The sequence below is a fragment of the Lagenorhynchus albirostris genome, unplaced genomic scaffold (assembly GCF_949774975.1).
Source record: "Lagenorhynchus albirostris unplaced genomic scaffold, mLagAlb1.1 scaffold_74, whole genome shotgun sequence".
Taxonomy (NCBI): Eukaryota; Metazoa; Chordata; class Mammalia; order Artiodactyla; family Delphinidae; genus Lagenorhynchus; species Lagenorhynchus albirostris.
In genome coordinates, this window is record NW_026783531.1 from 788,936 (window position 1) to 861,024 (window position 72,089).

The following is a 72,089-nucleotide window of genomic DNA, read 5'->3' on the forward strand; positions in this document are numbered from 1 at the left end:
CAGACAAAATATATTGACTATTATTATTACCGTTGTTTTCTTGTTGAAGTGTTTATTTCTGATATATTGGGTGAATATGATTCTTATATAATAATTGGCTATGTTTTTGTGAGCCTTGAAACTGGTCATGCTATTGAATAGCGTTGATTGTGTTCCCTATCGAGTTATACAGTGGTGAGATTGTCACAGGCTGTGCCCAAAGGAAACTTTACGATTAGCAGATTCCCGGAACAGAATTGCTCCCCTGCTTCACAGCCCTGCAGGCTTAGAGACTGAGAAATCCTAGCTAAGTTGTCAGAGACCTTATTTGCTTTTAAGAGTTGACCCTGGATTGGTCTTGGCCTTCCAGCCTGGGCAGTCGTTCCAGTGAAGTTTGACTTCCCTGGTCATCAGGCAGAATCTCCATCAGCTGTCAACTCTGGGTAACAACCTTTAAGAACCAAACTAAATGCCTGAGTTGTTTGTGCCTAATATGCCAAGGTACTCCTTATATGTACACGAAACCCCTTAGACCAAAAAGCCTGGTGGCTCTAGCTTGCCTTGAGGAAAGCTGTATTGTCCAAAGGGTACATGGGCCAGTTTCTGCCAGTAGAGTGTTCAAATGCTCCCTCTCTCTGTCTCTGTCTCCAAAGCTTTGTTCATTTTATCTGGTAGAATTTTTGTTCCAAGGAGTAGGCACTTGCCTTGCTTCTAATAGGAAGTATCTATTATAGTCCAGTGGTATCTCTCCCAGGTTTGAACTCACTTTGACCCCCACCTAATGCCTTCCTATTTAATTGTATTGTGATTGAACATTTTTGTTTCCACAGCTTTTAATTTCAATGTCCTTATTCCTTAGTTCTCATTTCTAAGATCATAAATTTTTGAACCGAAGTTGGTACTTCTTATATATGTTTTCACAAATAATTATGATAACAACTGAAGTGTCAGATGAAGGAACTTCTAGGAAAATGCTATTATTTTCTGCTTTTAGAAGTCAAAAGTATGTCTAATTATTCGGTGCTACCATTGTATATAGGAAGTTTTAGAACAAGAAAACTTCTGAATTGATCCTTCTTAACTTTATTACAGAAAGTGGTAAAACAGCTGTGGCATATAGACCCTGTGAAGAGGTCACAGATGCTAGAACCGAAGAGGAACTACAGGATTTAATTCAAGTATGTGGAGATAAAAGCTCAAGGGGGACACAGCCAATGTCGCCATAATTCAAAACAACCAGCAGGATTTGGAAGACTTCAGCATATCTACTAAGTTCTGTCTTCCTTAGGAAATGGTGAAAATCTGAAAGTGCTATTGAGGCAGGGAATTTCTAGGACTTTTCCAAGTCCCGGGCCTTGTCTCTGGCCCCTTATTTGAAGAGTGGAGAGCAGCATTGAGGACTACCAGTGTACGTCTATGGTTGTGGACACAGGAGAAGACACAGGCCTTTTAGAACTCCCCTCAAATAGAATTGCAGGGATTTGGGAACAAAGTAACTATGGTCTTAAGTGTGATTATGCTACACTGTTTAAAAACTATTCATGCCTTTTAAGTAAGGTATATTACCCAGATCTCAGCATCTCATATGTATCTTGTGTTAAATATTTTGCCAAAGAACCTTCCTGTAAACCAGTTATATGGATGCCTCGAATTAGGGATTAAGTTGTCAACCTGATTTCTGAAAGAAAACATTAATGTACTGCATATAGGATTTTTATTTAAAAGGAGCAAAAAATGTGTTTCATGTCACTGAGAGCTTAATTTTTGGCTAGATTTCTGATTATTTTACTCATCCCAATGTTGCAAAGCTTGTTTTGAAGGGAAGAAAGTAGAGAAAGAAAAGGTGGTTTTGTTCGGAAAAATGAAAAATTTTTGAAAATTTTTCCCGTACAAAATAATTATTTCAATTCAATTTAAATCAGTCAAGGAAACTTGAAACGTATCCATGTTTGTGCTTTAAGAAGTCTAGCTTCCTATGAAATGTGACAGGAAAGGGTTCCGTATTGATACTAAAGATTCTGGAAACCTGATTATAACAACAGATCCACTCCTAAATGAGGCCAATCTTGGAATCAGTTCCATTTAGAAACCATTATGTGCTTGGCAGTGGAGATAAGATGAAGGTCCTTCTCTCTTGAAGTTTAGGTGTAAAAGGTGTAATAGACAATTAAAAAGGACTAAAATTAAATAGATTATGAAAAGGACTCTGAAGAAAGTAAACTGGGTGCTAGTTACAGTATTTCAAGAACATTACTTAACATGCTGACTTTAACATTCTAGTATCTTCTCCATATGTGCACACAAGGTAGTCCTCTGAAAAGTGACACTGTAGTTTTTTCTAGATTAATGGCTCTGTTGGGACAAGTTGGGATGGGTGAAGTTTTCCCATGCTAATGTAAGGGGCCATTCACTTGGTTTTAGACTCTCTTTCCCAGAATGAATTGCTCACCCGCCCCAAATCCCTCCTACAGAAGTTCTGGAGTCATCCCTGATTCAGTGGTGACCCCCTAATAATAGAGTGGTGAATGAATCATGAGACGTGAATACTGAGAGTTTGGAGGAAATGGCAACATTTTAGCATAATTGTAAGGAGTGTTCCCCTCCCGCCACCCTAACTGGTGCTCATTTTGCAGGTCAGCTAATTTTCTTGTCAGCCGTGTGGCCAAAGGGAGCAGGAATGTCTCTCAGACTTCAACTTTGAGGAGGAAGAGTTCAGTTTGCCTGAACTAGTCTAGCACTTTTGAATTTCCCAGAATGCCAGGTCCTTTGGTTTCCTCGGGAAGCTCTGCATCCTTCCCTCCCCGCTCCACCCCTGGGCTGCTGGAGTTTGGGGTCACTCGGGTCTGCAGGCCAAATCCCGCCTCATTGTTTGGGGCAAGGGAGGGCAGGGCGGGGTTGGGAAGAGGGCCGGGCAGAAGGTAATTGTTGCCTTTCCAACGGGAAGGATGGCTTGCGCCCTGGGGACTCTAGGAAAAAGGCCCACTCTGGTGGCGCGGATTTGATCTCCACACGAGCCTAATAACGGTGGCGTAACTAAAGATGTCGTAAATAACGGGAGGGACGTTAGGCGGGGGCGGGGCGCGCGGTTGCTAACGTGAGCCGTCGCTTTGGCGCTGGCATAGCGGTTCAGCTCAGACGCAGGTTGTGGCTCCGGCTCCTCACTGGCCTGGGTCACTGCCCCTGGAGCCGCCGCATGTTATGTCCTGTCTGTGCCATTGGTTGTCACGGCTCTTCCTCACATGGCAAGGACAGTGGCTTCTAGTCCAGGCAGTTCAGCCTCCGGAGTGAGCCCTGGGCCCCGTCCAGGTGACCCCCCAACCCCCCGCGGCTGACAGAGGCTTGGTCTTCACAGGCCTCAGACCCTCCTCCCAAATTGCCCCATGCCCTTACCCCCCTGGCAGAAGCCGGGGGCTTTAATTACTTAATGTCCTTGTCTCCAGTCCAGATGTTGGCCCTGCCTCATCAGAAGTTGACTGAGACTGGGGTTCCAGACCCGGACACGGATTCGGTTGGAGAGCTGTCTACAGGGCCAGATCAGTTTGCTGTTCCACATCAGGATCTGAATAACAAGGAAACCCAACATCAAAAGCTCCCAGAGGCAGTTCCAGTGCTAGACTGGGATCAAAGTCAGCCCTTGGTTCTCCTTTCTCTACACAAAAGTAAGACTAAACAGATAGGTCTAGACGAGGCTGAAGGTCACCAGTCATTTGAAATACTTGTTCCACCTCTAGGTAGTAACAGCGCAAAACCAATGAAGTTTACTGTTTCACCCCCCAAACCTGAAGAAAGATCTAGTTCAGCATCAACGGCTTGACAAAATTATTGTTGGAACTATAGGCCAATTTCAAAACAACACTCAGGGTCTAGAACGACAGTTGCAGGGTGATTATTTAGATCCCAGTATGGATGCCATTTATCCTGAGGACAGCCTACCTAGGGATTTTTTGGGGTGCCCAGATGAACCTACAGAACCCCCTGAGGAAGCTGAAATTTGTCCATCCCAGCAGGATGCCCAGTGCTAAGTTTGATCACTTGATTAAGGTGGTTTCTTCCATATCTCTCCATGGTAAAGTTATTGTTCCCCTTGGTAATTGATAAATAATCTGTGGGGTGATAATTTGGGATCAGTGAAGATCCTACTTTCAAGCAACTCTTCACCCAACTGTGCATCAATGATAATCTTTGTCTGAATCGATTATTACATTGATAGTTGCAAGATGACACTTTCCTATTCTATCATCCATTTTGCATTTATTAGCTGACATTATTCTTTACAGAAGAGCTCCCCCACTTCATTTTGAGTATCACCAGTAACTCATGTGCTTTTTTAAAAATTAACTATGTTATACCTTATTATAATAATAATGTTATTCTTTGGAATGTTCCTTTTGTCTAGATTTGGCCAATGCGATCTCTGTTATTGTTTAACCACATGATGCTTTTTTATTACTAGAATAACTTCTAATATATTACTACTCACAAATGGGAACTGTGAAAGGAATTCCAGAAGGTGTGGTCTTATTCAGACTCTTCTTAGAAGTTTGCCTACTTCCTGTGTACTCTCAACCCAAAGTGAGGCTTTTGGGTTGGAAGGAGATACTTCTGAATTAAAGTACAGATCAGTGTCACCCAATTGTAATCCCTATTCCCTTTTTTCTATGCATACCATATCTACTGCCATTCTAATCCTTCTGTTGGGCACCTCTCTCCTCCTCTATATTTATTTACAACAGTCAAGAGCAGCAATTGGCCAACCGGCCCCTATTCAGTTCTCCAGTCCATATGCCCCAAGAACTCCTTTTTTAACTGGTCTGTGGAGGTCTTGGCCTACCTCTTCTACCTACTCAAGTAACTCTTTTTTTTTTTTTTTTTTTTTGGTACGTGGGCCTCTCACTGTTGTGGCCTCTCCCGTCGCGGAGCACAGGCTCCAGACTTGCAGGCTCAGCGGCCATGGCTCACGGGCCCAGCGGCTCCGCGGCATGTGGGATCTTCCTGGACCTGGGCACGAACCCGCATCCCCTGCATCGGCAGGCGGACTCTCAACCACTGCGCCACCAGGGAAGCCCTCAAGTAACTCTTTTACCACGAATTTAATTATCTGTGTTTCCGTTTATAGGATCTTACCTAGCCGTATGGCCTGCTGCCTCTGCCAAGTTAAAAATACCATTGAGGTTGTCCGTAAGACAGTCAAGATGCATTGTGACAGTGAATGCCTGACAGAAGTCACACGTTGTGGTGAGTCTCAATTGTGGGATAATAAATTTTTAATTTAATTTTTAATCAATGGTGATAATTTTTAAAATTAATTTAAAATTAAATTTAATGATGTAATTTCATTATTTTAATTCATTCATTCAGAGTTCCAGCTCCCTATGTTTCTAAGAACTACCCCCTTGGTAAGAATCAGAGTGTTGGTTACATTATTAAGCTAATAGTTGCTCAGTTACATTGTTAGCTTAATAATGTTACTGATCCACATACATAAAGGGACAAGAGAAAGGAATGGAAGCGGGAAGGGAATTAACATTAATGGCCACATATCCTATGCTGTGCTCTCTGCAAATGAGAACTTATTGATAGAGTGCATCACAGTTTGTAAACTGATTTTATATACATTAGGTCTCAATTACCATTTGTGTTATAGGACAGGTGTAAATATATTGTTGTTTATTTTGTTTGTTTCTGCAATTGTATAAAGAGTACAAGTGATGCTGTTTTATGTCCTATTTGGAGGCTGAGATTTCTGGTTCCATAACCAGAAGCTGCTACCTAGCCCTTCTAATGGAATGGAGAGCTAGTTCATTCTTAGACTGTCCAGCTCTGAACTTGCTCTGAATCTCAAGCTTTTCTATCCACAAAACACTTAGGGGCTTTCAACTATTTTTCTATATATTAGATTTATTGGCACTAACTCGGTGACTTCCAAAATGTGCTTTCATGCCCACGTAGCTTGAATACAGGTCTCTATCGCTGATCTGGAGCACATCATAAATAATAACACTTTGCTACTTATATAAAGACAATATCGCTGATTTTTCAACACAATTTGTTTTTTTTGTCTGTGACACACAGCTTGTGGGATCTTAGCTCCACAATCAGGGATTGAACCCAGGCCACAGCAGGGAAAGTGCCGGGTCCTAACCACTTGACCACCAGTGAACTCCCCCAAACAGTTTTTTTACTAGTTGTATTACTCCCTTGTCCCACAGAAGTGGGCAGAAAAGCCATTTTTAATCTCCTTTTACAGGTGAGGAGAAACAAGATGAGAGGTGTTAAGTGTTATGATCCTAGTGCCCCGATCTCGTCTCCCCAGTTTGGGGCTCTCTGCAAGCCCATGCTCCTCCTTTCTCATGACACTTCCCTCCTCCTTTGACCCTTAGGAAAAATACTTTTAATCCTTTTGGAAGAGAATCCCAGCTACACAATGGTACACATTACCTTCCCACAGTCAGAAGCTTTGGATGGTTCCCCAAGTAAAGCTGGAAATATTAGAAGTAAAATGAAATGAAAGCAAAGTAGCCATCTGACAGAAGTTGCTTTTTCCCTTCTGCATTTTGGACCTCAAGTATTATTCCATTGATTTGTTGAACATTCCACATGGGCATACAAGTGGGCAAATCTCTTAACTTATACCCCAGATCCCTGCCCAAATTTTAGCAATGAGCCCAGGCGGGCATAGTGTTTTTTTCCTGTATAGAGTTATCTGTTATGAGGGCCTGGACATATGGAAGCAGGGAGTGAGCAAAGGATTCGGTGGGTGGGTGGAGAAGAAAATGTCCAGATGACGACCTGTTAACGGCAGTTGTTGTCGTGGTCATCTGTGATAGTAGCAAGGACACAAGCACACTAAAGAGGTGGATAGAGGAAGCCTCACACTCCTCTGCCTCTGAGGAAGGACAGGATCGGGTATATAAATTTGAGGAGTCACAGTAGATCTGCAGAGAGTCCAGCTGAGTAGGGGAATATTTGTCTTCCAGCCTTGGAGTTTCTTCAGTTCTGGCCCCTGGGAACCAGTGGAGTAATCCTGAATATAGTTAGTGTATTTCACGCTACAGAATTTTCTGAGTAGATAGCCACTTTTTCAAGAGATATCATTTTGCTGTTGCCAGTCATAGACTTAAGTGTGTGTTTCTTTTTCTCCTAAGTGGCACTCAAACGTTGACTGATTCCTAATTTATTTGGCTGTGTACTGACTAAAAGCTGTCCCATCAGTCTTCAATGATCAAAAACAGTTATTTTTGACAGATGAAGAAACATCTATAGGGAATGCAAAAGGATCGTTGATGAAGATGTTGCAAGCCTGGAAGAAGAACAGCAGCGAGCTGACTATTGAGTCAGAGAGGGCATCCTCAGATAAAGTGCTGTCAGCTTGTCAGGCTTCATGAATGAGCAGCTGGACTTTAATAATAAAAGTGATATTATCAGTGCACTGAATTACATACTGCCTTTTATCTCAGAGGGAAATCTAGGAGATGTGGAATCAACATTATTACCATTCATTCAACTTCTTTTTTCAAATACACGAGATGGAGATATGCCACTGGGCATTTTGAAAATCAATACAAGGAGCCCTTCTGTTAAACCTGTACCCAACAATTCAACTAATAAAAATAAATTGAAGAAACTTCACTTTCTGCAAAATTTGTTAGATGCAGAAACCAAAGAAAAATTTGATGAGGTTAAAAAGGAAGATAAAGCTGCCATGCATACGCGTTCCAACCATTTAGGTGCCATGTTTAAACTCTACATCTTTCAAAAGAAATTGGAAGCTGCCCAACCAGAGAAAGACAGCCTAGCAAAGATTGAGAGTACAGAGAAAAAGCTGCTGAGAGTGAACAGGGTCCTCAGGGCCCAAGGGGCATACAGAAAATGCACCTCAAAGCAGTGGGAGATGAGAGCGTCAGGAGGAAGCGGAATGCCCGCAGTCTGTGGCGAACACTGCCGAAGAAAGAAGGCTCAGGAGGCCATCCCCAAGAAAGCTGAAACAGCTTCTCATGGTGCAGAGGCCCAGGAAGCTGGTGGGAAAGTCGTCCAATGCAGAGTCTTCATTCATAAAGGAACCCAAGGCAGCAGGCTCCTCTTCCCTGAAACAGTACTTCAAGGGCAGGCCTTCTGCCTCCATCCCTCCAAAATCCCCATCTGAGGTTAAAAGCAAATCAAAAGACTTATCCCACACTATTTTTGTTTTAGAAGCTGTAAAGGCTAGAGTTAGAAATATTGAGGCTCCTGAAACAATCTCACCTTCTGGTGAAAAATACATCTTCCATAAAACTCAGTCTCATCGGGTCCACGGAAAACCCAAAGTCAAAAGGAGTCGAAAGTTCAGAAAGAAAAGTTCACTCAATAGAATGATGCTTGCAAGCTCTCCGTTCTCTGTAGCGAGGAGTCTCATAAATTCCCCTCCACGAGAGGCTGTTTCACCTTGAAGAGAAGTGACTTCTCAGGAAAATCCTTTTCCAGCATTATTTTCTTTTACAGACACTTCTGCAGAAAACACTAGTTCAGAAAACAATACTGCACAAAATGTTTCTGTTGAAATTATTTCTAGAGGAAACTCTAGTCTGCCAGGAGGAAACGGCCCTGGAAACACTACCCATAGGAACGTCTCCACTGCACATTCTACTGTTGCTGCAGACAACAGTATGCCAGCTGTTCAACACACCAACAAAACACACTGGGAGTACCACAACACGGGCACTGAATTATCCCCTAGCCCACAGGCTTCACTTTCCCAGGGCTCACATCCCCAGGTGATGAAGTTGAAACTCAGCTAAACCAGCAGTTCTGGTCCCTCATCCCCAATAATGACATGCGAAGGCTCATTTCTCATGTTATCCAGACTTTGAAAATGGACTGCTCAGAGACACACGTGCAGCTGGGCTGTGCCAACCTCATGTCTCAAACAGGCCTCCTGATGAAACTTCTCAGCAAGCAGCAAGAAGTAAATGTTTCCAAAGCGGAATGGCGTACGGACCAGTGGAAAACTGACAACTATATCAGTGAGAGCACGGAAACCCAGAGTGAGCAGAAAGAGCAGGAGTCAAGTGAGGTGAGGATAACCCCTGACACACGGGAGCTGGACTTTCACTCAGTTTAGGACATGCCATTAACGTGCCCAGGCAGGAATACCACGGGCTCCTAGTCTGTACCTTATCTGCAGCCATGAAACTGGCTAAGACAGTGATCTCCCACTTTGCTCGTTTAGAGAGTGTGCCACTATTCCTAGGGTAGACTAGAAAAGGCATAACACAAGATAAATAATGTGTAGATAAATAAATTGTAGAAGAAAATGCTAATGATAAGATTAATAACATTAAATTTGGCTTGTTCTTATAGAAGCTACTCGCCTGAAAGGATTGGGTTTTATAGTATTTTAAGAATAGTTAACTATCATTTAGAATAGGATTAAAAATAGCTTTCATCCCTTCCATCTTCTTGTGTTTAAAAAATTGTTACTTATTTTTTTTAGCACACAGAAGAAGTTTCAGGATATGGCTATAACAACAAACTCATCTTGGTAATATCTGTAACTGTAGTAGTGACGATTTTGGTTACAATTCTGTGTCTCATTGAGGTAAGGACAATAATTAATTCAGATTCAGAACCCACAAACTGAGAATCAAAGCCACCTTTCCTCCTACTAGTATTTGATTTTTCTCTTTAATCAGGAGGACTGAATACACTTTGTTCTTTTACTGAAAAGTATATTCCGAGGATTTTTGTTTGTTTGTGTTTTTGTTTGTTTTTTCTCTGTGTTGGGTCTTCATGGCGGTGTGCGGGCTTCTCATTGTGGTGGCTAGTCTTGTTGTGGATTACGGGCTCTAAGCACGCGGGCTCAGGCATTGTGGCTCATGGACTTAGTTGCTATGCAGCATGTGGGACCTTCCCAGACCAGGGATCAAACCCGCGTCCCCTTCACTGGCAGGCAAATTCTTAACCACTGTGCCACCAGGGAAGTCTCCACAGTATTTTTAAAGGAACTCCACTCCCAGGAGATCTCTATGGAATTGGATCCATGGTAACAAGCCATTGGACTATTTTGACAAGTGAAGTTTATGAGAAGGCCAGAGTTGACATGATAGTAAAATATCTTCAACACAAAAAAATATGCTGATTTCATGTACTCACCAGTCACTCTCATTCTACTGTTGATTTCTTTACTTGTTGGCTGAAATGATGAGAGATATAGGATCTCCATACTCATGGAGCGATCAGTCACCCTGGGAGGTTTAAAAGGATGTGCCTAAAAGATAAAAGTGTGATCTCTTGTATTCCTTAGGTTTACTTAGCAGCTGTCTTCTCCAGTGTATTAGGAATTGTGTAGATAGCTTCCATTAAAACACTGCAAGTAAAATCCTGCAGCAGGCTACCCTAAAGTATGTCATATTTATAGTAGCCTATTCCTGGAGCTAGCCTGTTTACCTTTTGTTCAGTTACATAATGGTTTATTACTTTTCCCAACAGGCAGTTGCTAACATTAAAAGAGTGACTTTAATAAGCTGACAATCTTGATTCTACCCTACCAATCCAACCTACTTTATTTACCTTTTCTCTTGTAATGGCAGCCCCGCATTCCAGCCAAAGCAGCTCCTCACTATACGCTAGTTACACCAAACCCATTCCTACTTTTGTCTGTGCCTTTGACCATCTAAAATTCCTTTATTTTGCTTTGCCTGTGGAAGTCCTATTAATCTCTCAAAAGCCAATTTATGTTCAGATATCTTTCTTCATAAAGCGTTCCCTGAATACTCCAGCCCTCCTGATCCTTGTCCTGTGAGGTTTGTCACCATTTCTTAGGGGCCATAGCAAAGCAGTCCCCTCCCCTCAGAACTGACAACAGTGGTAAGCAGTTTTTAAAAGGCAGCCCCCAAGAGAGAAACACCAATGTTAGCACATCACGGAGCTGAGCAGAGATGTGTAAGGACCAATGGCTTCCTGGCCTATCAGACTTGAATAAAACCTGACATGATGTACTAACTTCTCAAGAGAACTGTGTCTATCTGCAGGAGGTTTGGTCAGTAGTGAAAGCATAGAAAAGGTGAGGAGAGACCAACATGGGCAGTGCCCATCCTCACATTGCCCGAGAGTAGAGATGGCACCTTAGGCAGCATAACTGAAGAGTCAGGCCCACTAGCCAGGCTGTGCCTGTTGAGGAGATGGGCCGATCCAGCTACCTCAGGCCTTCCCATTAAATTCTCGATTCAGCTGATTCCTTTTCTAATTCTGTTCTCACCAAGTAGCCTTCGATTTTGTGACTGTGCTTGAGTGTGCCACTGAGGCTTGTATCTACAAAAGGTAATTCACTGATTGTGCAGACACGGATGCCCTGTGTGTAGAACAGCTGTATTTCTCATTGTCCAGTAATAATTTGGCATTCTGATTTTTGATCAATGGATCAAAAATCCATTGATCAATGGATCAATGGATCAATTTTTGATCCACAACAGGAAGACATGAGTTCTCTCTTGGTGAGGAAGAGTATGATTTCTGAGCCTAGGAGGCTGGAGACTAACATGGGGTCAGCTTGCTAGTCATTGGCCATTGCCCAGACTGTACCCTCTACATCTCCAGGTGGCATATGGCCTTTTGCTTTTTTACAGTTTCTATAAAGTCCCCTTTTTATTGTTTTTAACTTCTGTGTAGTTTAACCTTACATTTGTTTTCTTTTGTTTTGATTTCGCCTGCGAGATCTTAGTTCCCCAAGTAGAGATTAAACCTGTAGCCTCCGCAGTGAAACCGAGGAGTCCTAACCATTACTTCTTCTCCCCACTTACATGATAAGCTTTTTGAGGACAGGGGCCATGCAGTGCTCTTCCTATGGTAGCCAATAATGGTGTTCAACAGAAGAGAGATGAGGCGTTATGTCAATTCCACAGTGAGGAATAATGCAGCCGAATATTTATCTGAAGTAGCATAGAGTCCAGCAATAGACCCATGTTTTCTTAAGACTTTTGAAATGTCATGTTTTAGTATTCGAATCAGTGGGAAAAAATGAATTAATGGTGATAGAATAGCTGCCTAACTATTTGGGGGGTAAATAATAGCAGATCCCCATTTTTCATCTTAAATAAACATATTTCCATAAATGTGAAGAAAGACCACATAAAGGTATTAGAAGAAAATAAAAGCAATATTTTTATAATCTTATGGTGGGAAAGAGCCTTCAGAGCCTGATGCCACAAGCAGAGCCTTTGATATATTCCACCATCTTGTCTGTGACACCAGCTTAACACTGATTCATGCCAAGCGTAAGAGGAAGAGTTTTCCATATATTGTCTGATTTAATGCCCACAGTCCTGTAAGGATGATATTACTATCCCTCCTTCATAGATGAAGGAGATCAATGTAAGGCCCCAGTGGCCAAACCAAAAGCAGAAGCTAGTTTCACCCGACTGCAAAGCTTGTGCTCCCTACTCCACTCTTTTGTCTTGTCTCCTCAGAGACAAAAAAACTGGAAAGATTCGAATCACTGAAATTCAATGAAAGCCAGTATTTCTTTACTATAAGGAGTTTTTTGTTTGTTTGGGCGTGGGGGGTTTGGCCATGCTGTGCAGCTTGCGGGATCTTAGTTCCCTGACCAGGGATTGAACCTCGGGCCACAGCAGTGAAAGAGCCAAGGCCTAACCACTGGACCACCAGGGAACTCCCAAGAGTTTCATAAGTCAACAAGAAGAAGACAAACAGTCCAGGGAAAAAGGGGGCAAGGGCTGTGAAGAGTAGGATGTGTGTTGACAGTCAGCCACCATATCTGCCCGACCTCTCCTCATGGCTGATGTGCGGTGGGTTTTGTTAGCCAGGCCTTTGTCACCTCATGACGTAAAAATAATCCATAATATTTTCTTCAAGTACTTTAATAATCTGTCTAGAATTTGTTGTATTTGTTTTTTTCGTGTGGTTGAGGTAGGGGATCTAACATTTTCCCCCTGTATGAAGATCTAATTGTTTTCAAACATTTCACTGAATGGTTTAGTCTTTCTTCCCTGTTCTAATATTCTTTCTTTATCTGGACTCTATTCTCTAATCCAGTTATCTTGTCCTGTACCAGTACCAATATCACACTGCTTAATTCCAGTTGCTCTATAACACATGTTATATCTGGTAGGACAAGGTCCTACTCTTTGACCTTCTTTTTCATACATTTCATAACTATTCTTACATATATTCTCTACCAAATGTCTGCTGGCCAGGTTTTATTTAAAAATTATTTTGGCTATAAATGGATTGCATTGAATTTGGAGGTTAATGTGAGGAGAATTGACCTCTTTACAACCTTCTAGGAGGATGGTATCTCATGCCATGTAAGTACATCTTCTTAATGTCCTTCAGAAAAGTTTTAATATTTTCATCACATAGGTCTTACAAATTTTTGGTTAAGTTTATCCCGAGGTACTTTATGCATTTCTATTGATATAGTAAATGGGATGTTTCTTCGTTAGTTATTTGTGTTATATGGGAAAGCTATCAAGGCTTATATGTGGATCTCTTGATTTTGTATGGAGCCATCTTACTCACGTTGCTTCCAATAAAATTTCAGTTGATTCTTTTGATCTTTTTAGGTCCCTCATTTCATGTGCAAATATGTTTGTCTTTTCCTTTCCAATACTTCCTTTTTCTTATCATACTGATTAAGACCTCCACCACAATGATCAACAGTAGCAGTAATCATGGGCATCCTACTGTTGTTCTTGACTTTAAAACAATGCTTAGGTTTCTGCTAGATACTTTTATTTTCTTTTCCTAATTCTAAGAGATTTACTAGGAGTTATCTGTTGAACATTATCTAAAACAGTCAATAAAATATATCGCCTGCTGCATGCAAGTCCCTATGTTAGGTACTGTGGAAGAGTCAAAGGATTATTAAACAGGGTAGATTTCCTTTCCTTAAAAACGTTATCATCTCACTGGGTAGATAAGATTTAAAGTAAAAAGGAATGAATGAGGATTTGGAAATACTTGTAATGGCTAATCATGATCATGTTTTCTTTAAAAACAGATTTATTCTCATAGAATTGCAAAAGAGGAAGTGAAAAAGAGAAGCAGAAGGTAAATATTGGTTTTGAAAGCAGAATTTTACAACTAGAGGAGAACTTAGAACTCATCTATTTCAATTTCCTGACCAAAGGCAGGAAGAATGTTTAATTACCCTAATGGTTTACCCTAATTTATTTATTAGCAGAATTAGCTCCCCAGCCCAAGCTGACTTAGAACAGGACTGGCACCGATTCATCTGCTTTCACTTGTCCTTTAAGGAAAGAGGGTGGACGGGGAGAGATTTTGGTTGTACCTGTTCCTGCTGGCCTGATACCTGGTTCCTAGGCATCAGGCCAGGCCAGAGGCCTTCTAGGAGGCTCTGGGGTAGGGAAGGCCACATGGTTGGGGATGTAGGGGCTGGCCTCACTCAAAGCTGACAAAAGGTAGAACATATGAGTCACTTTTGTAATTTGGCAAGGAAACTTCGCTTCTCATCCTACTGTTTTTTATGCCCCTACTCTATTCCCTTTATCCAAACTTCATAGAATTTTAACGGGGAGAAACGTTAGACAGTATTTTGTCTCTTCCTTTTATAATAAGGAAATGGAGAAGGAGAAAGGGAAAATATATTGCCCCATGGTCATACTGCTAGTGATTATCAAAAAGAAGAGGGTCCCTTTCCACTGAGGACTTCTCTACTGATCGCACTGTGCTTGGGCTGTGAGCTACGTTTTATGTCACGAATCAGCATACACATACTATATGGACATAAGTAGCTTCTGAAACAACCTTATTTTGCACTCTGATTTCTTTCTCTTCTATTTGTATTCAGAAAGAGTATTTCCCTGCTGGTCATGGCCTTTAAACTGATTCCACAATTCACTGACACCACAGTGACAGCCTGCAATATGAAAGTCAGAGAGGTATACATAACTTTGCTCGTTGGTTTCAGGTGTTTACTTGGTGTGATTCAACTTATAGGATAGAGCAGCCAGGAAAATAAAAGCACCTTCTGCCCACACCCAAACCCCAGCAAATGATGCATGTGTGACCAAGTCCGAAACGGACTGGTGTGAAGCGCATCTAGAGAGTAACGTGTTTCTGCCCTGCGCCGTTGTGCAGTGTTTTCTCTGCACGATGTCACTTGGCCAAGGACCAAGAAAGGTGAGTGGGGCTGAAAATCCTGCCTATACTCCATGCTAAGCTACATGTAAAGGTCTCCCCAGAGACACTAGGGGGCCATTTTGGACAGACACAGAGAACTTCTGGAAGGCCAGCATGCATGCAATGATTTTCAAGATCCCGGATCTGTGGTGACTTTGCTCATTGTGATTATGGACTGAGGTACCCATTTAGTCCTAATAAGACCAGAGATGACACATTGTGAGACAGATGAAAAATGACATGTAACACTAACTGTGTGTTTTCCTCCAAGGGGCTTTTTTCGATTTCTGCTGCGTAAGAGAAGCTCAGGGGAAAGTGAGAGTCAGGTAAGTTTGAGGAGGAGAAAGTACTGTGGCCAGAGAAAGCAGGCGAGATGCAGAATTAATATTTCCCTTTCTGTTCCTAGGAGGACCCTTTCGGGAGAAGGCGGCCACTTTGACATAGGGATACGTATAGGCCTCTCAACGCCACACGCAAGGAAAATATGGCACAAAAGCTACACGACAGGGAGTCTTCTGATGAGGATATTTCTCCATCCCAGCAGAAGGCCCAAACTCGTAATCCTGAGCTCACTGAGGAGGCTGAATCTTTTCCCCAGGAGGGCCCTGCTCAGCATCCGCAGACCCCTGAGGAGGTTGAATCTTTTTCACCCCAGGCAGAGGCCCAGACTCAGCATCCAGAGCCCACTGAAGAGGTAGAACCACCTCCACTTCAGCAGGAGGCTCCATCTCAGCCTTCAGAGGCCCCTGAGGAACTAGAAACTCCAAGTCCTCAAGAGTCCCTCGCCCAGCCTTTGGAGACACTTAAGGAGCTTGTAGTTCGACCAGTAGCACATCATGGGGTAAATGAAGCTCAGCAGTCAAACTTGTACAATGTCACTGATAAAACTCTGGATCTGGCACTTACCATAACTCCACAGGTCACTAAATAGGTCGATCCTTCTCCAGTCCAGCAGGAGACCCCATCTCAGCCTCCAGAGACCCACGAGGAGGTTGAACCTCCGCCAGTCCAGCAGGAGGCACCATCTCAGCTTCCAGAGAGCCCTGAGGAGGTGAACCTTCTCTACTCCATCAAGATGCCCCAACTCAGGCTCCAGGTCTCCCTACTGAGTATGTACCTGAAATTCCAGTGAGTGAAGAGGTAGCATCTCTACCTGGCGTTCAGCGTCACGCTCATTCCAACTTGCCCAGTGTTACACTTCAACATCTGGATTTGGAACTTAACCATCACTCCAGAGCCCACTATGGAAGCTGAATTTCCTACAGCTCAGCAGGAGGACCTGACTCCACCGCTTGAGCATCCTGAGGGGACAGAATCTTCTCCAACCCAACAAGAGACCTCAGCTAAGCCTCCAGAGCCTCCTGGAGAGGTTGAGCCTTCAAGGGAGCAGGAGCAACCAGCTCAGCCTTCTAAGCCTCCTGGGGAAGTTGAACCTTCTCCAACCCAGCAGGAGCCCACAGGTCAGCCCCCAGGGCCTCTTGTGAAAGCTGAGCCTTCTCCAAGTGAACAGGATCAACCGGCTCAGCCTTCTTAGCCTACAGAGCCTCCTGGGGAGGTGAAACCAGCAACCCAGCAGGACATTCCAGCTCAGCTTTCAGAGTCTTTTGGAGAACCTGAAACCTCTGCAACCAAGGAGGAAGCCTCAGCTCAGTATCCAGAGACCCCTAATGAGGCAGAATCTTCTGCAACCCAGCAGGAGATCCCAGCTCTGTCTCCAGCAGAGATAGAAACTTCTGCAACCCTGCAGGAGCAAGCAGCTTAGCTTCCAGAGCCTCCTTCAGGGGAGGTGGAACCTTCTCCGACTCAACAGGAACAGCCAGCTCAACCTCCAGAGCATCATGAAATGACAGTTTCACCTCCAAGTCACCCTCATGCTCAGCATTCAGACTTATCCAGTGTCATTGTCAAACATGCAGATGTGGAGCTTACCATAACGAAAGAACCCACTCCAGAGGTGGGACCTTCTCCAAATCAGCACAAGCCTTCAGCTCAGCCTCAGTGCCCCTTACTAATGCAGAATTTTCTACAGTGCAACATGAGGCCCCCACACTGCCTTCACAGCCACCTGAGGAGGTTGAACTTTTGCCAGTTCAACAGGAGGCTCCAGCCGCACTCCAGAAGACAGTACACATAATAAACCTTCAGTACAAGAGGAGACCCCAGCTCAGTATCCGGAGCATCGTGGAGAAGAGGTTATACCTGCCACAAGCCAGCAGTAGACTCCAGATCAGCTTTCACAGGCTCCTGACGTACCTCCTCCACCTCAGCAGGAAGCCACAGCTCAGCATCCAGAGTCCCATGGTGAGGTGGAATCCTCTCCAACTCAGTCTCCAGAGCTCTCTAATGTGACTGAAGTTTTCTCTCCAGAGCATCCTGTGACAACAGTTTCTCCTCTAGGTCAGGATCAAGCTCAGCTTCTGCAGCGGCCCGATGTCACTGTTAAACCTGTGGATCTTGCCCTTACCGTAACTCCAGCGTTCACTAATGAGGTTGAAACTTCTCCACCCCAACAAGAAACCTCGGCTCAGTCTACAGTCTCCTCTCAGCAGTTGGAACCTTTGTCAGTCCAGCAAGAGTTTTCAGATCAGCATCCAACCCCCTCTGAGAATGTTGAACCTTCTCCAGTTCAGCAGGGAGCCCCAACTCAACCTGAAGAGCTTCCTCAGGAAACTGACCCATCTTCAAGCCAGCAGGAGAGCTCAGCTCAGCATCCAAAGCCCACTGAGTGGGTTGGACCTTCTCCAGTCCAGCATCAGCACCCAACTCAGCCTCCAGGGGCCTCTACAGATGGTGCAGCTCAACCTTCAGTACATAATGAAGTGACATTCTCACCTCTAGGTCCAGGTGAAGTTGAAAATCCAGTGTTGCCTAATATCACAGTTAAACTCGTGAATCCTGCTGTTGTCTTAACTCTAGAGCCCAGTAAGAGGTTGAACATCCTCCAGTGCAGCAGGAGGACCCTACTCAGACTCCAGAACCCCCTGGAGGGATAGAGCTTTCTTTAATCCAGGAGGAGGCCCCAGCTCAGTCTCCGGTTCCACAGGGGAGCTCAGCTCTATGTCCGTAGCCCCCTAAGGAGGTGGTACCTTCTCCCACAGAGCAGGAGCTTCAGGCTCAGTCACCAGAACTCCCTGCAAAGGTGGAACCATTTCCAGTCCCTCAAGGGACCCTCCTCACCTTCTACAGCCCCCTGAGAACATGGAATCTTCTCCAGTCCAACAGGAGTTCCCAGGCCTACCTCTGGAACCCCGTAAAGCGACAGAACCTGCTCCAGCCGAGCAGGAGGCCCCATCTCAGCCTCCCGCGACACCTAAGGAGGTTGTAGCACAAACTCCAGTGCATTATGAGATGACAATTCCAACACTAGGACAGGATCAAGCTCAGCATTCAAACTTGCCCAGAGTCACATTTAAACCTTTGGACCAGGGGCTTCCCACAGCTCCATAACCTACACGGAGGCTGAATATTCTGCAGCCCTTCAGCAGACTACAGTTCCTGCAACATAGCCCGAGGTGACATTTCCAAATGCAGAGCAAGTTCAGGCTCAGCATCCAACCTTGACTGAGGTCACAATTCAACCTTTGGACCTTGAACTGACCATAAGGCAACAACCCAGTAAGGAGTATGAACCTTCTCCAACCATGCAGGATAACTTAACACAGCCTCCAGAACCACCTAAGGAGGTTTCTGTAGCTCAGCTTCCAGTATATCAGAACCCAGTCGTTCCAACACCAGATCAGGATCACACTGAGCGTCCAGCATCACCCAGTGTCAGTTCAACCTTTAGACCAGGGGCTTACCACAACTCCAGAACCTACTATGGAGGTGAACATTCCACACCCCTGCAGGAGACTGTAGATCCTCCAACATACCCCGAGGTGACACTTCCAAATCCAGAGCAAGTTCAGGCTCAGCATCCAACCTTAACTGAGGTCACAGTTCAACCTTTGGACCTGGAACTTACGTTAACTCTGGAATCCAGTTTAGAGGTTGAACCTTCTCCAACCATGCAGCAGACCCAAGCTCAGCCTCCAGAGCTCGTTAAGGAAGTTGTAGCTCAGTCTCCATTGTATCCCGAGGTGCCAGTTCCAGCCCCAGATCAGGATCATGCTGAGCCTCCAGTGTCACCCAGTATCACAGTTAAACCTTTGGACCTGGAGCTTAGCAGAACTCCACAATCTACTACAGAGTCCGAATATTCTACAGCCCGGCAGCAGACTACAGCTCCCCCTCCAAAACACCCTGAGATGACACTTGCACAGCCAAACCACACTCAACTCACAAGTCAACCTATGGATGTGGAAACTACCATTACTGCAGGATGCAATATGGAGACTGTACCTTATCCAATCATGCAGGACACCCCAACACAGCCTCCAGAGGCACCTCAGGACGTTGTATTTCAATCTCCATTCCAGCAGGAGGTGACAGTTCCAAATCCAAGTAAGGATCAAGGTCAGCATTCAACATCATCCAGCGTCAGAGTTCATTATGTGGACCTAGAGCAAACCACCACTCCAGAATCCACTATGGAGGCTGGACATTCTACATCCCTACAGCAGACTACAGCTTCCCCTCCAAAACACCCTGAGGTGACACTTGCACAACCCAACCTGACTCAAGTCACAGTTCTACCTGTGGACCTGGGAGTTAACATATCTCAGCAACCAATGCCATCTGAGACAGTTCTTTTTCCTTCGACTCAGTATTCAGTATCCACAGGTCTTCCTGGTGTAAAATAAACCCCAGAAAAGAAGCAGCCGGAACAGAATGCCACCACAAACTTCAGCATATGTGAGCTCTGTACCTGCAAAAATGAGACGCTGTCATGTAATGGTCTCAGCCCAAAGCAGAAGCTCCACAGAGTGCCTGAGCCAGAGCCTAACGCCTACAACGGCACCTTCACCATCAGGTAAGGATTGCCTCTCCTCAATTTTTCTCTGCATTGTGCCTGACATGGCAGCCTTTCTTCAGGCCTTCCTGGGTCCTCCGTTTCTCCCCAATCCACATTGACTGAGTTTGTGTTTCCACCTTTTGTTTGTCAATGATTCCTTAAGTAGAGATTCTGGAGCCAGGCTACCTGGGTTTGAGCCCAGATCGGTCATTTATTAGCTTTATGGCTCAATTTCCTCATCTGTAAAATGGGGATTATGGTAGTCATCATCTCATAGGATGACTCCTATGACTCCTCAATCTCCCAATGACTCCAATCTCATTGGGAGATTTAGATGAGTTAATATAGGTAAAGCTCTTCTGTCAGTGCCTAGCATATATTTTAGTGTAGCTATTATTATTATTCCATCCCTCAGTTATATCTAGAACTCAACTTTGTCCCCTGGCTTTCTATATGTAGCACCCATTTTGTGCCCAACCCAGGGCTAAGTACTTTGGGAGCCACAGAAGTATATGGCATTGTCTCCAGAAATGACAATGACAAGTTGGAAGAAAGGGGATATGCCTTAAAAGGGAGGTAATATATAATTAAGTATGAAGAGAAATACAGATAGGTGGTGTAATTCACCAGAACCTGCAATCACAGGGGTGTGGAGGTCACGGAAGGCTGCATGGATAAGCTCAGTGTTTAGCTGGGACTTAAAGATTGGCTGTGATTTTTCAGAAAAATAATAGGCAGTACAGTCTAGGCAAAGGTGTGACTGCAGGGATGATCAGAATTTAATAGATTAGTCTGGCTGTAAATAATTGGGTTAGATAACAATGAAAGATAGGATTATGAAAAACCTTGGCTATCGGCAATGCAGGTTTGAAAGTTCCGCTGTAAGATATGGGGAGCCCCTGCAAGGTTTCAAGCAAGAGAGACAAATGATGAAAACAAGAGGCTTATTTTAAACACGAAGATGGGTAAGACAGGATTCCTTTTAGCAACTCATGATCTCATAGGCAAAATAAGTATATAAGCTCAAACCATAATGACAAAGTGCTGTGGAGGCACCATGAAGTAATAAAACTACATTTCCTTTAAAACAGTCATTTCCTCCTTCTATCCATTCCCCAGCTATTTGTTGATTTTATAAATATTTGAGTTTGCTTTATGTCCACGCGTTGGCTTTAAATATGATAGACGATGCACATAAGCAGGATCTAGTCCATACTTTGAAGGAGTTTATGCTCAGAGGAAATGGGTTGCAAAAATAGCTATATTTAAAGAAAGAAATGAATATGGGCAATGAGAGCTACAAGTTGGTACTGGGGCACAAAAGAAGGAAAAGAGACTTCAAATTGGATCAGGGAAGATGTTACTAGAGCAATGCTGTTTAAACGGGACCTCGAAGGGCCATTGGGTATCAGTGACAGACATCTTGGGAAGAATAAGTTTGCAAAAGTAAAGTGGGAGAAAGGCAAAACACAGGAAAAATTCTCTGAGTACCTGTAGAGTACAAGTGGGAAGAGTAGGAGATTAGAGCCAGATCATCTAGGGCTTTGGAGGCCAAGCCAAGGATAACATGCCAAGCTAGCATGTTACCACAGCAGTGCTTTAGGAAAAGCATTAGCCAGCAACAGAACCAACCACCTGGAGGGCTTGTGAAAACACAAGCTCCACCCCCACAGTTACTGATTCAAGAGGTCCAGAGTAGGGCTGAGTATTTGTATCTTCATTAATTCACAAGTAATGCTTGGTATTTGAGAACCACTTCCGGAGAGTTAATCTGGGGATCGCGTGGAGGATGGCTTAGAAAGGGAGAGGGTAGAGATAGAAACACCAGTCAGAAGACAGGTATACCCATCCAGGTGAAATGAGAGACTAAGCTGGAATCAATGGAAATAAGATAGTCAGCTATAGTCAAGAGTAGGTATTTTCGAATAAAAGTCAAAATGATAGAAAGTGTAATCCTGAATTAACATTACATATTAATGATAGGAATAACTTCCTTTCAAGTTGTGTGAAAGGTTATCTTTTATTTCTTCTGGTAATGAATTGGCGTAGAAAAGCAGAACTATACTGGGAAGTGCGTAAATATAAGAATATTCCTTTTAATAGAAGAAATTATAAGATATATAGAGATAAAAACTTTGGGCTCATAATCTAGAATTTGATGAGACCACAAAAGGTGGAATCTAATCAATGCTTCTTCTCTCAGGAAAGTTTACCTCCAAAATCTGTCAGGATCTATAGTTGTATATTTAATTTATGAAGATCCTGAATGTGAGACTTTTAAGAGAGGTGAAGGCAAGGTTAGGAACTCTGAAAGGTTCAAATAGTAATTCCTAACTTTGGAGTTTAGACCAAAGCTTCTTATTTATTATTATCATTCTAACCTCTACTAGTTATTCCTATTAATTAGATATCTAATAGCAAATTGAAGCAATATATTCCTTTTAATTTTCCTAGAGATTTTTCCTGCAATAAAATACCATCTGTTGAAAAAATTACATTAGAACTACTACCTTTTTTGCAGTTTTTGTAAGTTACAAATATAACTTCATTATATTTTGAATTTTTATAAAGCTTAATTTTTTATAAAATTAATTTGTTACTCATTTTGAAATATGATTAAAATTACCAGTAAAATTTTGTAGCAAATCCTTTTTGTCTGTAGCAAAGATTAGTGTGAGAATTATTACACAGGTCAGAGTGAAACATTAGAGAGCAGTGGTTCTCACCCAGGGTGATTTTGCACGCAGGTGACATTTGGTAGTGTCTGGAGACATTTTTGCTTGTCACATCTGTATATGCTACTGACATCTAGTGGATAGAGGCCAGAGATGATAGTAAACATCCAAGAGTGTACAGGAGAGCCTCCCACAGCAAAGAATTATCCAGCCCAAAATGTCTATAGTGCTGCCTTTCTAGAGAAATAAAGATCACTTAACACAAGTATTTAATGAGCATTTACTATTTTGTATCTAATGCACCACATATATAATCATGAAAGTATAAATCATAATATCTTCCACAGTGAGATTTCTTTAGTGCATGGAAGGAGTCGTGATGTTATGTTTCATCATATATAAATTAGAATTATTGCCAAAGGATAAATATTCTGAAAGTATATATATTTTTCTTTTTATTTTGCTTGTGTCTTTCTTTGTAGAAATCTTGGTTGCGGTTTACTCACAGAACTGAGCTTTGGAACGTTTCAGGCCTGGCATGGAATGAAGTTTTTACACAAGTAGTAAGTGAAATAGAAGATGAATACATGTAAGAAACTGTGTATAAAAACATCATGCAGTTATTGGTTAGCTGGGTGTAAGCCCAGTATGAATTCTGGTAAGGATGTCTTGAGAGCCATTTATTTTTTATTTTTTTCAAATGAGAAAACTTAGGTACAAAGAGGCCAAGAGACTTGTTTAACTCATATATGAAACCCTCTGGTTTCCATAGTACTGAACTTTGGCTTGGGCAATAAAAGGCACCAAGCAAAAACACTCAAATTAGCATTGTCATGGAAACCCACTGATGCCTCTCCAATATGCGAATGGTCCATGAAGTTCCACTTTTGAATTTAACTTTGATTCCTGCTCATGTGCAAAGTTCCTAACTGCTTAAAATGTATGCAACACGGAGCTGCAAAGAACTAAGTTTAGCACCGAATTCTTCAGGGAGCAAATGGTGTGGGTCTTCCCCAACCTTTATTAGCTCTTTTAAATGGTAAAGCAGAAAGAATTCCTGAACACACACCACAGGGCTCTCCCCAGCCAACCAGAACATTATTTTCAAAAAGCATATATCTCTGAAGTGTAATGTTTGTGGCCAATAGGAATCTTTGAGATATGGAAAAAGACATTGTTTGTGTTCAGCTGTAGTGTGAAAAATATAAAGAAAATACATTGCTGTAGCTTAATACAATATACGTTCTTTGCTGACTACTCTTCAATAAGAAGTGTGGGTTTTACACCCCTTCAGCTCAAAAATTCTGTGATTTCTCATGACACAAGGAAATGATAGTGGGTACGTTCAATGGCCCGAAGGCGATTTTAGACTCAAGGCAAAAAAGAGCTCTTCTACACCTGGCTTTGGAAAAGACTCTCTTACCTGTCTTGTGGGTCATAAATCCAGTTTCACACAGTTCACACATTTTGGGTTAATGAAGGTGTTGAGGCTGTGTCTGGAACTGGATTAGTAATTCCTGCAGATGCCTATCTTTAGTGGCCTCCTTCCTTTCCCTTGTTACTTTGCTGATGCCTACCTTGGGGAGAGAGCACCAAGCGTCAGTTGTTCTTTTGCCAGCACATCGGAGAGCAGGCTGATGATGTCCCTTCACCAGGAGGTTTTAGTAGCGTCAATACAAGGTCTTAAACTCACCACCTTTCCTAAACATCCTATAACACCAAAAGTTCCTTATAAGAGTCAGAGTTTCACTATAGTTATGTAGGCAACACTGGAAAATATATTGTGGAAATCAATCAATCAATCAATCACAGTTTAAAAATTAATGAATTCATTCAAAAACATTCACTGAGTACCATGCCCACTGTGTGTCAGCAGTGTACTACGTGCTGGGGATACAAAGACACATAGGGCAAGGACATTGTCCCCAAGAAACTTTCATACTGGGAGGAGAAAGATGAAAGTTGATGGGAAAACATAGATGAGAGCCATTCTAGCATCTATGCAGCAGGCTAACAAGGTGAGGGAGGGGATGGATGAAGTAGAAAATGGGTGGTAGGTTAGAAAAGATTTGTAATGGAGGAGGCACCAACTTGTTCCTTTTGAATTTGTTTTCCTCTCTAATGACCGAAAAAGTTAGTGAAAGAATCAGAACTATCTGGAGTTAGAAATAAATTAGTACTGTACTCCTAAAACTCATTCACAGTTACTTTCAAAAGATTGTCACACTATAGTAAGTCTTTGTTTTGGGCTAAGTGTTTCTAATAGACAAAGCTAATTTGATTCAGGAAACATTTGCCTTTGGTGAGATAAAAACTTTATTGCATCTCTTTCCAAAGGCAAGCCACCAAGGGAAGATCTCACCCTCGAGTTAAGTCATTTTACTACCTATAATGACGTATTATTGGGATGTTTATAAGTTGCCTGCATTAAATAAGTTTGGAAAAGGGCCTCAGCTGAGGTGGATTTATCATGAATTCAATGAAGCTTAGGCTTCAGGGCTCCTCACTTGCAGAGGTCCCTTCCAAGGTCTTGAGAGGGGTCCTAGCGATTTTTGTATTCATAACTTTGCATGTTTTTATTAGATAGGATTTCCCAAAGTAGATGTGCTTCAGGCCCCACAAAACCTTGATCCATCACCGGGTTTCAGGTAATTATAAGTAAGTAGGTTTCTTGAATGCAGCCTCTATGTTATTGACAAACATCAGGTGAAGTAGTTAGCAGTGTGGTAGTCTATTTTAAATCCGAAATCTACCTCAAAGATGAACCAAGAGTTTATTAATTACTAAAGTACCACTTTTTGACTGGTGGTAGTAATCATATCTCTTTCAGATAAAATCAGGAATGAAATATATTATGGAAAAGGAGCAGTGGGTGATAATCCTAAATGTTAAGTATACTTTTTCTTTCTGATTTTATAGTGTTTCTCCTTTATTCACCTAGGCAGGTCCAGACTGATGGCTTATTTTTAAAAATTCTTTTAGTCACTTCATTGGTTCTAACAATACAAGCTCCATGATTTTAGAAACTGAAGGACTCTACAATGTATACATGCTATATAACTTAACCAGACAGAGTGCATTCACATGCTGTCTTGTCTGTGGTACACCAATATTGAACCAAGAACAAGAGAAAATAAGAGGAAAATCAAAGCCTTATCCATTTTAAATTATTTACCCCATTTTGGAGAATATCAGTGAGGGAGGGGGGCCACACTATGAAGGCAAACTGAGCTGTGGTCACAGAGCCCCCTAATGCTCCCCCAGTCAACTAGCATTGGTTTCCTTTAGATAGCTATGTACACGCAAAAGCTTACACACTTCAGCGTGTTGTCATCACTTTTTGCTATGTACTAGAATCCTGGCAGCTTCTCAGATTTAGAAAGGCGTAAAACAAAAATAACTTGGGTCTGCCCTTTGCCATGATTTAGGGTGGCTGTTTTATTTGTAATAGTTCAAATTTTTGAGACTGTCACACCTAGCAACTACTATATTTTCTTCTCCAAACTGCATCTTATTCTTCCCACCTGTAGTATTTTCTCCCATTCTATATGTTTTTTTCACTTTCTTGATAGTGTCCTTTGAAGCACAAACTTTGTAATTTTTATAAAATCCCATTCATCTATTTATCCTTTGGTTGTTTGTGCTTAGGGTATTACATCTAAGAAACTGTTGTCTAATGCAAGGACTACTCCTGTGTTTTCTTTTAACAGTTTTATAGCCTTTGCTCTTACATTTGGATATTTGATCCATTTGGAGTTAATTTTCATATATGGTGTGAAGTGTAGGAGTGCAGCTTCATTATTTTGCGTGGGGATGTACAGTTGTCCCAGCATCATTTGAAAAGACTCTTCTTACCACATTGAATTGTTTTGGCATGCTTGTTGAAAATCAATAGACCATAAATATGAGGGTTCATTTCTATACTGTCATTTCTGTTCCATTGATTTAGATGTCCTGTCTTATTCCAGTACCGCACTGTGATTGCAGTAGCTTTGAACTGAGTTTTGAAACCAGGATGTGTGAGTCCTCCCACTTTGTTCTTTACCAACATTGTTTTGGTTATTCTGTTTCCTTGAATTGCCATATGAATTTTAGAATTAGCTTGGCAATTTCTGGAAAGAGGTCAGCTGGGATTTTGATAGGATTTGCAATGTAACCATGGGTCGATTTGGGAAGTAGTGACATTTTAATATGACTATCTTCCAGTCCATGAATCTGGCATGTCTTTATATTTATTTAGATCTTCTTCAATTTCTTTCAGTAGTTTTGTACTTTTCAGTGTGAATCTTGTACTTACTTGGTTAAATTTTTCCCTAAGTATTTTATTTGTTTTGATGCTGTTACACATGGAATTGTTTTCTTAATTTCACTTTTGGATTACTCATTGCTGGTGTGTAGAAATCTTTTTTTTTTTGTGGTATGCTGCTTCTCACTGTTGTGGCCTCACCCGTTGCAGAGCACAGGCTCCAGACGTTCAGGCTCAGCGGCCATGGCTCACAGGCCCAGCCGCCCCGCGGCATGTGGAATCCTCCCGTACCGGGGCACGAACCTGTGTCCGCTGCATCGGCAGGTGGACTCTCAACCACTGCGCCACCAGGGAAGCCCTCGAAATAATATTGATCTTATATCCTGAAACCTCGCTGAATTCATTTATTAATGCTAACAGTTATTTTCCTAGATTCCCAGGAATATGTCTTGTGGTCTTCCAGTTTCCCAGGAATACATTGGAACATTTCAGTCTCTGTGGACATCTCATTCCTCAGCTTTTGTTTTTAAGCTTTTCGGTGGGCTGTTTTTTGCCCCAAACAGTTATCCATTGTCTCATGCAAGTGCCATGTTAAAATATTTGCTTCAAAATGTTTTCCGAAATGCCACCAGCGGAGAGGCTTTTCTCACTAGACTGCTGATGGTCAGGTCAAAGACAAGCCTTTCACGTGAGGTCTTCCAGGGGACCACCAGACATGTAAAACAATGACAGTTCTTTGGGAATGAGTCTTTTTGAAGGACCTCCCAGACCATGCTGCTCCTTCTGATACCAGGGATGTGGGCTGTTTTTCAAGGCTACCACTGGCATGGAGAGCAAAGGTAAAGGACAAGTTCAAGCAGCACAGATCTCATTGTTCTTACAGAAATTAATTTGTTTTCCTTGAATAAATTGCTCCCCACTGTGTTGCGAGCCTGTTGGTTAAATCTCCAGAGTTCCAAAGAAGTTGATTCTGACCATTTTTGCCAGTTTTGTTGTTGTTGTTATTGTTATTGTTGCTTCTATGGAGGGATGAATTTTTAGATGTCCTTCCTCCATCATTTTATTACTGATTTTCCTGCAATGTGTTTTAAAATCTCTAAAGCCTCAATGACCATAGGCTAATTAAATATTTATTATGGGAGATGATTAAGGAAAAAATGAAAAGAAAAATAAATAAATAAATAAAAAGAGAAAATATAATTCTCATAGAGGCTTTCCCAGATGGGTAGATGAAGTTTGAAAAGGTATTTCTATATTTAGTGCTCTCCAAATTAAGGTTAAAATGACAGATATTTTTTAAAAAACCCTTTATTTTTTTCATTCATGTTAAACACAGGCTTTAGAGTCAGAACTGAGTTCAAATTCCAGCTCTGCTTCTTACTAGCTTGATGACTTAGGACAAGTTATGAAACTTCTCTGTGCCTCTGTTTCCTCATTTGTACAATGGGGTAATATATATATCACATAAGGTTACTGTGAGGATTAAATGTTAAATGCTGATCACAGAAGCCTGGCAACCCAAAAAATATTAGTTTTGATGATTATCTTTATAATATTCTGCAAAAGTACACTAATAATTCTTGAGTGGAGTTAACCTAAAGTCATATATTCTTTTCTTTCTTCCTGTTTCTTTTGGTTTTTTTTCCCCTTATTTGTTTTACAGAGCAAAGGAAGAAAAAAAAAAGGAAAGAACTAAGAAGAAAATCTATTCCAGCATTTTGGAATAAAATTTTGTTCCCCAAAATTAATTTGTTTATTTTATGATATATAAACAAAATGTTATTTATTTATTCAGCAAAGATTTATTAAATACCTAGTAAATATATAGCCACTATGTCAGGCACAGTAATAATATTGAGAATAAAGTGTGGTCCCTGCTCTGAAGTTGCTGACAATCTAGGACACTGAGAAGTAAACCAGTGATTACATACACAGTAACAAAGGGTATGATACTAGAATACACATGGGACTATGTGATGGTAGTATGGCTTTCACCAGTTCCTCTTGGATTTATCTCTTCTTTGGCTCCAGAACCAAGGAATTAGACCTATTTTTGTCTTTAATTAGGTAGTTTAAATCATGAAATTTTCAAAAAATTTGTAGAGATGAAAGAAATCACCTTGAATTATGGAGGACACTAGAAATAGTACTTTTTTACAGAGCAAAGGCTTCCTACCAGTAGAGTCACTTCGAGGATTTTGAACCTGAAAAGTTCCTTGGCATATTTTTTCTATGCTAGCCACTTTTTTCTATTTTTTTGTTTGTTTCTCTTCTCCACTTTATCATCTAGAGACCTGCCTAGTGCCCAATGAAAGGGTGTTTTACAAATTCTAATGGTGATTTATAGGTAAAGTGAGAAAATGGGTTTTTTTGACCTTCAAGTTCCATACCAAAAAAATTGAATATAAGCTTTCATGGAAGTAATTGAAAATGTAGATAATTTTAATTCCATTCCATTCATCAGAATTCTCAATCGTAATCCTTTGACAGCAGTTGAAGATTCTTATCTTTTTACATTGCCAGCATTAAAATATTTGTAAGTATTGAAACAGTTTCATGGCTCATGAGATAATTTCTGCTCCTTCTTTCTTTCGTCAAAGATTGAGTACTTTGGCTAAAAAGTCATAATTTAGATTTTAACTGGGTTATTGAAAATAAGAGTTATTGGCAAAGAAAAGGATTAAGAAAGAATATATATGGGTAAGACAGCCAGCAGAGAATGAGAACAGTGTTGAAGAACACATATAGTTATGGAAGGTGTAGATGCATGTAGGAATATTATTTATCCCAGAAAGCAAAAAGGAATAAGGGGTACATTATTTTTTTAAAAAAACAGTGATCAAAGAGGTAGATGCAATTGAAAATGAGAAGCTAGGATAAGAAAAAATGATTGTGCTGTTCAGCACCAAGGTCATTCATTTGATGATGCAAATTTAAATTTCTTCAGTAAGATCTCTTTGGAATTATCATCTATGGCAAGTAAGAAGCCAGAATTGAAGTAATCACATGTTAAGTATCTTTTTATGTTTAGAATTTTTGTCTTTGGGTTTTATATCATGCATGTTTGGGTTTCTCTCTCAGAGACATGGGAACAACACAAGTGTCACTTACAACAATTGAAAGCATCCTCATGATGACCCTTGAATTGGAAAAACGGTAAGTTGATTTCTCTGACATTTATTTTCACTCATTTTTTTAATGTTTGTTTTATTATTTTCTTAAGTCAGGTTTACTTATGTACAATTTTCATTTCACAAAATTCACTGTTTTTAAATATACAGTGTGATGTGTTTTGACAAACGTATAGTTAGTTCTGTAGCCACCACCACATTTGAGGTAAAGAACATTTCTGCACTCCCAAAAGACCCCTCATGTCCCTTTGTAGTCAATCCATCCTCCTCCCACTACCAGCCCCTGGCAAAAACCAGTCTGACTTTTGTCCATGTAGTGTTGCCTTTTCCAGAAAGTCTTATAACAAATCATGTGGAATGTAGCCTTTTGTTTTTGGCTTCTTTCACTTAGCCAGTCTCTTTGGAGATTTATCTGTTTTGTTGCACCTGTCAGTATTTCATTCCTTTTTATTGCTGAGCAGTATTCTAGTTGGGTGGATACACAGTTTGTCTACGCATTCAGTGACTGATGAACATTTGAGTTTTTTCTAGTTTTTTGGTAGTTTTGCACAAGGCCTCTGAAAACACACGTTTGTGTGAACATACGTTTTGTGCGAGCATATGTTTTCATTTCTTTGGGGTAAAATACTTAAGGGTGGGATTACTTCATCATATGCTAAGCGCATATTTAACTTTTTAAGAAACTGCTAAACTGTTTTCTACAGTGACTGTGCCTTTTTGCTTTCCCACTAGCAGTTTATGTGAGCTTCAGTTGCTCCACATCGTCACCTGATCCTTATATTTGTTTTTTAAAAAAATTTAGCCTTTCTCGTAGGTGTGTAGTTGCATCTCGTGGTGTTTGCCACATTTTGCATTTCTGTAATAGCTGATGATGTTGAGTGTCTATTGATGTGCAAATATCTTTTTAAAGAAGTGTCTGTTCAAATCCATTTTTAAATTGGATATTTATATTGAGTTTTAAGAGTGCTTTATATAAAAAGCAATGGAAGTAGTCCTTTCTCTCAGATATGTGTTTAGTAAATATCTTTTCCCAGATTGTGACTTATCTTCATTGTATTACAGTGTCTCTGAAGACTAGAAGTTTTAAATTTTCGATGATCTCTAATTTAGCGATTTTTCTTGTTTTTCATATTTGTTATTTGGCTGTTCTGGGTCTTAGTTGCGGCAGATGGACTCCTTAGTTGCGGCTCATGGGCTTCTTAGTTGTGGCATGGGAACTCTTAGTTGCGGCATGCATGTGGGAACTAGTTCCCTGACCAGGGATCGAACCCGGGTCCCTGCATTGGGAACTCAGAGTCTTAACCACCAGGGAAGTCCCTTAGCAATTTTTCTTAGATGGTTTGTGCTTTTCTGTGTCTTATCTAAGAAATCTTTTTCTGAGACCCCATTGTGTAACCCAAAATCACAAAGATTTTCTCCTATGTTTTCTTCCGGAAGTTGTATAGTTCCATTTAGGTCTATGATTCATTTTGAGTTAATTTTCATATATCTTGTGAGGGAAGGGTCAAGTTTCATTTCTTTGCAGTTTAAAAACTATTTCTGTAGGACCCTATTGTGACAGTTTATTACACAACTTACTGCACCTTAAACTGTACCATCCCCCCTCCAATATGGCAAGCTAATAGAAACTTTCTGTTATGCCAAGGCTAGGTGAGGGGACTGCATGAGATTAGTATGCAGAAAGGGCACTGTATTTAGCACTCTGTTCCAACCGTCTTTGTCAGGTCAGCTGACAAATCAGTGTCTTCACCACGCCATCACACATTGTTCACTGCTCTAGCCTCATCTTCCTCAGCCTCCAACAGCATCTCCCACAATTGCGATCCCTCGCTTGTCAGCTAGATGCCTTCCTCTCTGGATATTAAAAATTATTTCCCTATGTAACTACAATACTGTTAACACACAGTATTGAAGAAATTAAATTCCTACACAATGACATTACCTTATAAAAAGTTGCTATTCAAATTTCCCCAGTTGTCTCTCTCATATAACATCATTTCTTTTAACAGCTTTTTGAGGTATAATTGACATACAATAATCTGTGTTCACACACACGCATATATAAACACCATGAAGACATCACCAAAATCAAAATGTCCATCTCCTCAGAAAGTTTCTTAACATCTCTTTGTAATTCTTCCTTCCCATTGTTCCTGACCTTCCCAATCACCATGCAACCATTGGTCTGCTTTCTGTTTGCATTTTCTAGAATTGTATGTAGATGGAATCATACAGTGTATACTTTCTTCTAACTGGTTTCTAACTCAGCATGATTATTTTAATTTTCATCCATATTGTTGTATATATCAGTAATTCATTTGTTTATTGCCGAATAGTATTGCATTATATTGATGAACCACAATTTATCTATTCACCATTGATGAACATTTGAGTTGTTTCAGACTTTGTCTATTACAGATAAAGTTGTTATGAATATTTGTGTACAAGTCTTTGTATGGATGTATACTTCCATTTCCCTTGGGCAAATACCTGCAAGTGGAATGGCTGGATCATTGGTGAGTGTATGTTTAAGTTTTTAAAACATACCTATTTTCTATAGTGGTTTGATCATTTTACATCTCTACCAGTAGTGTATGAGAATTGCATTTTCGTCACGTTGCGGCCAGCACTTGCTATGCTCAGTATTTTTAATTTCAGATAGTTTAATAGGTGTGTAGTTGTATCTCACTGTAGCTTTCCTAATGATTAATCATGTCAAACGTCTTTTCATATGCTTATTTTCCATCTGTATATCTTTTTATCTTTTATCTCTATTTTTCTGGAGTTTTGAGAGTTCTTTATATATTCTGGAAATTAGTCCTTTATCCAATATGTAAGTTGCTAAGTATTTTCTCCCATTCTGTGACTCATCTTTCTGTTCCCTCAGTAGTGTCTTTTGCAGGGCAGAAGTTCTTAATTTAGATAGTGTCTAATTTATCTATTTTTTTCTTTCATGGATTATGCTTTTGGTGTTGTATCTAAGAAATCTTGCCTAACTCAAGGTCATAAAATTTTCACCTGTTTTGTTCTAGAAGTTTTATACTTTTATGTTTTACATTTAGATCTTTGAACTAATTTGAGTTCATTTCTGTGTATGGTTTGGATGGAAGTTTTTTTGTTTGGTTTTTGCACCTGGATATTCAATTGTTCCAGCATCATTTGCTGAAAAGACTATCATCTTTCCACTTAAATGCCTTTGAACCTGAAAGTCAGTTGTTCACATCTCTCTACTTCTGAACATTCTATTCTCTTCCTTTGATCCTTTTGTCTATCTTTACACTACTATCACAATGTCTTGAAAGTGTTACTTCATAAGCCTTGAAATCAGTTACTGTTAGTTCTTCAACTTTGTTCTTTTTCAACGTTGTTTTAGTTATCCTAAATTTTATTTCCACATGAATTTTAGAATTAGGTTTTCAATTTCTATAGAAAAGCCTACTGGTATTTTGATCTATAAATCAGTTTGGGGAGAAATGATGTCTTAACAATATTGAATCTTCTGAACCATGAATACATTTTATCTCTTCATTTATTTAGGTCTTCCTTAATTTCCCCCAGCAATATTTTACGGTTTTCACTGTGCAAGTCTTTTACATGTTTTGTCAGATTTATTCTAAGTATTTTATATGTTTGATTCTATTATAAGTAGTATTTTAAAACTTTGATCTCTGATTGTTTGTTGAGATAAATTAATCTTTTTGTATGTTCATCTTGTACCCTGCAAACTTGAGAAACTCATTGATGAGTTCCAGTAGCAATTTTGTAGATTCTATCAGGTTTTCTCTATCATCATGTTTTCTGGAAATAAAATTAGGTTTAGTTCTTCCTCTCCTTTCTGAATATCTCTTTTCTTTTTGTTGCCCTATTGCACTGGCTAGAACCTTCAGTGCAATGTAAAATAGAAATAATGAGAGCAGACATCGTTGCCTTTGTCCTGATACTGGCGAGCAAGTTCTTTGTCCTTCACCATTAAATATGATGGTAAGTTTTTTGTAGAAGTCGTTTATCAAGTTGAGGAAGTCTCCTTCCATTCCTCGTCTGCTGAGGGCTGTTTTTTTTCTTTAATCAGGAATGGATGTTAGATTTTTTCATTCTTTTCCTGCATCTGTTGCAATGATTATGTGATTTTTCCCTTCTTTTGTTTTCTTAATTTGTTTATTTATTTTTGGGCTGTAGTGGGCCTCCATTCCTGCACGCAGGCTTTCTCTAGTTGTGGCGAGCAGGGACTACTCTTCGTTGCAGTATGCAGGCTTCTCATTGCGGTGGCTTCTCTTGTTGCAGAGAATGGGCTCTAGGTGCACGGGCTTCACTAGTTGTGGCACATGGGCTCAGTAGTTGTGACTCACGGGCTCTAGAGCTCAGGCTCAGTAGTTCTGGTGCACGGGCTTAGTTGCTCCGTGGCATGTGAGATCTTCACTGACCAGGGGTCAAACTCATGTCCCCTGCAGTGGGAGGTGGATTCTTAACCTCTGCCCCACCAGAGATGTCCTGATTTTTCTTTTTTAGTGTAGTAAGTTGGTAAATTGATTTTCAAATATTAAACCAACCTTTCATTCTTGAGATAAACCCCACTTGATCATGATGTATCATCATTTTATATATTACTGGATTTGATATGCTAAAATTTTGTTAAGATTTTTTGACTCTGTGTTCATGAGAGATATTGGTCTATTGTTTTCTTGTAATGTCATTGTCTAATCTTGATACGGTGAAAGCTGGCCTTATAAATAAGTTGGGAAATATTCCCTTCTCTTCAACTTTCTGGTAGAGTTTGTGTAGACTTGGCATTATTTTATTCCTTAATTGTTTGGTAGAATTTATCAGCTAAGCCACCTGGACTTGAAGCTTTCTTTGTTGGAAGGTTTTAAACTGCACACCCAATTTCTTTAATATCTGTATTCTTGAATAAACTTTGGTAGTGCATGTGTTTCAAGGAATTTGTGCATTTCATCTTGAATTTATTGGTATAAAGTATTCTATATATTCTCTTATTATCCTTTTAATATCAATAGTATTTTTCTGTTTTCCATTTTATTTATTTCTACTTTGATCTTTATTGTGTTCTTTCTTGTCTTACTCTGTGATTAATTTGCTCTCGTTTTTCCAGTCTAAGGTGGAAGTTGAGGAAGCTGAGTACTGCATTAGCAATAACCCACATGTTGACATATTATGTTTTCAGTTTCAGTGAGTTCAAAATATTTTCTGTTTTCCCTTTTGATTTCTTCTTTGACCACAAAGTTACTCAGAAGAGTGTTGTTTAGTTTCCAAATATTTGGAACTTTTTCGGATTTGTTAATTTCTAATTTAATTCCATTGTGGTCAGAGACATATATTGAATGACTAAAATCCTTTCAAAAATTTTTTTAAGTATTTTTTTTTAATTAATTTTTTCTGCGTTGGGTCTTTATTACTTCGCCTGGGCTTTCTCTAGTTGCGGCAAGCAGGGGCTGCTCTTCGTTGCAGTGCACTGGCTTCTCATTGGATGACTTCTCTTGTTGCAGAGCACAGGCTCTAGGTGCGTGGCCTTCAGTAGTCGTGGCACACAGGCTCTTGAGTGCAGGCTCAGTAGTTGTGCCGTACGGGCTTAGTTGCTCCGCGACATGTGGAATCTTCTCAGACCAGAGATCGAACCCATATCCCCTGCATTGGCAGGCAGGTTGTTAACCACTGAACCACCAGGGAAGTCCCTATTCCAGTATTCTTATTCTTTGTGTAGATCCATATTCCAATCTGGTGTCATTTTCCTTTTCCTTAAAAATACTTCTTTTAACATTTCTTATAGTGAAATTCTACTTGTAAAGAAATCTTGCAGCCTTAGTATGTCAGAGACAGTCTTTATTTTGCTTTTGTTTTGATACATCTGAGTATAGAATTCTAGCTTGATAGAACTTGATAGAATTCTGCTGTCATTGATATCTTTGTTCCTCTCTATTTAGTGTATAGGTTCTTCCTCTGGCTGCTTTTAAATTTTTCTCTTTATTCCTGGTTCTGGGCAATTTGATTATTTTTTGTGCCTTGGTGTAGTTTTGTCCATGTTTCTTATGCTTAAAGTTCATTGATCTTCTTGACTTTGTGGCTTTATAGTGTTTACCAATTTGGAAAAATTTTGGCTATTATTTCTTCAAATGTTTGTATTTCTCTTCTTCTTCATGGACTCTAAGTTCACATGTATTAGGCCACCTGAAGTTGTTCCCCAGCTCACTGATGCTGTATTTTTTGTTGTTGTTGTTTTGTTTTGTTACTCTTTTTGTTTCATTTTAGATAGTTTCTATTACTATACCTTAATGTTCACTGACCCTTTCTTCTGCAGTGTCTAATCTGCAATTAACCTCATTCAATGTCTTTTTCATTTAGCCATTGTTTGTAATTGCTAGAAGCTCAATTTGGGACTGCTTTACGTTTTCCGTGCCTGTACTTAACATTTTCAGTGTTTTGTCTGGGTTTTTGAACATATGAAATACAGTTATAATAACTTTTCTTCATGTGTAAAAACTTCTAAAATGTCCTTTTCTGCCAATTGTAACATCTGTATAGATTATGGGTTAGTTTTGATTGATTGCCTTTTCTCCTCACTATGGGGCATATTTTCCTACTTCTTTGCATGCTTGCCAATATTTCATATGATCCCTAATACTGTGCGTTTTTGTTTCTTGTGTACTATATATATTTAAATTCTTGTAAAATGCTTGGGCTTTGTTTTGGGTGGAATTAAGTTACTCAAAACAATTTTATTCTTTTAGGTCTAGGTTTTAAGATTCGTTGGGTAGGAGTCCAAGTAGCCTTTAGTGTGGAGCTCATTATTTGCAACTACTGAGATAAGTCTTTTCTGAGTATCATGAGGTTTTCCAGTTTGACTTGTAGGAATAGGTACTATTCCTACAACCCTGTGTGATATCCAGTTATTCTTATTATTAATCCTTTCATGTGGTTCTTTTCCTGGCATCAAGCTATTCCTCACACAAATGTACTGACAAATACTTTGTTGAATTCTCAAGAGATCCCTCTGCATATCTCCAGACTTCTTTGTCTGTGCACTTCTTTTCTCTCTGATAGTCTGCTTTGTGAACTCTAGTTACCTTGATTTTCCCAGACTCTCAGCTCCATTTCCTCATTCAGGGAATCCACCAGTCTCTGCCTGCACTTCTTTTCCCTGTACCATGACCTGGAAACTCTCTCAGAGAAGTAAGTTAGGGCAATTATAGGGATCACTTCATTTATTTCCCATCTCCTGGGGATCACTGAACTTTATTGCCTGAGGTCCTGTTCTTGAAAACTGTTGTTTCATATGTTCTGTCTGATGATTTCATTGTTTCAGGTGGGAGGTTAAATTGGTCCTTTGTACTTCATCTTGGCCAGAAGCCAATAACATTCAAGTCTGTTTTATTTTGATACAGGGTCCAACTAAAGATTAGGTATTGCGTGTCATGTCTTTGTTTCCTTTAATCTACAATATTTCCTTACTATTTTTTTTTTTGGTCTTTTATGACATTGGTATTTTTGAAGACTCTAAGCCAGTTAGCTTGTAAATTGCCTGACAATCTGGATTTGTCTATTTCCTCATTAGATTCAAAGTAAATATTTTGGGGAAGAATACTATGTAGATGATGTATTCTTCATACTTCATCAGTTCAGGTGGCCCAGTGCTAAGTTTGATCACTTGATTAAGGTGGTATCGTCCATATCTCTCCATTGTAAAGTTATTTTTCCCCTTGGTAATTGATAAATCATATGTGGGGTGATACTTTGGGATCAGTAAAGATCCTACTTTCAAACAACTCTTCACCCAGCTGTGCATCAATGATAATCCTTGTCTGAATCGATTATTACATTGATAGATGCAAAATGACACTTTCCTTATTCTATCATTCCTTTTGCATTTATTAGTTGACATTATTTTATAAAGAAGAGCTCCCCCACTTTTCATTTTGAGCTTCATTATGAACTCATGTGCTTTTTTTTAAGTTAACTATGTTATACCTTATTATAATGATAATGTTATTGTTTGGGATGTTCCTTTTGTCGAGATTTGGCCAATGCAATCTCTGTTATTGTTTAACCGCAGGATGCTTTTTTATTACTAGAATAATTTCTAATATATTAGTACTCATAAATAGGACCTGAGAAAGGGACTCCAGAAGGTGCAATATTATTCAGACTCTTATTACATGTCTGCCTTCTTCCTGTGTACTCTCAACCCAAAGTGAGGCTTTTGGGTTGGAAGGAGATACTTCGGATTTAAACTACAGATCAGTGTCACCCAATTCTAATCCCTATTCCCTTTTTTCTAGGCATACCATACCTACTGCCATCCTAATCCTTCTGTTGGGCACCTCTCTCCTCCTCTATATTTATTTACAACAGTCAAGAGCAGCAATTGGCCAACCGGCCCCTATCCAGTTCTGCAGTCCATATGCCCCAAGAACTCCTTTTTGAACTGGTCTGTGGTGGCCTTGGCCTACCTCTTCTACCTACCCAAGTAACTCTTTTACCACGAATTTAATTACCTGTGTTTTCATTTATAGGATCTTACCTAGCCGTATGGCCTGCTGCCTCTGCCAATTTAAAAATACCATTGAGGTTGTCTGTAAGACATTCAAGCTACGTTGTGACAGTGAATGCCTGACAGACGTAACACATTGTGGTGAGTCTCAATTGCAGGATAATAAATTTTTAATTTTTAATTTAATATTTTAATTTTTATTTTTAATCGATGATGATAAATTTTAAAATTAATGATGTAACTGGGTTATTTTAATTCATTCATTCAGAGTTCCATCTCCCTAAGTTTCTAAGAACTACCCCTTTGCTAAAAATCAGATTCTTGGTTACATTATTAAGCTAATAATAGCTCAGTTACATTGTTAGCTTAATAATGTAACGGATCCGCATAGTTAAAGGAACAAGAGAAAGGAATCCAAGGGGGAAGGGAATTAACATTAATGGCCACATATCCTATGCTGTGTTCTCTGCAAATGAGAACTTATTTATATAGTGCATCACAGTTTGTTAACTGATTTTATATACATTAGGTCTCAGTTACACTTTGTCTTATAGGACAGGTGTAAATATGTTTTTGTTTATTTTGTTTGTTTCTGCAGTTTTATAAAGAGTACAAGTGATGCTGTTTTATGTCCTATTTGGAGGCTGAGAGTTTCTGGTTCCATAACCAGAAGCTGCTACCTAGCCCTTCTAATGGAATGGAGAGCTAATTTATTCTTAGACAGTCAAGCTCTGAACTTGCTCTGAATCTCAAGCTTTTCTATTCACAAAACACTCAGGGGCTTTGAACTATTTTTCTATATATTAGATTTATTGGCACTAAGTATTTAAAAAGCACGGGTGCGCGTGCGCAAGCGTAGTCCGCTTGCTCCCCGAGCAGCGCACGTGCGGTGACGGTGGGATGGTGCAGTTGGTACCTTTTGCGGTTCCCATCGAGGGTGACAAAACCTTGCTGGTGTAGGAGCTGAGCTCTGGATCCACGGCCGAGGCCTTGCAAGTGAGACGAGCCGGAGTGGAGGGAGGGGTGGAGGAAGCCGCCCCGCGCCCCAGTAACTGGGCGCCCCGGGGTACTGCTTCAGCACCTCATCTGCCTGTGGTCTTCGCTGAGAGGAATCTTAGTGCTAGAGACGACCTGAGCAATCAGCTCACCCCCATAGATTTTTGAGGCATAGTTCGCAACAGAAGGCATTGCCTCCTAATGCTTCTTGAAGCTTAGGATTTCAGAGGGAACTTGTTCATGAAATGAGAAGTGTTTGGAGTAGCAGGCTCACCACAGTTACCTGTGGCGAAGGGCTGGGGGAATATGAGGGAATGGGCGGTTTGGTTTCCTGGGCCTGAAATTTACTGCACTTTCTTAGTGTGAGACCACCCTAGAGCATTCTCTGTTCACAGTCTTCTCCCGGTTTGGCCTTCTGTATTCTGTCTGAGTCTTCCCAAACACAGCAGTGGGTGGTCCTGGATTCTATGCCATCATCAAGTTTTATTCAGCAAGGGATGCCCACAGAGCCCAAAAGGCATGCGACCAGAAGCAGCTTTTTCACACATCTCCAGTGAAGGTGTGTCCAAATGTGCAGACTGTGCACTTTCACTGCTGAGGGCCCGGGTTCAATCCCTAGTCTGGGAACTAAGATCCCAGGGGTTAAAAAAAAAAAAAAAAAAAACGGCCAGCGTTTGTACAGCACTGTGGTGTACAGAATGCTCTCAGATGCACTGCTCCACTGATCCCCCAGTTCCCTAGTGGTTTCTCCCTTTTTTTTAGATGAAGAAACACAAACTCAGGATGGTTAAGTGACTTACTTAAGGTTCATGGCAGTAAATGTGGAAACTAGAGGCCAAACCCAAACTTAACTGATGTTAAACCCCATGTCATTTTATGCTGCCCCTTAATTTAAGAAATCGTCACAAGAGTCTTCCTTATATTTACTTTTATGTGGATTTTAAATGTGTGAGGTTGACAATTTATTTTAATTAATTAATTTATTTATTTTTGGCTGCGTTGGGTCTTGTTGCTGCATGCTGGCTTTCTCTAGTTGCGGCGAGCAGGGGTTGCTCATCGTTGCGGTGCGTTGGTTTCTCATCGCAATGGCTTCTCTTGTTGCGGAGCACGGTTTCTAGGCACGCAGGCTTCAGTAGTTTTGGCTCACAGGCTCTAGAGCACAGGCTCAGTAGATGTGGCACACGGGCTTAGTTGCTCTGCGGCATGTGCGATCTTCCTGGACCAGAGATTGAACCCGTGCCCCCTGCACTGGCAGGCGGACTCTTAACAACTGTGCCACCAGGGAAGTCCCGAGCTTGACAAACTTTTGTCAGATGTAACATAAAGGAGGCTTCATCATCATCATTACTGTCAAACTGCCTATTCAGAACTCCCTTCAGATTCCAGAAAATGGTTAAAATATTCTTTAATGCATTGTAGAAACCTTATTCCATATCAAAATGCCATCCAATTTTACTTCCCCAGAATTAACATTTCATTATGTACCTCCATTCAGCCACCATTCCTTTTTCAAGGACCTTTTCAATTCCTCTGAATAAGTGAGTGAGGCTTAGATTTCCCAGACCTTTCCCTTTATAATTGTGTGTCTTCTCTAATTGGCTTCTTGCTGTGGCTACTTCCTACTGACCTTGCTGCCTCTTCTCACCCATATTTCTTTACTCACTGATTTCACCTTTATTGAATCTGAGAACTCTCCTCAGATGTGACTCCAGGTACACTACCTCCCACTTCTTTACCGTTTAACACCCTCTTCAATCCTGGCTGTAGTCCCTGGGATTGAAATGATTTTGTGTCAGACATTCTTTACTTTGCACACCCTGTGACCATTTCACATAATCACTCAGATATTACAGATGGTCCTGGAAAGATTATGAAACAGTTACTTGGTATCAGTTGTGAGTAATGAGTTCTTTTCTTATATTGGACATTAAGACAATTCCATAAGTGTGGGTTGTGAGATTTTCACAGCATAAAGCCCGTCACTGATGGTGTAATGAAGAAAATGTTCTCCAAGTCACTACAGAGTTGAGAGGAAAGGGCATTCGTATTAGATTTGTATATTTAATGCAGAGGCTTAGTTTACTACCCACAATCCCGAAATTTTTCCCTACTTTACTTATGCGTTCTTTTTCAATTTTATTTATTTATTTGCTTGCACTGGATCTCAGTTGCAGCAGATAGCTCCTTAGGTGCGGCTCAAGGGCTCCCCAGTTGTGGCATGTGGGCTCCCCATTTGCAGTAGGCAGGCTCCTTTTTTTGTGGCTTGCAGGCTCCTGAAATTTGGCGTGCAAACTCTTCGTTGCAGCATAGATGTGAGACCTGGTTCACGGACCAGGGATCGAACCCAGGCCCCCTGCATTGGGAGCATGGAGTCTTAACCACTGCACCAGCACAGAAGTTCCAATTATGTGTTCTTTTATTCATTGGCAGGTATACATACTTCTTATCTTACTTCCCCTGTGTTTTTTATAAATACAGAAAAGAGAATAACATCTTAAATTAAAATCAAGGAAAGGCCTAATGTATCTGAGCTTTTCTTAGTAGCACGAAGGGAAAGGTTTGCCAGCAAGAACTGTGGCAAGGTTATCCCAGATGTCAGCTGTCTGTACTACCCAGGGGCTCAAGCCCTTCTGAAGCTTCCTAATTGTCCAGGACAGCTCCATTTTGACTCACCGTACAGGGCCTAGCATCCCATGGGACACTCAATATTTAAAAATTAATCTTCATTTCTCCTTCCCAGCAGGCAACTTCAGTTGGAGAAAGTAACTTCATTTTCTTATGTACTCATTCATTCACTCAGTCAACAGACCATCACTCCTCTATTATATGCCAATATGTATTCTTCTTTCTGGTAACAAGGAAAGAATAATACACGGTTCCTTCAAGCACTGAAGGAGCTCATAAACTAGTGACAGAGGAAGATGCACAAACAAATCCATAAAGAATTAACAATGCTTTGATTTTATTTGTATTATTTGAATTTTTATGACTATATTTATATACTACACCCTGTTCAAAATGGAAATGGACATCTAAGAAAGAACTAGTGATATAAAAACTCCACAGTAATATGTAAGTTCTTTAGAGAGTTAAGACTGGAAATATTTGCACTCTCAAATAAGCCTGTTAATGCAGATGAACCTCTAATTCTTTTCGTTGCTTTATTTACATTTATAGAGGTATACATACTCCCTCTTCTAACAGGGGTTAGTAACTTGGGGAGGGAGTGCTACAGATTCAGGTCCTAATTCAGTGGCAGATCCGTCTTATATCCTATTCAGGTCATATTCTCAAGCAGGAGATACAGGATGAGGTGAGTAAAACAGTTCACTTCCTTTGCTTACCCCCAGCCCCATAATAGGCTTCTCCTGGGCTTCCTTGGTTCTTTCATCATCACTTTCACCACCAGAGGTCAGGGAACCTTCCAGTTAATCAGGGGTCCTGGAAATGATGCAGAAAAATACTGACTGAAAAATAATAAATAACATTTATTTAGGGCTTACTGTGAACTCATTGCTTAAAATGTCCTACTTAATCTTCACAACCACTTTATAAAATTGGTATTGATAAATCTCAGGTATATCGAAAATGAGTCTTTATGTAGGGTCGTGATATTTTTAGGTCTTAAGGCGGTTCAACGTAATACGCTTGCCCTAAAGAGCTCCAGATGCCAAGAATTGGCAAATTACTACTTTGGTTTCCGTGGGTGGTCAAAAAGGATCATCAAGGTAAACTCTGTAGATTTTCTTTGACTAACCAGACTCCTTTCGACATTGAACTCCTAGACTTTACAGAGCAGAATAGAACAGGGCTATGGGGAGGAGATGTGGGAGGGTTCCACATGGAAGTATCTGAGCATTGGCCTGCCACCTAGAATTAGTGATAATCTCAATGACTTGGATGGTGGTGTCCATAATTTTCTCCAGTATTTGTATGGTGTATCATAAAAAAAATAGTTGTCCATATCTAGTCATTCATTTGCAAGTCTCAGTTGATTTTGAAGGGATAGCATACCTAAACTATTACTTGGGATTGCTGGAGTTTGGTATTTATTTCTAACAACAGAATATGTTGAAGTCTAGCCTTTAATTCAAAATCCTAACAGCTTCAGGATCTTTCTAACATTGAAGAAAGGGAAAATACAGATATTGTGACACCACTTCAGAAGCAAAGCCTGAAGTTCTTCTGTGCTTTAGAGGTGGTTTTGCCCTCCCACGAGTGCAGGAATCCCTGGGTTGGCATGGCTGAGGAACCTTTGGATAAGTTGGAGGAAGGTCTGTTTTCCAGTATGTGTGTGGCGGGGGGGGAGGTGAGGGAGTGGGATTTCTCTTTTTTCCTTTCTTTCCGAAACTCAACTTTTCAGATACATCATCACCTTCTCTAAGCAACTAAAGCCCTGGGCAGAATTTTTCTGCCTGACACTATAGGTTTTTATCTTAGGGAATACCTGACAGCACCTTAATCTTCAGAAATTTGGAACTCACTGCCTGCCAAGAAGCTTAGGAGGAGGGAAAATTAGTTAGGAATGTTTTTTTTTTTTGGTTAATAATTATTTTTGTGCTAAAATAGTCCTTCAAATGCACATGTCTTCTGGCCTTCAGTTATCCCAACGAAATCATTGTCTAAAGATTGAAATAAACTCTTGTGTAAATGTTCAGTCCTTTGCCTCCTGTAAAAGGGCTTGAGCAGAATAATTAAATGTAGATTCCTAGAAAGGGGATTCTGATTGGTACTGAGTTTTTTCCTAGAATCCATGGCAGTTGGGCTTAGGGTTTTAAGTCAGAGGCAGGGCTGTTAGCGAATGGGGTGGAGGAGGCTCCACCATCCACCTGAGTGGGTGATGGTTGAGGAGAGGCCAGATCATCTGCACTACAACCAAATCTATCTCACTGTATGAATCCAGCCCTTTACGCAGAGGAGAGCAGGGTCTGTAGCAGTGTAGCCTAAGCTTGTCCATTTGAAATCTGTGAGTAATATGAGATTTGTGCCACGTTTTTGGTTTGCATTTCCCATCTAGTATTTTAGGAACTTCCAGAATAGATCCGAGCAGTAAACATGTGCCATGCCAGGGTATACCTGCAACAGAGACATTCACCCGTAGCCCAGTGTTGTGCCTGCCCTTAATCACTAAGGTAATGATCTAAGTATCACAGATGCATTTTTAGTTTTAAACATATAACCTAGAAATCAGTTATTCATATAGGCATTTTAAATTCATCTGTTTTGGTTGGATTTTGGGTGATTATCATTCCTTATGGGAAGCAAGGTAACCCAGAAGCTTGCTATTCAGAAAGCTATGACAGATGCATTCCAGAAATTGCTGAATGTGGTTTTAGGTAAGACCTTTTTGATTGTCATTGAAGTGCTTCAGTTTCAGTGAGCAAATAAACTTATTTGAAAAGTTAATTGGATGAAAATGATGGTTATGTAAAACATTACATATTCTTTCATTCACCAGATGCTTTCACAGCAGCAGTCTTATATTTGTGCTTTGTGGCATTTATGAGAAAAACGACAGCAAATATTATTGTCCCCAGTGTTTTTTTTTTTTTTTTTTTTGGTGGTACTTGGGCCTCTCACTGTTGTGGCCTCTCCCATTGCGGAGCACAGGCTCCGGACGCGCAGGCTAAGCGGCCATGGCTCACGGGCCCAGCCGCTCCGCGGCATGTGGGATCTTCCCGGACCGGGGCACGAACCCGTGTCCCCTGCATCGGCAGGCGGACCCCCAACAACTGCGCCACCAGGGAAGCCCCGTCCCCAGTGTTTAGATGTAGAATGACTTGCCTCAGTTCATACAGAAAGTGTTTGATCCAGTTCTTCCTCAATTGCTTGCTTATCATACAGAATAGTGTAGTGATTATAAGCCTTGGACACCTGTGTTTGAGTCCTAATTTTGTCTCTTAGATTTTCTTGTTGTTCTTGCAATTTTAGATTTTTGTAGCCAGAGACATTTGTAGGTATTTAATATCTCTAAGCTGCAATTTCTTTATCTGCAAATAGGGTTAGTAATTCAGCTTACCACCAAATGGGGGATATTGTAAGAGTAAATGGGATGATGAACCTAACAAGCTTAGAGCTATGCCTGAAACATAGTAAGCAGACAAAATATATTGACTATTATTATTACTGCTGTTTTCTTGTTGAAGAGTTTATTAGATTATGTTTTTGGACTCAGTTTAATTTCAGTTTTCATTTCTGATGTATTGGGTGAATATGATTCTTATATAATAATCGGCTACGTTTTTGCAAACCTTGAAAGTGGTCATGCGATTGAATAGCGTTGGTTTTGTTCCCTATCGAGTTATGCAGCGGTGAGAATGGCACAAGCTGTGCCCAAAGGAAACTTTATGATTTGTAGATCCCCGGAACAGAACTGCTCCCCTGCTTCACAGCCCTGCAGGCTTAGAGACTGAGAAATCCTAGCTAAGTTGTCAGAGACCTTATTTGCTTTTAAGAGTTGACCCTGGATTGGTCTTGGCTTTCCAGCCTGGGCAATCTTTCAGTGAAGTTTGACTTCCCTGGTCATCAGGCAGAATCTCCATCAGCTGTCAACTCTGGGTAACAACCTTTAAGAACCAAACTAAATGACTGGGTTGTGTGTTGGTGCCTAATATGCCAAGGCACTCCTTATATGTACCCAAAACTCCTTAGACCAAAAAGCCTGGTGGCCCTAACTTGCCTTGAGGAAAGCTGTATTGTGCAAAATGTACATGGGCCAGTTTCTGCCAGTAGAGTGTTCAAATGCTCACTCTCTCTGTCTCTGTCTCTAAAGCTATGTTCATTGTATCTGGTAGAATTTTGGTCCCAAGGAATAGGCACTTGCCTTGCTTCTAATAGGAAGTATCTATTATAGTCCAGTGGTATCTCTCCCAGGTTTGAACTCACTTTGACTCCCACCTAATGCCTTCCTATTTAATTGTATTGTGATTGAACATGATTTTTCCACAGCGTTTAATTTCTATGTCCTTATTCCTTAGTTCTTATTTCTAAGATCATAAAGTTTTGAACCAAAGTTGATACTTCTTATATATGTTTTCACAAATAATTAGGATAAAAACTGAAATGTCAGATGAGGGAACTTCTAGGAAAATGCTCTTATTTTCTGCTTTTAGAAGTCAAAAGAATGTCTAATTATTCGGTGCTACCATTGTATATAGGAAGTTTAAGAACAAGAAAACTTCTGAATTGATCCTTGTTAATTTTATTACAGAAAGTGGTAAAACAGCTGTGGCATATAGACCCTGTGAAGAGGTCACAGATGCTAGAACCGAAGAGGAACTACAGGATTTAATTCAAGTATGTGGAGATAAAAGCTCAAGGGGTACACAGCCAGTGTAGCCATAATTCAAAACAACCAGCAGGATTTGGAAGACTTCAGCATATCTACTCAGCTCTGTGTTCCTTAGGAAAAGGTGAAACTCTGAAACTGCTTTTGAGGCAGGAAATTTCTAGGACTTTTCCAAGTTCTGAGCCTTGTCTCTGGCCCCTTATTTGAAGTTTGGAGAGCAGGATTGAGGGCCACCAGTGTACGTCTACAGTTGCGGACACAGGCCCTTTAGAACTCCCCTCAATTAGAATTGCAGGGATTTGGGAACAAAGTAACTATGGTCTTAAGTGTGATTATGCTACACTGTTTAAAAACAATTCATGCCTTTCAAGTAAGGTGTATTACCCAGATCTTGTATATATCTTGTGTTAAATAATTTGCCAAAGAACCTTTCTGTGAAGAAGTTATATGGATACCTCGAATTAGGGATTAAGTTGTCAACGTAATTTCTAAAAGAAAACATTAATGTACTGCATATAGGAGTTTTATTTAAAATGAGCAAAAAATGTGTTTCATGCCATTGAGAGCTTTAATATTTGCCTAGATCTGATTATTTAACTCACCCCAATGTTGCAAAGTTTGTTTTGAAGGGAAGAAAGTAGAGAAAGAAAAGGTGGTTATGTTCTGAAAAATGAAAAATTTTTGAAAGTTTTTCCCGTACAAAATAATTATTTCAATTCAATTTAAATCAGTCAAGGAAACTTCAAACGTATCCATGTTTGGGCTTTAAGAAGTCTAGCTTCCTGTGAAATGTGAGAGGAAAGGATTCCGTATTGATACTAAAGATCTTGGAAACCTGATTATAACAACAGATCCACTCCTAAATGAGGCCAATCTTGGAATCAGTTCCATTTAGAAACCATTATGTGCTATGCAGTGGAGATAAGATGAAGCTCCTTCTCTCTTGGAATTTAGGTGTTAAAGGTGTAACAGACAATTAAAAAGGACTAAAATTAAATAGATCATGAAAAGGCCTGTGAAGAAAGTAAACTGGGTGGTAGTTACAGTATTTCAAGAAAATTACTTAACATGCTGACTTTAACATTCTAAGTATCTTCTCCATGTGTGCACACAGGGTAGACCTCTGAAAAGTGGCACTGTAGTTTTTTCTAGATTAATGGCTCTTTTGAGACAAGGTGGGATGTGGGACATTTTCCCATGCTAATGTAAAGGGCCATTCACTTGGTTTTAAACTCTTTCCCAGAATGAATTGCTCACCTGCCCCAGACCCCTCCTACAGAAATTCTGGAGTCATCACTGATTCAGTGGTGACCCCCTAATAATAGAGTGGTGAATGAATCATGAGACATGAATACTGAGAGTTTGGAGGAAATGGCAACATTTTAACATAATTGTAAGGAGTGTTCCCCTCCCGCCACCCTAACTGGTGCTCATTTTGCAGGTCAGCTACTTTTCATGTCAGCCGTTTGGCCAAAGGGAGGAAGAATGTCTCTCAGACTTCAGCTTTGAGGAGGAAGAGTTCAGATTGCCAGAACTGGACTAGCACTTTTGAATTTCCCAGAATGCCAGGTCCTTTGGTTTCCACGGGAAGCTCTGCATCGTTCCCAACCCCCCTCAACCCCTGGGCTGTCAGAGTTTGGGGCCACTCGGGTCTGCAGCCCAAATCCCGCCTCATTGTTTGGGGCCCGGGTGCGCAGGGCGGATTTGGGAAGAGGGCCCAGCAGGAGGTAATTGTCACCTTTGCAAGGGGTAGGATGCCTGCGCCCTGTGGACTCTGGGAGAAAGTCCCACTCTGGTGGCGCGGATTGGATCTCCGCACGAGCCTAATAACGGTGGCGTAACTAAAGACGTCGTAAATAACGGGTGGGACGTTTTGCGGGGCCGGGCCGCGCGGTGCTAACGTGAGCCCTCGCGTCGCGGCACTGGCATAGCAGTTCGGTTTGGCTCTGGAGGAGGATGTGGCTCCGGCTCCTCACTGGCCTGGGTCATTGTGCCTGGGAGCCGCCGCATGTTATGTCGTGGCTGCGCCTCTGTGTCGTGGCTGCACCCCACGGCTCTTCCTCACATGGCAACAATGGTCGCTTCTAGTCCAGGCAGTTCAGCCGTCGGAGTGGACCATGGGCCCCGTCCAGGTGATCCCCAACCCCGCACGGTTGACCGAGGCTTTGCCTTCACATGCCTAAGAACCCTTCCCAAATTGCCCCATGCCCTTACCCCCCTGGCAGAAGCCGGAGGCTTTAACTACTTGACGTCCTAGTCTCCAGTGCAGATGTTGGCCCCACCTCATCAGGATTTGACTGAGACTGAGGTTCCATACCCGGACACGGATTCGGTTGGAGAGCTGTCTACAGGGCCAGATCAGTTTGCTGTTCCACATCAGGATCTGAATAACAAGCAAACCCAACATCAAAACCTCCCAGAGGCAGTTCCAGTGCAAAAGCTCCCAGAGGCAGTTCCAATTCTAGACTGGGATCAGAATTAGCCCTTGGTTCTGCCTTCTGGACACAAAAGTAAGACTAAAAACATAGGTCTAGATCACGCTGAAGGTCACCAGTCACTTGAAATACTTTTTCCACCTCTAGATAGTAAGAGCTCAAAACCAATGAAGTTTATGGTTTCACCCCCAAACCTGAAGAAAGATCTAGTTCAGCATCAACGGCTTGCCAAAGTTGTTGTTGGAACTGCAGGCCAATTTCGAAAAAAACACTCAGGGTCTAGAACGACAGTTGCAGGGTTGTTGTTTGGATACCAGTATGGATGCCATTTAACCTGAGGAGAGGCGACCTAGGGATTTTTTTAGGAGCCCAGATAAAACTATGGAGCCCCCGGAGGAAGCTGAAACTTCTCCATCCCAGCAGGAGGCCCAAGCTCCTCATCCAGAGTTCATTGCAGAGGCTGAAACTTTACCCCAGCAGGAGCCCCCTGCTTAGCATCCACAAAGCCCTGAGGACATTGAATCTTTTTTCAATCTTTCAGTCTTTTGAAGTTCTGTGGCTTGTACTGTGCTTTAAAGGAGACTCCAATGTACCTGTTGAAAACTGTTTCTTGCAATTCTGCCTTGGTTTCGAATCCTCTTCGTTGCCTTACCTCAATATATTTTTCGACTAAAGTTGCCCTTCTTAACTGTGCAGGTTTGTGAATTACAGTGCCCCTGAGCTCCATTTTCAACTCGCTTTTTTGTGAGCTGGTCACAAAGCCACAGGACTGCTTTAGGCCCTGTACTTTTTCCGGGGCAGCAGGCTGAGCCTTTGGTTAATTCTTCCTCCTGATGGGAAATTAGAGTGGCATGAGCCTGTCCAAACATCTACAGCTGTTCTCTCATTGGTTCCTCTTCATACCTTTCATGCTCCGCACTAACTGCAGACTGTACGAAACAGGAGGTTAAATGCGCTGATTCTCCAAATGGGGAGATTGTTAGTAAAGCGGCTGGAACGGCGAACCCTAGCACCAGGAAGGAAAAATGAGGTGCGTTTTAGAAACCTTTCCCGATCACACGGTGTACCGTCCTCTGGGTTTCCTATGCATGTTTTAGCTGTAGGAAGATTCCCTTAAACCTGGAGAGTTGGGACCCATGGAATGGGAAGCGCACAGTATTGCTTTAAAGGGTCTGCATTTGCTCACCCAACCTCACAAATACTCTCTGCCCCAAGTGTCCAGCCTTAGGTCTTGTCCAGCTGTGGGGGTAGGTAGGGTCAATCTAGGGTGCATCACAGCCCCTGGAAGAATTTTGTAAGAATTTCACTCTCCATCACTGTGTTTTCTTGTTTTTTGAAATTTCTTTTTATAATGGGGTTTTGCTGATATTCACTGCAGTGTTTATGCCACTCTACACACACTTGATTCCCTTACGGAGATATATGAATACATAGGTTTTAAGCTTCTTACTAGTCACCTATATTCCTCTGCGGTGCATAGGGGGTGTTGAGTCCAGTTCATTGAGCAAAGAGTAGGTCTTGTCTAATACATATTTGGTTTATGGAAGGGTATCTGTGTTAATTTCAAACTCTGGTTTTATGCATCACCCCACCTACCTTTCCCCTTAAGTCGGCATAAGTGCGTTTTCTAAATGTGTGACTGTGTTCTATTTTGTAATTCAGCTCATGTGTAGCCATGTTTACATTCCGTCTATAAGTGATATCTTATGATAAGTTTTCTTTTCTGTGTGACTTCTTTCACTTAGAATCATCGTACCTAAATCTACTCTTTTTGCTGCTGCTGGCCTTATGACATTGATTTCATGGCTGAGTTATTTTCCATTGTACATAAGTACCAGAACTCCTTTATCCATTTTTCTCTTTCCCGGGATATTTAAGGTGTACCGAAGTCGAGGATTTTGAAAACAGAAGAGCCCTAAACTTTGGGGTGTCTGTGTCTTGTTGATTTTTCATTTTCCCAAGATACATGCCCATGCCTGGGAGTGCCCTATGCTCTGTAGCTCTGTTTTTTACATGTTTCAGGAAACACCATACACTTCTCCAGAGTGGCTGTTGGCAGTTTACATCCCACCCATCAGGGTAACAAGGCTCCCTGTTCTCCATGGCCTGTCCTGCCTCTCTTGTTTTTACACTTTTTTCCGATGGCCCTTTGGACCGATTGGAAGAGAGACTTCTTTGTTGTTCGGATTTGCACTGCCCGCTTGCTTGGTTGGTCAAAAAGAACATATGCGTTTTCTCCTGAATATATTCAGGAATAAACGCATATGCCCTTTTTGGCCAACTGCATCATTGTCGAAGTTCTGCTGCTTTTCATGTGCTTTAAAGAGACTCCAGTCTACCTGTTGAAACCTGTTTCCTGCAATTCTCCCTTGGTTTCAAATCCTCGTCGTTGCCTTACCTCAATATATTTTTCGACAAAAGTTGCCCTTTTTAACTTGCAGGTTTGTAAATTACAGTGCCCCTGAACTCCATTTTTCAACTCACTTTTTTGTGAACTGGCCGCAAAACCACAGGATTGCTTTAGGCCCTATTCTGCTTCCGGGGCGGCAGGCTGAGCTTTTGGTTAATTCTTCCTCCTGATGGGAAATTAGAGTGGCATGTGCCCGTCCAAACCCCTACAGCTATTCTCTCATTGGTTCCCCCTCATACCGGTCATCCTCCGCACTAATTGCCGACTGCACGAAATAGGAGGTTAAATGCGCTGACTCTCCAAATGTGGAGATAGTTAGTAATGCGGCTGGAATGGCGAACCCGAGCACCAGGAGAGGAAAAATGAGGTGGGTTTTAAGAAACCTTTCCCGATCACACGGTGTTCCGTCCTCTGGGTTTCTCATGCATGTTTTAGCCGTAGGAAGATTCCCTTAAACCTGGAGAGTTGGGACCCATGGAATGGGTGGCGCACAGTATTTGTTTAATGGGTCTGCATTTCCTCACCCTACCTCACAAATCTGCTCAGCTCCAAGTGTCCAGCCTTAGGTCTCATCCAGCAGTGTGTGTAGATAAGTTCAATTCACGGTGCATCACAGCCCCTGGAAGAATTTTGTAAGAATTTCACTCTCCATCACTGTGTTTTCTTGTTTTTTGAAATTTCTTTTTATAAGGGGGTTTTGCTGATATTCACTGCAGTGTTTATGCCACTCTACACACACTTGATTCCCTTACGGAGACATATGAATACATAGGTTTTAAGCTTCTTACTAGTCACCTATATTCCTCTGCGGTGCATAGGGGGTGTTGAGTCCAGTTCATTGAGCAAAGAGTAGGTCTTGTCTAATACATATTTGGTTTATGGAAGGGTATCTGTGTTAATTTCAAACTCTGGTTTTATGCATCACCCCGCCTCACCTTTCCCCTTAAGTCGGCATAAGTGCGTTTTCTAAATGTGTGACTCTGTTCTGTTTTGTAATTCAGCTCATGTGTAGCCATGTTTACCTTCCATCTATGTGATATCTTATGATGTTTCCTTTTCTGTGTGACTTCTTTCACTTAGAATCATCGTACCTAAATCCACTGATTTTGCTGCTGCTGGCCTTATGACATTGATTTCATGGCTGAGTTATATTCCATTGTACATAAGTACCAGAACTCCTTTATCCATTTTTCTCTTTCCCGGGACATTTAAGGTGTACCGAAGTCCAGGATTTTGTAAACAGAAGAGCCCTAAACTTTGGGGTGGCCGTGTCTTGTTGATTTTTAGTTTTCCCAAAATATATGGCTATGAATGGAAGTGCCCTATGTTCTGTAGCTCTTTTTTTACATGTTTCAGGAAACACCATTGTAGTGGAATAACTGAGGACATGGAAAGGAGACGTGACCCATGAGCCCGCGCCCCCCAGCAAACTGGGGTCTTGCGAATAAGCCAGAAATGCAAACAGTCCTGATTGCTTTGAGCCGCCCCCCCGCCGCCCCCCCGGCAATCCGAGGGCCTGCAAATAAGCATTGAGTGCTTTGGGCACTGATCCATGAGATGTCCTCAGTATAATCAGAATGGTGGGAACACAATGAAATGTCCTTGTGCTACTTCAGAATAATCAGAATGGTGGGAACACAAGGCAATGTCCTTGTGCTGCTTTTTGCGCTCAAGGACGAAGCACGGCATGTTTTCAAGAAAGCCCATTATTGCTTGTATAATCAATAAAAGCGTATGTTGCTGCTTTGGCATTTCTGGAATGTTAAGAAAACAAGTCTTAAAATGTAAACATAGATAATGCTTAAATAAAAGCTACCACAGCAGGACAGACGGCGCTGTTTTGCCTGAGCGAGTGGCAGCCCTCTACTGCTGTGCTTCCACACAATTCATCTCGTGTGATGAGCTTACTTTCGGCCCTGTCATAAGAAAAACTACAACATTTGGCGCCCGAACAGGGACCTGAAGGTAAGTAATCGCGTGATCGCGGGACCGAAGGGGAATTTGGTACGTTCAAGAGTAAGCCAAACCTTCGGGAGCAGTAGAGTAACTGTAATGGGGAATTCCCATTCAGTAGAATTTCAATACATTAGACTCCTGAAACAGTTATTACGGAGTTCAGGAGTGAAAGTGAAACCAGAATCTTTTGATGAATTGTTTGCGTTGGTTTGTAAACATTGTTACTGGTTTCAACCTACTGGTCATAACCAGTTGAATTTAAAAGTTTGGAAACAGGTTATGCGAGCCTTAAGAAGAGCTCATCAACATGGAGACCCTATATCTGTCCGTGTTTGGTCTGTTTGTAAATTAATTTCCCTTGCCCTGAAACCATTACAATCTGAAACTGAAAGTGAAAATGGGGCACGCCCTCAGCGTCCGAATTCTGATCCCGATCATTCTGCAGCTTTTCATACTCTGTTTCGTGAGTCTCCTATAGAGGACCTTCCTCCGCCACCTCCTCCCCTTGTGTCTGAGACAGGAGAGGATTTTTCAGGTTCCAGTGATGAAGGGGCTTTTTCTGAGGATGATAAAGATCGGGAGCAGGTTAGCAAACAAAATGAGATGCCACTTTCTCAACAAAATGAGATTTCTGATATACTTTCAAAGTTGAAAAATTTGAGGGTTAAATTGGAAGAAAATAAAAACAATGCTACCACTCCTTTATATCAGGAGCCATGTCCTACTATTCCTTTGGCTTCTCCTTTAGAATTAGCAGCTTATCCTGTTGGAGCCTCTCGTCAGTTTCGCTTTCCTCTAAAACCTGAATCTAATAGACTATTGTTGGAAGAAGAGATGAATAAGGAAGAAAAGCAATATTCTGAATCATTTTTTGCTTTCCCTATTGTTAGACAAGCTATGCCTGCTAATGATCAATTTCCGAATGGATATATGAACGTTGAGTATAACCCTCATGATGTAAAAATTTTAAAAAGGCTAAAAAAAGCCATTAATGTATATGGGATGCATTCTAATTATGTTCAAGGTGTTTTGTCTAGGTAAGCTTCCGAAAACATATTAATTCCTCAGGATTGGGAGGCGCTTGCCAAGACTGTTCTTGAACCTGGACAATATATACAGTTTAAGACTTGGTGGAAAAAAGAAGGCGCCTCCATTGACCTGGGGACAAATGAAAAAGTTTACAGGCACTGCTGAAAATCTTGTTATTTCGCAGGGTAAATCCCTCAATAGCACCAGTCTTTTTATGGCCATGATGGCAGTGTTGTCTGCACAGGTAATAAGCATATCAGCCAATGAGATAAATTGTACTAACCATACGTATTGGACTTATATTCCTAACCCTCCTCTTAATATGGGGGTTACCTGGTGGGATGCCCCAGTTCTTGTATATATAAATGAGTCTAGATGGTTGCCTGGTCCTTTTGATGATAGAGGCCCTTTGAAGCCGGAAGAAGAAGGAAGGGTAATAGAAAATTACACGCTGGGTGTTAGGGGACCTCCTATTTGTATGGGAAAGGGAGATCATTGCCTTAAAATGAATTATCAGGCATGGTTAAGTGTTGTCAGAAATGAAAGCAGATATCCTGGGTTATATCTTTTGAGTGCTTATAGTTTTAAAAGTTCTCATTCCACTCTCAATGAGAATGTTTCCGCACCTTACTTGCCTCCATGCCAGGTGCCTCTTGTGGATCGATTATCGGACTGGGTCCATTGGACTCGATGCCGAGGAGAAATGGCTCGGGTTCTTGTTAATACTTCTTGGGGAAGCGTCATTGATTGGAGCCCTTTTGGCTTCGCCCGAGAAAAAAGGGGTCTGAAGAATTTACACTGGCATAGAGAGGATAACACTATTTATAGCAATACTATTAACGATACCATAGTATGACATGCTGGAGGGTTTTCTCCTCCAGATCCTCATTTAAATGGATATCCTATCCAAAAGGACTTGTGGAAGCTTATGGCAGCTCTGAGAAAGATTAATGCTTGGGTAGGACATATGGTTAACAAATCTGGAAATCATAGTTTGACTTTTCATAAAAATGTTACTTGGTATACTCATAGTTGTGTGAAATTACCTTATATATTGTTAAAGGGACCAGATAAATGGAATAAGACTCTAGGTATTATAATGTGTAAAAATTGCTCTCTGTATACCTGCATTAACTCTAGTATATCTTTTAACATATCTACTGAAAGTTTGTATATCTTACGAGCTCGGACAGGTCTTTGGCTTCCTGTCAATCTTGGAAGGGAATGGCAAGAATCTCTTCCTATGGCTGTTTTGCAATATTTAGCTGATGCATTAAAAAAAAGTAAAAGATTTGTAGGAATGTTGATTGCAGCTGTCATGGGTATTATAGCCATAACAGCTACTGCTGCAGTAGCTGGAGTTGCTTTAGAACAGTCTATTCAGACCGTTGATTATATAACTGATTGACATAAAAATTCTGAAATGCTTTGGTCCTCCCAACGACAAATTTATTCGGAAATACATTCGGAAATAGCAGACTTAACAACAAGCTGTGGTTATGTTGGGGGACAAACTTGTAAATTTACAAAGACAAATGAAGCTACTTTGTGACTGGAATCAAAGTGCCTTTTGTGGCACTTTGGTTCCATATAATTAGTCTACATTCCCCTGGGCAAAAATAAAAAAGCATTTATTACACCACAAAAATTTGACAGAAGAAATTGTGAATTTACAAGGGAAAATTCAACAAACTTTTCAAAAGAAATTACAACGACTTAATTCACAAGAAATATGGTCTAAAATTATTCAAGGATTTAATAATTTAAATCCCATGTCTAAGTTACATGCTTTATTTTGTTCTACTACAGGATTGCTAATGCTCATTATAATAATAATCAATGTTTAACTGTAGTCTGACGACGAGTGAAAGCTACCTGCCATACAACATCTCAACAAGCTGCCGTGTTCTCCTTGATGGTGCACAAGCTGCAAAAAAAAAGGGGGAAATGTAGTGCAATAACTGAGGACATGGAAAGGAGACATGACCCATGAGCCAACCCCCCAGAAAACCGGGGGCATGCGAATAAGCCAGAACTGTAAACAGTCCTGAGTGCTTCGAGACACCCCCCCCCCCAGCAAACCGGGGGCCTGCGAATAAGCATTGAGTGCTTTGGACACTGACCCATGAGATGTCCTCAGTATAATCAGAATGGTGGGAACACAATGAAATGTCCTTGTGCTACTTCAGAATAATCAGAATGGTGGGAACACAAGGCAATGTCCTTGTGCTGCTTTTTGCGCTCAAGGACGAAGCACGGCATGTTTTCAAGAAAGCCCATTATTGCTTGTATAATCAATAAAAGCGTATGTTGCTGCTTTGGCATTTCTGGAATGTTAAGAAAACAAGTCTTAAAATGTAAGCATAGATAATGCTTAAATAAAAGCTACCACAGCAGGACAGACGGCGCTGTTTTGCCTGAGCGAGTGGCAGCCCTCTACTGCTGTGCTTCGGCACAATTCATCTCGTGTGATGAGCTTACTTTCGGCCCTGTCATAAGAAAAACTACAACACACCATACACTTCTCCAGAGTGACTGATGGCAGTTTACATCCCTCCCATCAGGGTAACAAGGCTTCTTGTTCTCCATGGCCTGTCCTGCCTCTCTGGTTTTTACACTTTTTTCAGATGGCCCTTTGGACCGGTGGGGAGAGAGACTTCTTTGTTGTGCCGATTTCCATTGCCGCTTGCTTCGTTGGGCAGAATGCGGGTATGCGTTTTTTCCTGAATATATTCTGGAAAAAACGCATACGCCCTTTTTGGCCAACTGCATCATTGTCGAAGTTCTGCCGCTTTTCATGTGCTTTAAAGGAGACTCCAATCTACCTGTTGAAACCTGTTTCCTGCAATTCTCCCTTGGTTTCAAATCCTCGTCGTTGCCTTACCTCAGTATATTTTTCGACGAAAGTTGTCCTTTTTAACTCTACAGCTTTGTGAATTGCAGTGCCCCTGAGCTCCATTTTTCAACTCGCTTTTTTGTGAGCTGGCCGCAAAACCACTGGATTGCTTCAGACCCTATTCTGGTTCCGGGCCGGCAGGCTAAGCCATTGGTTAATTCTTCCTCCTGATGGGAAATTAGAGTGACATGTGCCCGTCCAAACACCTACAGCTATTCTCTCATTAGTTTCCCCTCATCCCGATCATCCTCTGCAGTAATTGCAGACTGTGCGAAACAGGAGGTTTAAGGCGCTGACTCTCCAAATGGGGAGATTGTTAGTAAAGCAGCTGGAATGGCGAACCCAAGCACCAGGAGAGGAACAATCAGGTGCGTTTTAGAAACCTTTCCCGATCACACGGTGTACCGTCCTCTGGGTTTCCTTTGCATGTTTTAGCTGTAGGAAGATTCCCTTAAACCTGGAGAGTTGGGACCCATGGAATGGGAAGAGTGTAGTATTGCTTTAAAGGGTCTGCATTTGTTCACCCAACCTCACCAATCCGCTCAGCCCCAAGTGTCCAGCCTTATGTCTCATCCAGCTGTGGGTGTAGATAAGGTAAATTCAGGGTGCATCACAGTCCCTGAACGAATTTTGTAAGAATTTCTCTCTCCATCACTCTCTGTGTTTTTTTGTTTTTTGAAATGTATTTTTATAATGGGGTTTAGCTGTTTTCACTGCAGTGTTTCTGCCGCTCTGCACACACTTGATTCCCTTACAGAGACATATCAATACATAGGTTTTAAGATTTTTACTAGTCACATATATTTCTCTGCGGTGTGTAGTGGGTGCTGAGTCCAGTTCATTGAGCAAGAGTAGGTCTTGTCTATTACATATTTGGTTTATGGAATGGTATCTGTGCTAATTTCAAACTCCGGTTTTATGCATCACCCCACCTACCTTTCCCTTTAAACAGGCATAAGTGTGTTTTCTAAATGTGTGACTCTGTTCTGTTTTGTAATTCAGCTTATTTGTAGCCATGTTTACATTCCCTCTATAAGTGATATCTTATGATAAATTTCTTTTTCTGTGTGACTTCTTTCACTTAGAATCATCATACCTAAATCCACTCATTATGCTGCTGCTGGCCTTATGACATTGATTTCATGGCTGAGTGATATTCCATTGTACATAAGTACCACAATTTCTTTATCCATCTTTCTCTTTCCTGTGATATTTAAGGTGTACTGAAGTCGATGATCTTGTGTGCAGAGCAGCCCTAAACTTTGGGGTGTCTGTGTCTTGTTGATTTTTAGTTTTCCCAATATATATGCCCATGAGTGGAAGTGCCCTATGCTCTGTAGCTCTGTTTTTTTACATGTTTCAGGAAACACCATACACTTCTCCAGAGTGGCTGTTGGCAATTTACATCCCACCCATCAGGGTAACAAGTCTCCCTGTTCTCCATGGCCTGTCCTGCCTCTCTTGTTTTTACACTTTTTTCGGATGGCCCTTTTTACCTGTGGAAGTGAGACTTCTTTGTAGTGTGGATTTGCATTGCCCGCTTGCTTGGTTGGCCAAAAAGTGCGTATGCGTTTTTTCCTCAATATATTCAGGAAAAAACGCATTCGCCCTTTTTGGCCAAGTGCATCATTGTCGAAGTTCTGCTGCTTTTCATATGCTTTAAATGCAATTCCAATCTACCTCCTGAAATCTGTTTCCTGCAATTGTGCCTTGCTTTCAAGTCCTCTTCGTAGCATTACCTCAATATATTTTTGGACGATAGTTGTGCTTTATAACTCTGTAGGTTTTGTGAATTGCAGTGCCCCTGAGCTCCATTTTTCAATTTGCTTTTTTGTGAGCTGGCCTCAAAACCGCAGGATTGCCTCTGGCCCTATTTTGGTTCTGAAGCGGCAGGCTGAGCCTTTAGTTAATTATTCTTCCTGATGGGAAATTATAGTGACATGTGCCCATCCAAACACCTATAGCTAGTGTCTCATTGATTCCCCCTCTTCCCATTCATCCTCCGGACAAATTGCAAACTGTGGGAAATAGGAGGTTAAAGGCGCCGATTATTCAGGTGAAGAGATTGTTAGTAAAGCAGCTGGAATGGTGAACCCGAGCACCAGGAGATTAAAAAATGAGGTGCGTTTTAGAAATCTTCCCGGATCACCCCGTGTACCATCCTCTGGTTTTCCCACTCATCTTTTCACCGTACGCAGATTCGGTGAACCTGGAGAGTTGGGACCCATGGAATGGGTAGCAGGCAGAATTACTTTAAATGGTATGCCTTTTCTCACCCAACCCTACCAATCCTCTCAGCCACAAGAATGTCCAGCCTTATGTCTCATCCAACTGTGGTTGTAGATGTGCTCAGTCCGTGTTGCATCACAGCCCATGAACGAATTTTGTAAGAATTTCTCTCTTTCACGGTCTTTGTGTTTGAAATTCATTTTTATAATGGGGTTTAGCTGAGTTTCACTGCTGTGTTTATGCTGCTCTACACACACTTGATTTCCCTACGGTGACATATCAATACATAGGTTTTAAGATTCTTACTAGTCAGATATATTCTTCTTTGGTGAAGAGGGAGTGTTGAGTCTAGTTCATTGAGCAAGGAGTAGGTGTTGTCTGTTACATATTTGATGTATATAACGGTATTTGTGCTAATTTCCATCTCTTTTTTTATGCATCACCCCACCTCAACTTTCCCCTTAAGCAGGCATAAGCGTGTTTTCTAAATGTGTGACTCTGTTCTGTTTTGTAATTTAGTTCATGTGTAGCAATGGTTACATTCCTTCTAAAAGTGATATCTTATGATAAGTTTCTTTTTCTGTGTGACTTATTTCACTTAGAGTCATCGGACCTAAATCCACTCATTATGCTGCTGCTGGCCTTATGACACTGATTTCATGGCTGAGTGAAATTCCATTGTACATAAGTACCACAACTGCTTTATCCATTGTTCTCTTTCCTGGGATATTTAAGGTGAACCGAAATCTAGGTTCTTGTAAATAGAGCAGCCCTATACATTGGGGTGTCTGTGTCTTGTTTATTTTTAGTCTTCCGAAGATATTCGCCCGTGACTGGAAGTGCCCTATGCTCTTTCACTCTGTTTTTTAAATGTTTTTGGAAACACCATCCACTTCTCCAGAGTGGCTCTCGGCAATTTATACCGCGCACATCCTCGTAATAAGGCTCCCTCTTCTCCATGGCCTGTCCTGCATTTCTGGTTTTTACATATTTTTCGGATGGCCCTTTTGAGTGGTGGGAAGTGAGACTTCTTTCTTGTGCCGATTTGCATTGCCCACTTGCTTTGGTTGGCCAAAAAGGGCGTATGCGGTTTTTCCTGAATATATTCAGGAAAAAACGCATACGCCCTTTTTGGCCAACTGCATCATTGTCGAAGTTGTGACGCTTTTCATGTGCTTTAAAGGCTAGACTAATCCACCTCTTGAAATCTGTTTCCTGCAATTCTGCCTTGCATTCAGAGGCTCTTCGTTGCCTTACCTCAATATATTATTGGACGTTAGGTGTCATATATAACTCTGCAGCTTTGTGAATTTCACTGCCCCTGAGCTCCATTTTTCAACTCGCTTTTTTGTGTGCTGGTCGCAAAACCGCAGGATTGGTTCAGGCCCTATTCTGGTTTTAGGCCAGTAGGCTGAGCCTTTGGTTAATTCTTCTTCCCGATGGGAAATGAGTCTGACATGTGCCTGTCGAAACACCCACAGCTAGTGTCTCATTGGTTCCCCTTCTTCCCGTTCATCCTCTGCACAAATTTACAGCTGTGCGAAACAGGTTAAAGGCTCTGATTCTCCAAGTGGGGAGATTTTTAGTAAAGTGGCTGGAATGGCGAACCCGAACACCAGGAGGTGAAAAATGAGGTGCATTTTAGCCACCTTTCCCATTCACACCGTGTACAGTCCTCTGGGTTTCCCATGCATGTTTTACCTGTAGGCAGTCCCCTTGAACCTGCAGATTTGGGACCCATGGAATGGGTACCAGGCAGTATTACTTTCAATTGTCTGCATTTCCTCACCCAACCTCACTAATTCTCTTACCACGAACAGTTTCCAGCCTTATGTCTCATCCTGCTGTGGGTCTGTATATGTTCAATCCATGTTGATTAACAGCCCCTGAGCAAAAGTAAGAATTTTTCTGTCTCACTGTCTTTTTTTAAAATTTATTATATTGGTTACAGCTGATTTTCAATGGTCTTGTTTCTTGCTGCTGTACATCCACTTGATTCACGTATAGAGAGACATCAATAAATTTTTCTTCGGATTCTTACCAGTCGTATATATTCTTTTCCGGTGACTTGAGTGTGCTGAGTGCAGCTCTTTGAGGTAACGTGTAGGTCTTTTCGATTATCAATTTGGTATTTGGAATGGTATCTTTGCTAATTTCAACCTCCTGGATGATGCCTCACCCCTCCCTACCTTTCCCCTTTAGCAGCCTTATACGTGTTTTCTACATATTTGACTATGTTTTTGTTTTGTAATTTATTTCATGTGTAGCCATTCTGGATTCCACCTTTAAGTGATATCTTATGATATGTGTCTTTTTCTTTTTGAATTATGTCACTTAGAATAATCATACGTAACTTCTCCGGAGTTGTTACAACTGGCCATATTTCATTGATTTCCAGGCTGAGTAATATTCCACTCCACATAAGTACCACATATCTATCCAGTTTTTCCCTCCAGAGACATTTAAGTTGTATCCCAGTCGAGGATCTTTTAAACAGAGAGGCGGTAAACGTTGGGGTGCCTGTGTCCTCTCGATTTTTGTTTTTCCCGAGATATACGCCCATGAGTGCAAGTGCCCTATGCTCTGTAGCTCATTTTTTAGATGCTTTAGTAAACACAATACACTTCTGCAGAGTGGCCGTTGGCAATTTACATTTCCACTATCAGCCTCACAGGGCTCCCTTTTCTCCTCGCCCTGTCCTGCTTTTGTGGTGTTTACACTTTATGAGGATGGCTCTTCTGACTGATGCGAAGTGATACCTCTTGTAGTATTGATTTCCAGTGCCCACCTGTTTGGTTGGCTAAAAAGGGCATATGCCCTTTTCTTGAATATATTCAGAAAAAACGCATATGCCCTTTTTGGCCAACTGCATTGTTGGCGATGTTCAGCCCCTTTTCTTGTGCTTTAATGGCGAGTCCTTTCTACCTCTTCAAATCCCTTTCCTGCCATTCTCCCTTGCTTACAAGTCCTTTTCGGTGACTTACCTCAAGACATTTTTCGACGATAGGTATTTTCAGCTCTTCAGTTTCGTGAACTTTAGTGCCCCTGAGTTCCATTTTTCAACTTGTGTTTTTGGGAACTGGCCACAAAACAGCGGGATTTCCTCAAGCCCTATTCTGTTTCCATGGGTAATCTTAGCCTTTGGTCAATACGTCTTCCTGATTGGAAATTAGAGTGACATGTGCCTTTCCGAACACCTAGGACTTGTCTCTCATTGTTTCTCATCCTTCCGCTTCATCCTCTGGACAAATTCCAAACTGTGTGCAACAGGATGTTGACGGTGCTGACATCTCCAAGTGGGGAGATTGTTAGGAAAGACACTGGAGGGGTGAACCCGAGCACCAAGAGATGAGGAGATGAGATGCCTTTTCCAAACTCTTCCCGATCAGACGGTGTACTATCATCTGGGTGTGACAGGTATGTTTTAGCAGTAGGAAGGGTCCCGTGCATGTAAGGAGAACACCAGGGATTTTTTCAAATCAGTGTCTCCCTGAAACCCAAACTGGGGAATTTTTAAGATACGGCTACACATATGTTCATTAAGGGCCTTGGGAAGTAGGCAGAGTGCGAACTTTAGATGATTGAAGTCTTCAGGGTCAGAAGCGCTCACCATCGGCTTCCCTTAGGTTACATTTTATCTGTCGTTGATAGATGATGTCAATAAAAATATCTGTTCTTTTTCACATTATTTCCCTTTATAGGTTATTGCAAAATATTGAGTGTAGTTCCGTGTGCTATACAGTAGTTCCTTGTTGATGATCTGTTTTATACATAGCAGTGTGTATGTGTTAATCCCAAACTGTTAATTTATCCCTCCTCCCACCTTTCCCCTTTGGTAATAATAAGTTATAAGATTTTATACTTCTCAGAAATGGGGGAGCTGAAAGAGAGGTATCATTTTCAATGGAAAAGCATTTGAAACAAGATTGAAGCTTCAGCCATGATTATTAGAGGTACATCCTTGGAAAGAAATCACTTCATTTCTCTAATGTTGACCTGACAAATAAGACAAACTTCTCCACGGAACTTGCTTATAATGAAGTGATGGAAATATCAAATGGAAGTGTTAGAAACATCTTATTTTACCCGAGCCTTCTACACTGCTCTATGTTAACTACAGTTTGGCTCACATATCTGTTCATTGAAGTTACAATGTTCTCAATTTCTGTTACTGATCCTCCAGAGTGGGCCCCAACAAGGGTCCCCCTGCCCAGTGTCATTGGAGACAACAGATCGAGACTGAGTTTTGTTCAGAAGCAAAGGAAACTTTATATTTTGATGAGAGAATGGAGAGGTGAGAGCGAGCACTCCCCCACAGGCTGTGGGCTGGGCTGCTGTGTAGAGATCCTGTCAGAGTCAGTGGGAGGGAGGGGGCGGAGCTCTCGAGGGCCGGGTTGGCTGCAGCTCAGGCTCTATGTCGCGGAGTCTGCATGGGGCCCCGTGAGCTGAGGTGTCGACCCAGCCATTCTGCACTAGGAAATCGGGTCTGAAGTGCAGGGTGTGGGACCTTGGCATGCGGGACCCTAGGAGCACGTGAAATCAGACAAAGCACAAAGGAAAAAAGGTTAGACTTTATTTTATTGCCCAGATTCTATTTTTATCTCCCAGGAATTTTTAATGGGCTTTGCCGGTGACAAACCCCTCCTCTGCCTTTTGTCCCGTTCCTCATTCTTGGAGTGCTGAGGGTGCAGACCCTTCTTCTGTAACTGCTGAGTGCTGAGTTGGGAGCCCTCATACCAGGGGACGAGGGTCAGAACTTCTCCCCAGCAGCCTCCAGGTGACGTTGATTGGCCCCAGGACCGCTGCCTCCCTGCTCGTCCGCCTGAGCACCAGCATTGGAAGTGTTATAGATTCTAATGACCTTTAAGGGTCCAGGAAAGAGATGTGCAGAGACGCTGTGGGGGCCGGTTTCACCCCGCCCAACATTTGTTCGGCCACCTTAGGCTGACCGTTTCTGCCAGCCTAGATACTGTGACCAGTAGTCTGTGCTTTCTTCAGTTAGGCCCCTGAATTAACGTACAAACAGCACCAGGTGTCAGAGCCCTGCCCGCTCAACTCCCAGACAGTCCAGGGTCGGTGATCCAGGACCATGACGGCCACTGAGTCAATGGACTTTTGAAATAGCCAGGAGTCCAGCTGGTCTTATTGGCAACCATCACCACGGTGTCTGTAGGTTTTCTATGGAGACACCGTGATATACGGTTCCCCCGACAAGATTATTAGCTCCCCTCTGGGTGCAGTAAGTCCTGCAAGCAGTAGTCTACTCTTTTGGGACACACTCTTGTTGTTTTATGAGAGAAACTCCAGGTCAAGTGATGGTCACACGAGTCGTCATGGGGGCCCGTTGCCCCGGTTGTCTCTCTGAAGGTTGCAGTTGGAGGGCCTCCTCACTCGAGGTCGGTGTGCCCACGGAGCGAACCCTGCAACTTCAGGGCATGGTTGGTGGTTAGGATCACCACGTGGGGTCCTTTTCCCTTAGGAGGGAGGTGGCCTTGCGGGCTGCTGATTTCCAGGTTTTTAGATACTCCCAGTATCCTGGCCAGATGGGGCGGCGAGCCAAGCCCTTGGTCACCGTAGTTTATCCTACCTGGAGGGCATTCTTGCGTTGTTCCATTTCAGGTGGTCTCAGTTTTTGCATTAATACTCCAAGGGCGATTCACCTTTGACCGGGAACGTAAAGGTCAAAGGGTTTAGCTAAGTTAGGGAGTTCCAGGGCAAGGGTCTTAATTGACTGCTCTTTCCATTGTTGAAAAGCCGCTTCTGGGTTCTATTCGAAAGGATCATCATCTTTTCCTTTCAGTGTTTCATATAGAGGCCCAGCTAGTAGACTGTAATTAGGGATCCAGATGCAGCAAACCCTGGCCTCCCCAGGAACCCCTAAGCTGTCTTCTAGTTTTAGAAAGGGGTAAGGCTGCAAATGGTTTCTTCCCTTTCCTGGGATGGGCTTCTCCGACCTTCCGTGAGAATGAAGCCCAGGCAGGTCACCGCAGTCTGTGATATTTGAGCTTTTTCTTGGACAACTTCTATCCTTTATTGGCTCGGTAGTTCAGAGGCCTCCTTAGTAGGGCTGGATTTCAGAATGTCGTCTGCATATTGAAGGAGGGTTCCCTTTTCCAGAGGTAGAACTTTTAGGTATTTAGCTAACGTTTCCCCAAATATGCTGTGGGAATTTTTGAAACCTTGGGGCAGGACGGCCCGGAAGTATTGTTTTAGTTGTATGTTGAGTCCTGCCACTCACAAGCCAAAATTTCTTGTGACTCTGGGACTACAGAATACAGAAGAAGGCATCATTGAAGACTAATACAGAATACCATGTCCTGGTGGTTGGTAGAATGACCAGCAGGGTGTAGGAATTAGGAACTACTGAATGTACATCCTCGGTGGCTTCACTGACTGTCCTGACATCCATTACCAGGTACCCAGCAGCCACCGGGGCTCTCGAGGTTACGGCCCTCCCAGGATATGGAGCTCACCTGGGCAGGTTCCCAGCAACCCACGGGGCTTTCATGGTCAGGCCCCTCCCAGGTTATGGAGCTCACCTGGGCAGGTACCCTGGCCGGGCTGGGCACACAGGAACGGTGCACATATCCCTCATTGAAGAGCATCCCCAGCTCACCTGTAGCTCAGCTGACACAGAGCACCTCAGAGCAGGACTTGAGCTAACAAACAGCAGCTCCAGCAGGTCTGTGACTCTGGGCATCACTCTGTGCGGCCCTCCTCTGCCTGGTCTTCCAGAGACTTCCACTGCAGCCAGGGCACCAGGCCTCTTTCTCTACCCATCACCCCTCCTCTCCCTGATTCCTGGGTTTCTCTCATTAGGAGAGGGTCTTCTTGAAGTTGTCTCCCACTCATGGGCCATATAAAATGATTAGAAAACAAGCCAGAGCTGCAGCCCCTTGTCTATCCTGACTCTCAGGAGCCCACACCTGTTCCTTGGACCTGGCCTGTTCAGCAAGGCCCAATTTATGCAGTGTGAGCCCCTGAGGGGCGAGGATTGGCTGACCTGTGCAGCCTGACCCTGTCGACCAGCCCTCCCCAGGTGTACCTGGGTTGAGGTCAATATAAACACCGCTCCAGGCAGCAAGAGCTCCTGCAGCTGTGCCTGACGCCATTTTCTCTGCCCCGTCAGCAGTGTCGGGGCTGGGCTGGTGGGAGGGAGTGAGGGGCCACGGCTTTTTGGGTGGCCCGGTGTGAGTGGGGCTCTGCTGGACTTTCTGCAGGAGTTGCCAAGCTGCCACCTGCTAAAGAAGAGGATGTGTCACCCATACCTGCTGCTGGAATTTCTCCCCAGGTAGAGGTGAGGAAAGAAAAAAGCAGTGGGGGCCGGGACAGGACGGGTATCTCAAGCAGGGAAATGGAAATCTTCCAGAAGAGCACCCAGGGCCAGGACCATCCTGGCTGGCCTGCAGGCACCAAGTCAGCTGGCATGCTGTCACTCGTGTGGCTCCATGGCCCTTCCTCTAGGCTTTCAAGTCCTTGTACATATTCAGGTGTTTTACCTGGGAAGGGTGGGAACAGTTCAGCAGCAGCTGGCCTGGGTTCAGCTCACGTTTACTCACAGACCCCTCGGCACGGTCCGCCAGCTTTGTAATGAGGACGCTCCTTGCGGGTGGGCTGCTGGCTGCATGGGAGATGATTCCCCACCTCTGACCAACTTCAGAATTGTTTACCAGTGTAGTGCCCTGATAGGGTTTTTCTCTGTATAACTGGTGGGTTCTGGGTTTGTTTGTTTTTTTCTTTTTTGGTTCATGGTAGATTTTATTCATCTTTTGTGTATTTATCAAGTGCCCTGATACGGTTTTGCTCTGTATAACTGGTGGGTTCTGGGTTTGTTTGTTTTTTTCTTTTTTGGTTCATGGTAGATTTTATTCCTCTTTTGTGTATTTATCAAGTGCCCTGATACGGTTTTGCTCTGTATAACTGGTGGGTTCTGGGTTTGTTTTTTTCTTTTTTGGTTCATGGTAGATTTTATTCCTCTTTTGTGTATTTATAGATATAAACATGGAAATAATTCATTCATATAAATACATCTATGGGAAGGGAAGAACTTTTTTTCTGTTTTTTAAATTTTATTTATTTTTTTAATTTTTAAATTTTATTTAATTTTTTATACAGCAGGTTCTTATTGGTTATCTATTTTATACATATAAATGTATACAGGTCAATCCCAATCTCCCAATTCATCCCACCACCACCCCCACACGGGTTTCTCCCCTTGGTGTCCATACGTTTGTTCTCTACATCTGTGTCTCCGTTTCTGCCCTGCAATCCTGTTCATCTGTACCATTTTTCTAGGTTCCACATATATGTATTAATATACAGTATTTGTTTTTCTCTTTCTGACATACTTCACTCTGTATGACAGTCTCTACATCCATCGCGTCTCTACAAATGACCCAATTTCATTCCTTTATATGGCTGAGTAATATTCCATTTTATATATGTACCACATCTTTATGCATTCGTCTGTCTGTGGACATTTAGGTTGCTTGCATTACCTGGCTATTGTAAATAGTGATGCAATGAACATTGTGGTGAATGTCTTTTTTTTTTTAAAAAACATCTTTATTGGGGTATAATTGCTTTACAATGGTGTGTTAGTTTCTGTTTTATAACAAAGTGAATCAGTTATACATATACATATGTTCCCATATGTCTTCCATCTTGCGTCTCCCTCCCTCCCACCCTCCCTATCCCACCCCTCCAGGCTGTCACAAAGCACCAAGCCAATATCCCTGTGCCATGCGGCTGCTTCCCACTAGCTATCTACCTTACGTTTGTTAGTGTATATATGTCCATGACTCTCTCTCGCCCTGTCACAGCTCACCCTTCCCCCTCCCCATATCCTCAAGTCTGTTCTCCAGTAGGTCTGCGTCTTTATTCCTGTTTTACCCCTAGGTTCTTCATGACATTTTTTTAAAATTCCATATATATGTGTTAGCATACGGTATTTGTCTTTTTCTTTCTGACTTACTTCACTCTGTATGACAGACTCTAGGTCTATCCACCTCATTACAAATAGCTTAATTTCGTTTCTTTTTATGGCTGAGTAATATTCCATTGTATACATGTGCCACATCTTCTTTATCCATTCATCCGATGATGGGCACTTAGGTTGTTTCCATCTCCGGGCTATTGTAAATAGAGCTGCAGTGAACATTTTGGTACATGACTCTTTTTGAATTTTGGTTTTCTCAGGGTATATGCCCAGTAGTGGGATTGCTGGGTCATATGGTAGTTCTATTTGTAGTTTTTTAAGGAACTTCCATACTGTTCTCCACAATGGCTGAACCAATTCACATTCCCACCAGCAGTGCAAGAGTGTTCCCCTTTCTCCACACCCTCTCTAGCATTTATTGTTTGTAGATTTTTTGATGATGGCCATTTTGACTGGTTTGAGATGATATCTCACTGTAGTTTTGATTTGCATTTCTCTAATGATTAGTGATGTTCAGCATCCTTTCTTGTGTTTGTTGGCAATCTGTATATCTTCTTTGGAGAAATGTCTTTTTAGGTCTTCTGCCCATTTTTGGATGGGGTTGTTTGTTTTTGTGATATTGAGCTAAATGAGCTGCTTGTAAATTTTGGAGATTAATCCTTTGTCATTTGCTTCATTTGAAAATATTTTCTGCCATTCTGAGGGTTGTCTTTTGGTCTTGTTTAGGGTTTCCTTTGCTGTGCAAAAGCTTTTAAGTTTCATTAGGTCCCATTTGTTTATTTTTCTTTTTATTTCCATTTATCTAGGAGGTGGGTCACAAAGGATCTTGCTGTGATTTATATCATAGAATGATCTGCCTATGTTTTCCTGTAAGAGTTTTATAGTGTCTGGTCTTACATTTAGATCCCTAATCCATTTTGAGTTTATTTTTGTGTATGGTGTTATGGAGTGTTCTAATTTCATTCTTTTATGGGTAGCTGTCCAGATTTCCCATCACCACTTACTGAAGAGACTATCTTTTCTCTATTGTATATCCTTGCCTCCTTTGTCATAGATGGGTTAGCCATAGGTACTTAGGTTTATCTCTGGGCTTTCTATCCTCTTCCATTGATCTATATTTCTGTTTTTGTGCCAGTACCATATAGTCTTGATTACTGTAACTTTGTAGTATAGTCTGAAGTCAGGAAGTCTGATTCCTCCATCTCTTTTCATTTCCCTCAAGACTGCTTTGGCTCTTCGGGGTCTTTTGTGTTTGCATACAAATTTTAAGATGTTTTTTGTTCTAGTTCTGTAGAAAATGCCACTGGGAATTTGATAGGGATTGCATTGAATCTGTAGATTGCTTTAGGTAGTATAGTCATTTTCACAATATTGATTCTTCTAATCCGAGAGCATGGTTTACACCTCCATCTGTTTATGTCATCTTTGATTTCTTTCAGCAGTGTCTTATAGATTTCTGAGTGCAGGTCTTTTACCTCCTTAGGTAGGTTCATTCCTACGTATTTTATTCATTTTTTTGCAATGGTGAATGGGATTGTTTACTTAATTTCTCTTTCTGATTTTTCTTTGTTAGTGTAGGGGATTGCAAGAGATTTCTCTGCATTAATTTTGTATCCTGTAACTTTACCAAATTCATTGATTAGCTCTAGTAGTTTTCTGGTGGCATCTTTAGGATTCACTATGTGTAGTATCGTGTCATTTGCAAACAGTGACAACTTTACTTCTTCTTTTCCAATTTGTATTCCTTTTATTTCTTTTTCTTCTCTGATCGATGTGTCTAGGACTTCCAAAATTATGTTGAATAATAGTGGTGAGAGTGGACATCCTTGTCTTCTTCCTGATCTTAGAGGAAATGCTTTTAGTTTTTCACCATTGAGAATGATGTTTGCTGTGGGTTTGTCCTATACCGCCTTTATTATGTTGAGGTAGATTCCCTCTATGCCCACTTTTTGGAGACTTTTTATCATAAATGGGTGTTGAATTTTGTCAAAAGCTTTTCCTGCATCTATTGGGATGATCATATTTTTATTCTACAATTTGTTAATACGGTGTATCACATTGATTCATTTGTGTATATTGAAGAATCCTTGCATCCCTGAGATAAACCCCACCTGATTATGGTGTATGATCCTTTTAATGTGTTATTCAATCCTGTTTCCTAGTATTTTGTTGAGGATTTTTACATCTATATTCATCAGTGATATTGGTCTCTAATTTTATTTTTCCATAATATCTTTGTCCGGTTTTGGTATCAGGGTGATGGGGGCCTCAGAATGAGTTTGGGGGTGTTCCTTCCCCTGAAAATTTCTGAAGAGTTTGAGAAGGTTGGCTGTTAGCTCTTGTCTAAATGTTTGATAGAATTCACTTCTGATGCCATCTGATTCTGGACTTTTGTTGGAAGATTTTTAATCACAGTTTCAATTTCATTACCTGTGATTGGTCTGTTCATAGTTTCTATTTCTTTCTGGTTCAGTCTTGGAAGGTTTTACCTTTCTAAGAATTTGTCCATTTCTTCCAGGTTGTCCATTTTATTGGCGTAGAGTTGCTTGTAGTAGTCTCTTAGGATGCTTTGTATTTCTTTGGTTTCTGTTACAACTTCTCCTTTTTCATTTCTAATTTTATTGATTTGACTCCTCTCCCTCTTTTTCTTGAGTCTGGCTAAAGGTTTATCATTTTTGTTTATCTTCTCAAAGAACAAGCTTTTAGTTTTATTGATCTTTGCTATTGCTTTTATTTCATTTATTTCTGCTCTGATCTTTATAATTTCTTTCCTTCTACTTACTTTGGGTTTTGTTCTTCTTTCTCTAGTTCCTTTAGGTGTAAGGTTAGATTGTTTATTTGAGATTTTTCTTGTTTCTTGAGGTAGGCTTGTATTGCTATAAACTTCCCTCTTAGAACTGCTTTTGCTGCATCCCATAGGGTTTGGATCATCATGTTTTTGTTGTCATTTGTCTCTAGGTAGTTTTTGATTTCCTCTTTTATTTCTTCAGTTATCTTTTGGTTATTTAGTAATGTATTGTTTAACCTCCATGTGTTTGTATTTTTTATGGTTTTTTCCCTGTAATTGATTTCTAATCTCATAGCATTGTGGTCGGAAAAGCTGCTTGATATGATTTCAGTTTTCTTAAATTTACTGAGGCTTTATTTGTGACCCAGGATGTGATCTATCCCGCAGAATGTTCTGTGTGCCATTGAGAAGAAACGTGTAATCTGTTGTTTTGGGATGGAATGTCCTATAAATATCCATTAAATCTATCTGGTCTCTTGTGTCATTTAAAGCTTGTGTTTCCTTATTAATTTTCTGTCTGGATGATCTGCATTGGTGTAAGTGTGTTGTTAAAGTGCCCCGCTA

General features: G+C 41.4%; 2 protein-coding genes and 1 pseudogene across 2 annotated transcripts; all 3 read left to right on the forward strand.

Moving 5' to 3' along the window:
- Positions 1-3,936: 3,936 nt before the first annotated feature.
- On the forward strand, positions 3,937-15,675 carry LOC132514351 (leucine-rich repeat-containing protein 37A3-like). Its single transcript, XM_060138969.1, is given in 11 exon segments — positions 3,937-4,045; positions 5,038-5,214; positions 7,225-7,335; positions 7,338-7,823; positions 7,826-7,900; positions 7,903-8,688; positions 8,691-9,028; positions 9,449-9,553; positions 13,973-14,022; positions 15,521-15,640; positions 15,642-15,675. Coding segments are annotated over 11 exon segments (2,391 nt in total).
- A 4,327-nt stretch (positions 15,676-20,002) lies between these two features.
- On the forward strand, positions 20,003-39,179 carry LOC132514352 (leucine-rich repeat-containing protein 37B-like; the record flags this gene model as incomplete). The annotated part of the gene is made up of 6 exons (XM_060138970.1): positions 20,003-20,026; positions 23,166-23,272; positions 29,394-29,465; positions 30,011-30,085; positions 38,583-38,688; positions 39,159-39,179. Coding segments are annotated over 6 exons (405 nt in total), but the record flags the coding sequence as incomplete, so codon positions are not given.
- A 281-nt stretch (positions 39,180-39,460) lies between these two features.
- On the forward strand, positions 39,461-48,387 carry LOC132514353 (RAD52 motif-containing protein 1-like; annotated as a pseudogene).
- Positions 48,388-72,089: the final 23,702 nt, after the last annotated feature.